This window comes from Hordeum vulgare, chromosome 5H (genome assembly GCF_904849725.1).
Source record: "Hordeum vulgare subsp. vulgare chromosome 5H, MorexV3_pseudomolecules_assembly, whole genome shotgun sequence".
In the NCBI taxonomy this organism is placed as follows: domain Eukaryota; kingdom Viridiplantae; phylum Streptophyta; class Magnoliopsida; order Poales; family Poaceae; genus Hordeum; species Hordeum vulgare.
The window spans coordinates 530,566,266-530,638,354 of record NC_058522.1 but is presented as its reverse complement, the minus strand read 5'-3'; the positions used below and the strand labels follow the sequence as shown (position 1 = coordinate 530,638,354).

General features: G+C 44.0%; 3 protein-coding genes across 4 annotated transcripts; all 3 read right to left on the bottom strand.

Annotated features, from left to right (window-relative positions):
- Positions 1-38,897: 38,897 nt before the first annotated feature.
- LOC123452331 (probable WRKY transcription factor 58) lies at positions 38,898-52,354 on the bottom strand. Its single transcript, XM_045128971.1, has 4 exons — positions 51,958-52,354; positions 50,880-51,496; positions 50,615-50,758; positions 38,898-39,416 (listed from the first exon to the last, which is right to left on the bottom strand). Exons 1-4 carry the CDS (start codon positions 52,192-52,194, stop codon positions 39,155-39,157), a joined length of 1,260 nt encoding a protein of 419 aa, XP_044984906.1. The 5' UTR covers positions 52,195-52,354; the 3' UTR covers positions 38,898-39,154.
- A 1,695-nt stretch (positions 52,355-54,049) lies between these two features.
- Positions 54,050-56,478, bottom strand: LOC123452330. The gene is made up of 7 exons (XM_045128970.1): positions 56,103-56,478; positions 55,923-56,017; positions 55,580-55,700; positions 55,381-55,499; positions 55,098-55,287; positions 54,858-55,004; positions 54,050-54,483 (listed from the first exon to the last, which is right to left on the bottom strand). Exons 1-7 carry the CDS (start codon positions 56,442-56,444, stop codon positions 54,193-54,195), a joined length of 1,305 nt encoding a protein of 434 aa, XP_044984905.1. The 5' UTR covers positions 56,445-56,478; the 3' UTR covers positions 54,050-54,192.
- A 2,828-nt stretch (positions 56,479-59,306) lies between these two features.
- LOC123452328 (mitotic checkpoint protein BUB3.3-like) lies at positions 59,307-64,897 on the bottom strand. Of its 2 annotated transcripts, none has more exons than XM_045128967.1 (9): positions 64,417-64,897; positions 64,013-64,143; positions 62,522-62,604; positions 61,902-62,156; positions 61,550-61,622; positions 61,054-61,134; positions 60,901-60,979; positions 60,168-60,268; positions 59,307-59,616 (listed from the first exon to the last, which is right to left on the bottom strand). In XM_045128967.1, exons 1-9 carry the CDS (start codon positions 64,510-64,512, stop codon positions 59,547-59,549), a joined length of 969 nt encoding a protein of 322 aa, XP_044984902.1. In that variant the 5' UTR covers positions 64,513-64,897; the 3' UTR covers positions 59,307-59,546. The 2 variants fall into 2 exon arrangements, with proteins under 2 accessions (XP_044984902.1, XP_044984903.1); XM_045128968.1 differs by lacking the exon at positions 64,417-64,897 and adding an exon at positions 63,713-63,917 and having other exon boundaries at positions 64,013-64,086.
- Between the last annotated feature and the right edge of the window lie 7,192 nt (positions 64,898-72,089).

Genomic DNA, 72,089 nt, shown 5'->3' with positions numbered 1-72,089 from the left:
ATAATAAATGTATAGTTGTTATTATAATTCCTGTATCAAGATAATAGTTTATTATCCATGCTATAATTGTATTGAATGAAGACTCATTTACATGTGTGGATACATAGACAAAACACCGTCCCTAGCATGCCTCTAGTTGGCTAGCCAGTTGATCAATGATAGTCAGTGTCTTCTGATTATGAACAAGGTGTTGTTGCTTGATAACTGGATCACGTCATTGGGAGAATCACGTGATGGACTAGACCCAAACTAATAGACATAGCATGTTGATCGTGTCATTTTGTTGCTACTGTTTTCTGCGTGTCAAGTATTTATTCCTATGACCATGAGATCATATAACTCACTGACACCGGAGGAATGCTTTGTGTGTATCAAACGTCGCAACGTAACTGGGTGACTATAAAGATGCTCTACAGGTATCTCCGAAGGTGTTAGTTGAGTTAGTATGGATCAAGACTGGGATTTGTCACTCCGTGTGACGGAGAGGTATCTCGGGGCCCACTCGGTAATACAACATCACACACAAGCCTTGCAAGCAATGTAACTTAGTGTAAGTTGCGGGATCTTGTATTACGGAACGAGTAAAGAGACTTGCCGGTAAAACGAGATTGAAATAGGTATGCGGATACTGACGATCGAATCTCGGGCAAGTAACATACCGAAGGACAAAGGGAATGACATACGGGATTATACGAATCCTTGGCACTGAGGTTCAAACGATAAGATCTTCGTAGAATATGTAGGATCCAATATGGGCATCCAGGTCCCGCTATTGGATATTGACCGAGGAGTCTCTCGGGTCATGTCTACATAGTTCTCGAACCCGCAGGGTCTGCACACTTAAGGTTCGACGTTGTTTTATGCGTATTTGAGTTATATGGTTGGTTACCGAATGTTGTTCAGAGTCCCGGATGAGATCACGGACGTCACGAGGGTTTCCGGAATGGTCCGGAAACGAAGATTGATATATAGGATGACCTCATTTGATTACCGGAAGGTTTTCGGAGTTACCGGGAATGTACCGGGAATGACGAATGGGTTCCGGGAGTTCACCGGGGGGGGGGGGGGGCAACCCACCCCGGGGAAGCCCATAGGCATTTGGGGAGCCACACCAGCCCTTAGTGGGCTGGTGGGACAGCCCACAAGTGCCCAATGCGCCAAGAGAAGAAAAATCAAGAGGAAAGGAAAAAAAAAGGGAAGGAGGTGGGAAGGGAGGGGGACTCCTCCCACCAAACCAAGTCCAACTCGGTTTGGGGGGGAGTCGTCCCCCCCTTGGCTCGGCCGACTCCTTGGGGGTCCTTGGACCCCAAGGCAAGGCCCCTCTCCCTCCCACCTATATATATGGAGGTTTTAGGGCTGATTTGAGACGACTTTCTCACGGCTGCCAGACCACATACCTCCACGGTTTTTCCTCTAGATCGCGTTTCTGCGGAGCTCGGGCGGAGCCCTGCTGAGACAAGGTCATCACCAACCTCCGGAGCGCCGTCACGCTGCCGGAGAACTCTTCTACCTCTCCGTCTCTCTTGCTGGATCAAGAAGGCCGAGATCATCGTCGAGCTGTACGTGTGCTGAACGCGGAGGTGCGGTCCGTTCGGTACTAGATCGTGGGACTGATCGCGGGATTGTTCGCGGGGCGGATCGAGGGACGTGAGGACGTTCCACTACATCAACCGCGTTATCTAACGCTTCTACTGTACGATCTACAAGGGTACGTAGATCACTCATCCCCTCTCGTAGATGGACATCACCATGATAGGTTTTCGTGCGCGTAGGAAATTTTTTGTTTCCCATGCGACGTTCCCCAGCAGATATATCCTGTTATTATTAGTGCTCTCCTCTCAGAGCACGAAGAGAAGAAGTTACTAAAAACTCCGAGAAAGCACCGTGCTGCTATTGGATATACTCTTGATGATCTTAAGGGTATTAGTCCCACTCTATGTCAGCACAAGATTAAAACCGATCCTGATTCTAAACCAGTTCCTGATCATCAAAGGAGATTAAATCCTAAGATGAAAGAGGTCGTTAGAAAAGAAATATTAAAGCTTCTAGAAGTAGGAATCATTTATCCTGTTGCTCATAGTGATTGGGTAAGTCCAGTACATTGCGTACCTAAGAAGGGAGGTATCACCGTCGTTCCTAATGATAAGAATGAATTAATCCCACAAAGGATTATTACTGGCTATAGGATGGTGATAGACTTCCGGAAACTGAACAAGGCAAGCAGGAAAAACCATTATCCTTTGCCGTTTATCGACCAAATGCTAGAAAGGCTATCCAAACACACACACTTCTGCTTTCTAGACGGTTATTCACGTTTCTCGCAAATACCTGTTGCACAATCTGATCAGGAGAAAACCACTTTCACCTGCCCCTTCGGTACCTTTTCTTATAGACGTATGCCTTTTGGCTTATGCAATGCACCTGCCACCTTTCAAAGATGTATGATGGATATATTCTCTGACTTTTGTGAGAAGATCGTCGAGGTTTTCATGGATGACTTCTCCGTTTATGGGTCTTCCTTTGATGATTGCCTCAGCAACCTTGATCGAGTCTTACAGAGATGCAAAGATACCAACCTCGTCTTGAATTGGGAGAAGTTCCACTTTATGGTTAATGAAGGCATCGTCTTAGGACACAAAATCTCTGAGAGAGGCATTGAAGTTGATAAGGCTAAGGTTGATGCAATTGAGAAAATGCCTTGCCCCACAGATATCAGAGGTATACGAAGTTTCCTAGGTCATGCTGGTTTCTATAGAAGGTTCATTAAAGACTTCTCTAAGATTTCTAGGCCTCTTACCAACCTCTTGCAGAAGGATGTTCCTTTTGTTTTTTATGAGGATTGTGAGGAAGCTTTCGAAATACTTAAGAAGGCTTTGATAACCGCACTTATTGTTCAACCACCTGACTGGAACTTGCCCTTTGAAATCATGTGCGATGCTAGTGATTATGTTGTTGGTGCTGTTCTAGGACAAAGAGTTGACAAGAAGTTGAATGTTATTCATTATGCTAGTAAAACTCTAGACAGTGCCCAAAGAAACTATGCCACTACGGAAAATGAGTTTTTAGCAGTCGTGTTTGCATGTGAAAAGTTCAGATCTTATATAGTTGACTCCAAAGTCACTATTCACTCTGATCATGCTGCTATTAAGTACCTTATGGAGAAGAAGGACGCTAAGCCTAGGCTAATCAGATGGGTTCTCCTGCTACATGCATTTGATTTGCACGTCGTTGACCGAAAGAGTGCTGATAACCCTGTAGCAGATAACTTGTCCAGGCTAGAGAATGTCTTGATGACCCACGACCTATTGATGAGAGCTTTCCTGATGAGCAATTAAGTGTCATCCGCACTTCACATAGTGCACCGTGGTATGCCGATTATGCAAATTATATCGTAGCCAAATACATACCACCCAGTTTCACCTATCTGCAAAAGAAGAAATTCTTCTTTGATTTGAGACACTACTTTTGGGATGATCCTCACCTTTATAAGGAAGGAGTAGATGGTCTTATTAGACGTTGTGTGCCTGAACATGAACAGGGACAGATCTTGCAGAAGTGTCATTCCGTAGCCTACGGAGGACACCATGCTGGAGATAGAACTGCTCATAAGGTACTGCAATCAGGTTTCTATTGGCCCACTCTCTTCAAGGATGCCCGTAAGTTTGTCTTGTCTTGTGAATGCCAAAGAATAGGGAACATCGGTAAGTGATGTCTACTACGCAACCTTCTCCTTGTAGACGTTGTTGGGCCTCCAAGTGTAGAGGGTTGTAGGACAGTAGCAATTTTCCCTCAAGTGGGTGACCTAAGGTTTATCAATCCGCGGGAGGCGTAGGATGAAGATGGTCTCTCTCAAGCAACCCTGCAACCAAATAACAAAGAGTCTCTTGTGTCCCCAACACACCCAATACAATGGTAAGTTGTATAGGTGCACTAGTTCGACGAAGAGATGGTGAAACAAGTGCAATATGGATGGTAGATATAGGTTTTTGTAATCTGAAATTACAAAAACAGCAAGGTAACTAGTAACAAAAGTGAGCACGAACGGTATTGCAATGTGTGGAAACAAGGCCTAGGGTTCATACTTTCACTAGTGAAGTTCTCTCAACAATGATAACATAATTGGATCATATAACTAGCCCTCAACATGCAACAAGGAATCACTCCAAAGTCACTAATAGCGGAGAGCAAACGAAGAGATTATTGTCGGGTACGAAACCACCACAAAGTTATTCTTTCTGATCGATCTATTCAAGAGTCCATAGTAAAATAACACGAAGTTATTCTTTCCGTTCGATCCATCATAGTGTTCGTACTAGAATAACACCTTAAGATACATATCAACCAAGACCCTAATGTCACCTAGATACTCCATTGTCACCTCAAGTATCCGTGGGTATGATTATACGATATGCATCACACAATCTCATAATCATCTATTCAACCAACACATAGAACTTCAAAGAGTGCCCCAAAGTTTCTACCAGAGAGTCAAAACGTGTGCCAACCTCTGTGCATAGGTTCCCAATGTCACGAACCCGCAAGTTGATCACCAAAACATACATCAAGTACTCACATGAATCCATGTGTGCCAACCCATATGCATAGGTTCCCAATTGTCACAAACCCGCAAGTTGATCACAACAGATAGACACGTGCAAGACATACATCAAGTGTTCTCAAAGACTCAATCCGATAAGATAACTCCAAAGGGGAAACTCAATTCATTACAAGAGGGAGAGGGGGAAGAACATCATAAGATCCAACTATAGTAGCAAAGCCCATGGTACATCGAGATCAAGACATCTCAAGAACACGAGAGAGAGAGAGAGATCAAACACATAGCTACTGGTACATACCCTCAGCCCCGAGGGAGAACTACTCCCTCCTCGTCATGGAGATCGCCGGGATGATGAAGATGGCCACCGGAGATGGATTCCCCCTCCGGCAGGGTGCCGGAACGGGCTCCAGATTGGTGTTTGGTGGCTACAGAGGTTTGCGGCGGCGGAACTCCCGATCTAGGTTTCTTTTTGGGGGTTTCTGAATTTATAGGAATTTATGGCGGTGGAATTGCGTCAGTTGGGCCCACGAGGAGGTCACAAGCCTGCGCGCCACCACCGGGGGGGGGGGGGGGGTGGCGGCGTGAGGGCTTGTGACTCCCTCGTGGCCCATCTGGCCTTCTCCCAAAGCTTCGGGGGCCTCTTTGTTCCAAAAAAAATCATCGTAAAGTTTCATTCCATTTGGACTCCGTCTGAAAATGGGCCAAAAACACGGAAAAAACAGAAACTGGCACTTGACACTGAGTTAATAGGTTAGTCCCAAAAAAGATATAAAATAGCATATTCATGCATATAAAACATCCAAAGCTGACAAGATAATAGCATGGAACCATCAAAAATTATAGATACGTTGGAGACGTATCAGTAAGCGTCAGGAAATGCCTATGAACTATTCACTTGTCATTGAACCGTTCGATGTCTGGGGCTTTGATTATATGGGACCCTTCCTGAGTTCCAATGGTTACACTCACATCTTAGTTGCTGTGGATTACGTCACTAAGTGGGTAGAAGCTATCCCCACTAAAAATGTTGATCACCACACCTCTATTAAGATGCTTAAAGAAGTCATTTTCCCAAGATTTGGAGTCCCTAGATATTTGATGACTGATGGCGGTTCATACTTCATTCATGGTGTTTTCCACAAGATGCTCGCTAAGTATGATGTCAACCATAGAGTTGCATCTCCTTATCATCCTCAGTCTAGTGGTCAAGTGGAGTTGAGTAATAGGGAGATCAAATTGATCCTACAAAAGACTGTCAATAGATCTCGAAAGAGTTGGTCTAGCAAACTTGACGATGCACTATGGGCTTATAGGACTGCTTATAAGAATCCCATGGGCATGTCGCCGTATAAAATGGTTTACGGTAAGGCCTGTCATTTACCTATTGAGCTGGAACACAAAGCTTATTGGGCAATCAAAGAGCTCAACTTCGATTTCAAACTTGCCGGTGAGAAGCGGTTGTTTGATATCAGCTCATTAGAATGTTGGAAATATGCCCTAGAGGCAATAATAAATTAGTTATTATTATATTTCTTAGTTCATGATAATTGTTTATTATCCATGCTATAATTGTATTGATTGGAAACACAATACTTGTGTGGATACATAGACAAAACACTGTCCCTAGTAAGCCTCTAGTTGACTAGCTTGTTGATCAAAGATGGTCAAGTTTTCCTGGCCATGGGAAAGTGTTGTCACTTGATAACGGGATCACATCATTAGGAGAATCATGTGATGGACTAGACCCAAACTAATAGACGTAGCATGTTGATCGTGTCATTTTGTTGCTACTGTTTTCTGCGTGTCAAGTATTTGTTCCTATGACCATGAGATCATATAACTCACGGACACCGGAGGGATGCTTTGTGTGTATCAAACGTCGCAACGTAACTGGGTGACTATAAAGATGCTCTACAGGTATCTCCGAAGGTGTTCGTTGAGTTAGTATGGATCGAGACTGGGATTTGTCACTCCGTGTGACGGAGAGGTATCTCGGGGCCCACTCGGTAATACAACATCACACACAAGCCTTGCAAGCAATGTGACTTAGTGTAAGTTGCGGGATCTTGTATTACGGAACGAGTAAAGAGACTTGCCGATAAACGAGATTGAAATAGGTATGCGGATACTGACGATCGAATCTCGGGCAAGTAACATACCGAAGGACAAAGGGAATGACATACGGGATTATATGAATCCTTGGCACTGAGGTTCAAACGATAAGATCTTCGTAGAATATGTAGGATCCAATATGGGCATCCAGGTCCCGCTATTGGATATTGACCGAGGAGTCTCTCGGGTCATGTCTACATAGTTCTCGAACCCGCAGGGTCTGCACACTTAAGGTTCGACGTTGTTTTATGCGTATTTGAGTTATATGGTTGGTTACCGAATGTTATTCGGAGTCCCGGATGAGATCACGGACGTCACGAGGGTTTCCGAAATGGTCCGGAAACGAAGATTGATATATAGGATGACCTCATTTGATTACCGGAAGGTTTTCGGAGTTACCGGGAATGTACCGGGAATGACGAATGGGTTCCGGGAGTTCACCGGGGGGGGGGGGGGCAACCCACCCCGGGGAAGCCCATAGGCCATTGGGGAGACACACCAGCCCTTAGTGGGCTGGTGGGACAGCCCACAAGTGCCCTATGCGCCAAGGAGAAGAAAATCAAGAGAGAAAGAAAAAAAAAGGAGGAGGTGGGAAGGAAGGGGGACTCCCTCCCACCAAACCTAGTCCAACTCGGTTTGGGGGGGGGGGAGAGTCCTCCCCCTTGGACTCGGCCGACCCCCTTGGGGCTCCTTGAGCCCCAAGGCAAGGCCCCCTCCCTCCCACCTATATATACGGAGGTTTTAGGGCTGATTTGAGACGACTTTTCCACGGCAGCCCGACCACATACCTCCACGGTTTTTCCTCTAGATCGCGTTTCTGCGGAGCTCGGGCGGGGCCCTGCTGAGACAAGGTCATCACCAACCTCCGGAGCGCCGTCACGCTTCCGGATAACTCTTCTACCTCTCCGTCTCTCTTGCTGGATCAAGAAGGCCGAGATCATCGTCGAGCTGTACGTGTGCTGAACGCGGAGGTGTCGTCCGTTCGGTACTAGATCGTGGGACTGATCGCGGGATTGTTCACGGGGCGGATCGAGGGATGTGAGGACGTTCCACTACATCAACCGCGTTCACTAACGCTTCTGCTGTATGGTCTACAAGGGTACGTAGATCACTCATCCCCTCTCGTTGATGGACATCACCATGATAGGTCTTCGTGCGCGTAGGAAATTTTTTGTTTCCCATGCGACGTTCCCAACAGTGGCATCATGAGCTAGGTTCATGCGTAGATGTCTTCTCGAGTAGAACACAAAAGTTTTTGTGGGCGGTGATGTGCATTTTGCTGCCCTCCTTAGTCTTTTCTTGATTCCGCGGTATTGTTGGATCGAAGCGGCTCGGACCGACATTACTCGTACGCTTACGAGAGACTGGTTTCATCGCTACGAGTAACTCCGTTGCTCAAAGATGACTGGCGGGTGTCAGTTACTCCAACTTTAGTTGAATCGGAATTGACCGAGGAGGTCCTTGGATGAGGTTAAATAGCAATTCATATATCTCCGTTGTGGTGTTTGCGTAAGTAAGATGCGATCCTACTAGATACCCATGGTCACCACGTAAAACATGCGAACAACAAAATTAGAGGACGTCTAACTTGTTTTTGCAGGGTATGCTTGTGATGTGATATGGCCAACGATGTGATGTGATATATTGGATGTATGAGATGATCATGTTGTAATAGTTAATATCGACTTGCACGTCGATGGTACGGCAATCGGTAGGAGCCATAGGGTTGTCTTTATAACTAACGTTTGTGCTTGCTGATGCGTTTACTATTTTGCTAGGACGTAGCTTTAGTAGTAATAGCATGAGTAGCACGACAACCCCGATGGCGACACGTTGATGGAGATCATGATGATGGAGATCATGGTGTGACGCCGGTGACAAGAAGATCGTGCCGGTGCTTTGGTGATGGAGATCAAGAAGCACGTGATGATGGCCATATCATGTCACTTATGAATTGCATGTGATGTTAATCCTTTTATGCACCTTATTTTGCTTAGAACGACGGTAGCATTATGAGGTGATCTCTCACTAAAATTTCAAGACGAAATTGTGTTCTCCCCGACTGTGCACCGTTGCTACAGTTCGTCGTTTCGAGACACCACGTGATGATCGGGTGTGATAGACTCAACGTTCACATACAACGGGTGCAAAACAGTTGCGCACACGGAACACTCGGGTTAAGCTTGACGAGCCTAGCATGTGCAGACATGGCCTCGGAACACATGAGACCGAAAGGTCGAGCATGAATCGTATAGTTGATATGATTAGCATAGAGATGCTTACCACTGAAACTATTCTCGACTCACGTGATGATCGGACTTGAGATAGCGGATTTGGATCATGTACCACTCAAATGACTAGAGAGATGTACTTTTTGAGTGGGAGTTCTTAAGTAATATGATTAATTGAACTACGATGTAGCTTGCGCTATAGCTCTACTGTTTTTTATATGTTCCTAGAGAAAATTTAGTTGAAAATTGATAGTAGCAACCTTTGCAGACTGAGTCTGTAAAACCGAGGATTGTCCTCGTTGCTGCGCAGAAGGCTTATGTCCTTAATGCACCACTCGGTGTGCTGCACCTCAAGCGTCGTCTGTGGATGCTGTGAACATCCGACATACACGTTTCTGATGACTACACGATAGTTCAGTGCAAAGTACTTAATGGCTTAGAAGCAAGGCACCGAAAACGTTTTAAAACGTCACGGAACATAAGTGATGTTCTAAAGAGATGAAATTGTGATTTCATGCTTGTGACCTTGTTAAGAGGTACGAGACCTCCAACAAAGATTCTTTGACCACAAAGTAAAGGAGAAAAGCTCAATCGTTGAGCATGTGCTCAGATTGTCTGAGTACGACAATCACTTGAATCAAGTGGGAGTTAATCTTCCAGATGAGATAGTGATAGTTCTCCAAAGTCACTGCCACCAAGCTGTGAGAGCTTAGTGATGAACTATAACATATCAAAGATACATACAATGATCCTTGAGTGATTCGCGATGTTTGACACTACGAAAGTAGAAATCAAGAAGGAGCATCAATAGTTGATGGTTTGTAAAACCACTAAGTTTCAAGAAAGGCAAGGGCTAGAAGGGATACTTCGTGAAACGGCAAAACAGTTGTTGCACTAATGAAGAGACCCAAGATTAAACCCAAACCCGAGACTAAGTGCTTCTGTAATGAGGGGAACAGTCACTGAGGCGGAGCAACTCTAGATACTTGGTAGATAAGAAGGCTGGCAAAAGTCAAGAGAAGTATATTAGATATACATGATGTTGATGTGTACTTTACTAGTACTCCTAGTAGCATGAGGGTATTGGATACCGGTTCGGTTGCTAAGTGATTAGTAACACGAAATGAAAGCTACGGCATAAACGGAGACTAGCTAAAGGCGAGGTGACGATATGTGTTGGAAGTGTTTCCAAGGTTGATATGATCAAACGTCGCACGCTCCCTCTACCATCGGGATTGGTGTTAAACCTAAATAATTGTTATTTGGTGCTTGCGTTAAGCATGAACATGATTGCATCGTGTTTATTGCAATACGATTATTCATTTAAAGAGAATAATGGTTACTCTATTTTCTTGAATAATCACCTTCAATGGTTTATTGAATCTCGATCGTAGTGTTACACATGTTCATAATATTGGTGCCAAAAGGATACGAGTTAATGATGATAGTACCACTTATTTGTGGCACTGCCGCTTGAGTCATGTTAGTATAAATTGCATGAAGAGGCTCCATGCTGATGGATCTTTGTACTCACCTGATTTCGAATCACTAGTGACATGCAAACCATACCACATGAGCAAGGCCTTGTTTTCATTAAGATGAAATAAGATAGTAACTTGTTGGAAGTGATACATTTTGATGTATGCAGTCCAATGGGTACTGAGGCACGCAGTGGATTTCATTATGTTCTTACTTCACTGACGATTTGAGTAGATACAGGAGTATTTACTTAATGAATCACAAGTCTGAAATGTTGAAAAGTTCAAATCCGTTTCAGAGTGAAGTTCGTCGTAACAAGAGGATAAACTGTCTACGATATGATCATAGAAATGAATATCTGAGTTACGAGTTTTGGTACGCAGTTAAGACAATGTGGAAATTGTTTCGCAGTTCATGCCACCTGGAACATCATAGTGTGATGATGTGTCTGAACGTCATAGCCACGCACTATTTGGTATGGTGCATACTATGATGTCTCTTAGCGAATTACCACTATCGTTTATGGGTTATGCATTAGAGACAACCGCACTCACTTTAGATAGGGCACCGCGTATTTCCGTTGAGATGACACAGTATAGACTGAGGTTTAGAGAAATCTAAACTGTCGTTTCTTGAAAGTTTGGGGTTTCGACACTTATGTGAAAAAGTTTCAGTCTGATAAGCTCGAACCCAAAGCGAATAAATGCTTCTTCATAGGGTATCCAAAACAGTTGGGTACATCTCCTATCTCAGATCCGAAAGCAAAGTGTTTGTTTCTAGAAACGGATCCTTTCTCGAGGAAAGGTTTCTCTCGAAAGAATTGAGTGGGAGGGTAGTAGAACTTGATGAGGTTATTGAACCATCACTTCAACCAGTGTGTAGCAGGGCGCAGGAAGTTGTTCCTGTGGCGCCTACACCAATTGAAGTGGAAACTGATGATGGTGATCATTGAGCTTCGAATCAAGTTACTACAAACCTCGTAGGTCGACAAGGTCGCGTACTGCTACAGAGTGGTACGGTAACCCTGTCTTGGAGGTCATGTTGTTGAGCAACAGTGAACCTACGAGTTATGGAGAAAGCGATGGTGGGCCCAGATTCCGACAAATGGCTGGAAGCCATGAAATCCGAGAGAGGATCCATGTGTGAAAACAAAGTGTAGACTTTGGTAGAACTACTTGATGGTCATGGGACTATTGAGTAAAATGGATCTTTAAAAGAAGACAGACGATGATGGTGATGAATCACTATTAAGAAAAGCTCGACTTGTCGCAAAGATGTTTTCGACAAGATCAAACAGTTGACTATGATGAGTCTTTCTCACTCGTAGCGATGCTAAAGGTCTGTTAGAATTATGTTAGTAGTTGTTGCATTATTTATGAAATATTGCACGTAGGATGTCAAAACATTGTTTCCTCGACGGTTTCCTTGAGTAAACATTGTATGAGATACAACCATGAGGTTTTGTCGATCCTAAGGATACTAACAAGTATGCAAACTCCAGCGATCCTTCAATGGACTGGTGCAAGCATCTCGGAGTTGGAATAAGCGCTTTGATGAGATGATCAAAGATTTTGGGTGTGTACAAGGTTTATGAGAAATTTGTATTTCCAAAGAAGTGAGTGGGAGCACTATAGAATTTCTAATAAGTATATGTGGTTGACATATTTTGGATCAGAAGTAATGTAGAATTTCTGTAAAGCATACAAGGTTGTTTGAAAGGAGTTTTCAAAGGAATACCTGGATTGCGCTACTTGAACGTTGAGCATCAAAGATCTATGGATATGGATCAAAAGCGCTTAATGAAAGTTTCAATAAAATGCATGCCTTGACAAGTTTTTGAATGAGTTCAAAATAGATCAGCAAGGAAGGAGTTCTTGGTTGTGTTGTAAGGTGTGAATTTGAGTAAGACTCAAAACCCGACCACGGCAGAATAAAGAGAATAGATGAAGGTCGTCTTCTATGCCTTAGCCGTAGAATCTAGAGTATGCCATGCTGTGTACCGCACCTGATGTGTGCCTTGACTCAAAGTCTGTTGAGAGGTACACAGAGTGATCCATGATTGAATCACTAGCAGCAGTCAAAATTTATCCTTAGTAACAAATGGACTAAGGAATTTTTCTCGATTATGGAGGTGGTTAAAGAGTTCGTCGTAAAGGGTTACGTCGATGCAAGCTTTGATACTAATCCGAATAACTATGAGTAGTGAAACGGATTCATATAGTAGAGTAGATATTTGGAGCATTTCCGAATAGCACGTAGTAGCAGCATCTATAAGATGACATAAAGATTTGTAAAGAACGCACGGATCTGAAAGTTTCAGAACCTTTGACTAAAACCTCTCTCATGAGCAAGACGTGATCAGACCCCATAACTATATGGGTGTTGGATTCGTTGGAATCACATGGTGATGTGAACAAGATTATTGACTCTAGTGCAAGTGGGAGACTGTTGGAAATATGCCCTAGAGGCAATAATAAATTAGTTATTATTATATTTCTTAGTTCATGATAATCGTTTATTATCCATGCTATAATTGTATTGATTGGAAACACAATACTTGTGTGGATACATAGACAAAACACTGTCCCTAGTAAGCCTCTAGTTGACTAGCTCGTTGATCAAAGATGGTCAAGTTTTCCTGGCCATGGGCAAGTGTTGTCACTTGATAACGGGATCACATCATTAGGAGAATCATGTGATGGACTAGACCCAAACTAATAGACGTAGCATGTTGATCGTGTCATTTTGTTGCTACTGTTTTCTGCGTGTCAAGTATTTGTTCCTATGACCATGAGATCATATAACTCACGGACACCGGAGGAATGCTTTGTGTGTATCAAACGTTGCAACGTAACTGGGTGACTATAAAGATGCTCTACAGGTATCTCCGAAGGTATTCGTTGAGTTAGTATGGATCGAGACTGGGATTTGTCACTCCGTGTGACGGAGAGGTATCTCGGGGCCCACTCGGTAATACAACATCACACACAAGCCTTGCAAGCAATGTGACTTAGTGTAAGTTGCGGGATCTTGTATTACGGAACGAGTAAAGAGACTTTCCGATAAACGAGATTGAAATAGGTATGCGGATACTGACGATCGAATCTCGGGCAAGTAACATACCGAAGGACAAAGGGAATGACATACGGGATTATATGAATCCTTGGCACTGAGGTTCAAAAGATAAGATCTTCGTAGAATATGTAGGATCCAATATGGGCATCCAGGTCCCGCTATTGGATATTGACCGGGGAGTCTCTCGGGTCATGTCTACATAGTTCTCGAACCCGCATGGTTTGCACACTTAAGGTTCGACGTTGTTTTATGCGTATTTGAGTTATATGGTTGGTTACCGAATGTTGTTCGGAGTCCCGGATGAGATCACAGACGTCACGAGGGTTTCCGGAATGGTCCGGAAACGAAGATTGATATATAGGATGACCTCATTTGATTACCGGAAGGTTTTCGGAGTTACCGGGAATGTACCGGGAATGACGAATGGGTTCCGGGAGTTCACCGGGGGGGGGGGGGGCAACCCACCCCGGGGAAGCCCATAGGCCTTTGGGGAGACACACCAGCCCTTAGTGGGCTGGTGGGACAGCCCACAAGTGCCCTATGCGCCAAGGAGAAGAAAATCAAGAGAGAAAGAAAAAAAAGGAGGAGGTGGGAAGGAAGGGGGACTCCCTCCCACCAAACCTAGTCCAACTCGGTTTGGGGGGGGGGGGAGAGTCCTCCCCCTTGGACTCGGCCGACCCCCTTGGGGCTCCTTGAGCCCCAAGGCAAGGCCCCCTCCCTCCCACCTATATATACGGAGGTTTTAGGGCTGATTTGAGACGACTTTTCCACGGCAGCCCGACCACATACCTCCACGGTTTTTCCTCTAGATCGCGTTTCTCCGGAGCTCGGGCGGGGCCCTGCTGAGACAAGGTCATCACCAACCTCCGGAGCGCCGTCACGCTGCCGGAGAACTCTTTTACCTCTCCGTCTCTCTTGCTGGATCAAGAAGGCCGAGATCATCGTCGAGCTGTACGTGTGCTGAACGCGGAGGTGCCGTCCGTTCGGTACTAGATCGTGGGACTGATCGCGGGATTGTTCGCGGGGCGGATCGAGGGACGTGAGGACGTCCCACTACATCAACCGCGTTCACTAACGCTTCTGCTGTACGGTCTACAAGGGTACGTAGATCACTCATCCCCTCTCGTAGATGGACATCACCATGATAGGTCTTCGTGCGTGTAGGAAATTTTTTGTTTCCCATGCGATGTTCCCCAACAGAATGGAGGGCACAGGCATATGAGAATGTCAAGTTGTTCAAGGAAAAGGTTAAGAGATGGCACGACAAACGAATATAGAAACGAGAGTTCAATGTAGGTGATTATGTCCTGCTATACAATTCTCGCTTGAGATTCTTCGCAGGCAAGCTTCTCTCTAAATGGGAAGGTCCTTACGTTATCGAGGAAGTATATCGTTCCGGTGCCATCAAAATCAATAACACGGAAGGAAATATTCCTAGAGTGGTAAATGGGCAAATAATCAAGCATTATATCTCCGGTACTCCCATAAATGTTGAGACCAATATCATCAATATCATAACTCCACAGGAGTACATAAGGGATGTTTATCAGCCTGTTTTAGACCCTAAAAACGAAGAGGTATCTGTTTCGGTAAGTAATTGGACTCCGAAGCTTTTCCAATAGGAAATTTCCTCCGTTTTGGAATTTTTGGAAAATTAGAAAAATAAAAAGCAGTCCGGAGAGCGCACGAGGCGGCCACAAGCTTGGTAGCCGCCACCTACCCCCTGGTGGCGGCTAGAGGGCTTGTGGGCACCTCGTGTGCCTCCCAGACTCCGTTTTCTTGCGGAGCACTCCTTCTGGTCCAGAAAAAATCATTATATATACGCCCGAAGGTTTTGATCTCCGTATCGCGCAGTTTTCCTCTGTTTTCGTTTCGAGCCCGTTGTCTGCCGCAGATTTAGAGCAAAGATGTCTCAGGAATCTGTTGGGGAAAATGATCTTCCCCAAGTTCATGAAGAAGTAGATGCTGATCTGAAAAGTGTAGAAGTCACGGAAGCCAGGGACAAAGCTAAGGAGAAAACCCAAGCTAGGGAGGAAGTTCAACCTATGTTCAACATTGAAGACGTTGAAGGAGTAGATTTTCTCCAGCCCTTCCTCCACGTGCTGTCTCCATCCTTGATTGAACTCTTGAGGTTTTGCAAAACAACTCGTGCTCGCAATATTTCCCTTTCTCGTGAAGATGTTTTGCTGGAAAACCATGTCGCAGATCTTGAAGGTATAAATCAAAGATTGATAGTTCTCTTGGAATCAAAGGCAACAACACCACCACCATCACCACCAAAGGAAGACAACTAAGCATTGGTATGGGAAATCCCCTTGGCTTTTGCCAAGCTTGGGGGAGTTGCCCTGGTATCGTATCACCTTTATATCTTTTTCTTTTACCTTTGTTTTAGTTCTTTCCTTTTTAGTTTTTATTTCTTCTCTTAGAGGAATAAGTCTTTAGTGTTTAGTTTGAGTCTTTTTCCTTGTGTCTCCCCCGATGTATTCGAGCTTACGAGCTATATAATAAAGAGTATCTTAGTCAAGGTATTTTCTTTGTGTCGTGATCAAAAGTATGAAAAGAATGATAGCATGAAAGATCATGAGATGATCTTATGGAAAGTGATAGCTTCACATATGACACGTATGATGATTGAAACTTGTTGAGAATAAACCAACATAGACCCCAGTCATTGGTGCAATTAATAAGAAGTAATAAGGAAAGAGAGGTTCACATATAAATATATCATCTTAGACACTTTTTACAATTGTGAGCGCTCACCAAACTATTACATGCTTAGAAGTATATGTTGGACAAGGAAGACAACATAATGAATTGTGTTTGCTTGGTTCCAAACAATGTTATATGATTAGAGATCCCTTAGCATGTAACGATTGCTTCCACCTCATATTAGCCAAAACTCCCGCACCAAGTAGAGATACTACTTGTGCATCCTTAAACCTTCAACCCAGTTTTGCCATGAGAGTCCACCACACCTACCTATGGATTGAATAAGATCCTTCAAGTAAGTTGTCATTGGTGCAAGCAATAAAAAATGCTCTCTAATATGTATGATCTATTAGTGTGTGGAAAATAAGCTTTATACGAACATGTGATGAGGAAGACATAAAAGCGACAGACTGCATAATAAAGTTCTTTATCACAGGAGGCAATATAAAGTGACGTTCCTCCGCACTAAGAGGACACACATTCAAACCTCAAAAGCGCATGACAACCTCTGCTTCCCTCTGCGAAGGGCCTATCTTGTACCTTTACTTTTTGCCCTTGTAAGAGTCATGGTGATCTTCACCAATTCCCTATTTTTGCCTTTGTCTTGGCTACCGTCACATGCTTGGGAAAGATCTATATTCATATATCAACTTGGAGTTGAGTGCTTATGCTTTATTATTGTACACTTTACCCTTGAGGAAAATAGTTAGGAGGCAAAACTATAAGCCCCTATCTTCCTCTGTGTCCAGCTGAAACTTTGATACCATGAGTACCACGTGAGTTGTAACAATTGTGGAAAATAAAAGAGATGATTGAGTATGTGGGTTTGCCTTACAAGCTCTTATTTGACTCTTTCTGATGTTATGATAAATTGCAATTGCTTCAATGACTTTGGACTGTTCTTGGTTACTTCTCGGTAAGGTTTTTGCTTCATACTTTGCTTTGTGAAGGAATTGTTACTTTCCCATAAGAATCTTTAAGATGTATTGCTGTTCTATGTGTGATCATGATGCCCTCATGTCCGTATTATGTTTTATCGACACCTTCGTCCCTAAACATGTGGACATGTTTATGGAACTTGGTTTTCGCTTGAGGATAAGTGAGGTCTAAGCTTGGGGGGGTTGATACGTCCATTTTGCATCATGCTTTCATGTTGATACTTATCGCTTTATGAGCTGTTATATTACTTTGTGGTACCATATTTATGCCTTTTCTCTCTTATTTTGCAAGGTTTATTTGAAGAGGCAGAATTCAGGGAGCTGGAATTCTGGACTGGAAAAGGAGCAAATCTGAGTCCTCTATTCTACACAACTCCAAATGCCCTGAAAATTTACGTGGAATTTTTTGGGAATATATAAAAAATACTGGGCGAAAGAAGTACCACAGGGGAGCTACCAGGGCCCCACAAGCCTGGTAGCCGCCACCCCCTGGTGGCGGCTACAAGGCTTGTGGGCTCCCTGACGGCCCACTGGCCCCCTCTTTTGCTATATGAAGGGTTTCGTTCCAGAAAAAATCAAGAGGGAGCTTTTTCGTGGTTTCGCCACCGCCACGAGGCGGAACTTGAGTAGATCCAATCTAGAGCTCCGGCAGGACGATCCTGCTGGGGAAACTTCCCTCACAGAGGGGGAAATCGTCGCCATCGTCATCACCAACACTCCTCTCATCAGAGGGGATGCATCTTCATCAACATCTTCATCAGCACCATCTCCTCTCCAATCCCTAGTTCATCTCTTGTAACCAATCTTCGTCTCGCAACTCCGATTGGTACTTGTAAGGTTGCTAGTAGTGTTGATTACTCTTTGTAGTTGATGCTAGTTGGATTACTTGGTGGAAGAGTTTATGTTCAGATCCTTGATGCTATTCATTACACCTCTGATCATGATTATGATTATGCTTTGTGAGTAGTTACTTTTGTTCCTGAGGACATGGGATAAGTCATGTTAATAATAGTCATGTGAATTTGGTATTCGTTCGGTATTTTGATATGTTGTATGTTGTCTTTTCCTCTAGTGGTGTTATGTGAACGTCGACTACATAACACTTCAACATACTTGGGCCTAGAGGAAGGCATTGGGGAGTGGTAAGTAGATGATGGGTTGCTGGAGTGACAGAAGCTTAAACCCCAGTCTATGTGTTGCTTCGTAAGGGGCTGATTTGGATCCACTAGTTTAATGCTATGGTTAGACGTTGTCTTAATTCTTCTTTCGTAGTTGCGGATGCTTGCGAGAGGGGTTAATCATAAGTGGGATGCTTGTCCATGCAAGGGCAGTACCCAAGCGCCGGTCCACCCACATATCAAACTATCAAAGTAACGAACGCGAATCATATGAACATGATGAAACTAGCATCACAGAAATTCCTTGTGTCCTTGGGAGCGTTTTTCCTCCTATAAGACTTTGTTCAGGCTTGTCCCTTCCTACAAAAGGGATCGGGCCACTTGCTGCACCATTGCTCCTACTTGTTACTTGTTACTTTTTGCTTGCTACGTTTCACCTCGCTACATCATCACTTGTTACCGCTACTTTCAGTGCTTGCAGTTATTACCTTGCTGAAAACCGTTTATCAGGGCCTTCCGCTCCTCGTTGGGTTCGACACTCTTACTTATCGAAAGGACTACAATTGATCCCCTATACTTGTTAAGATCTTCGTGATTCTCATCACGAGAACACGCCTTTTTTAAGCCATTCATGTCTAGCACGAATTTGGGCGGTTCTTTCTTTACTCTCATTCATGGAAACACGCATAGCTTTCAAAGTTTCATCCATATTGATCTTGGGAGGAGCACATCTCAATTTCAAAGCATCAATATCAAGAGACATTCTATCAACGGTCCTAGCCAAGTCATCAATTTTGAGCAGTTTTTCTTCTATGGACACACTGAAAATCTTTTGCGAGTTGATAAACTCTTTAATATTACTCTCTAAATCAGAGGGTAATTTATTGTAATTTCCATGAGCATTGTTGTAGGAATTGCCAAAGTTATTAGAGGGATTACTAGGAAAAGGACTAGGAATATAGTTACCTCTAAAAGCATTGTTGTGTCCAAAATTATTCCTACCAACAAAATTAACATCCAAGCTCTCATTGCTACTCTCAATCAAGGAAGACAAAGGAATATAATTTGGATCTAAAGGAGCACCTTTACTAGCAAACAATTTCATTAACTCATCCATCTTAGCACTCAAAGAGTTAATTTCTTCTATAGCGTGCACTTTTTTACTAGTAGGTGACCTTTCAGTGTTCCATTGAGAATAGTTTGTCATGATATTGTCTAGGAGTTTTGTGGCTTCTCCTAATGTGATTTCCATGAAAGTTCCACTGGAGGCGGAATCAAGGATATTTCTAGAAGAAAAATTCAAACCAGCATAGAAGATTTGTATAATCATCCAAAGACTCAAGCCATGAGCGGGACAATTTCTAATCATCAATTTCATTCTCTCCCAAGATTGTGCAACATGTTCATGATCTAGTTGCTTAAAATTCATGACCTCATTACGAAGAGAGATAATCTTAGTCGGTGGAAAATACTTGGATATATAAGCATCTTTGCACTTGTTCCAAGAATCAATACTATTTTTGGGCAAAGATGAAAACCAAGTTTTTGCTCGATCTCGCAATGAAAACGGAAATAGCTTCAATTTAATCACATCATTATCCACATCTTTCTTCTTTTGCATATCGCATAACTCAATGAAGGTATTAAGATGGAATGCGGCATCTTCACTAGGAAGGCCAGAAAATTGTTCTTTCATAACAAGATTCAGCAAAGCAGCATTGATTTCATATGATTTCGCACTAGTGACGGGAGCAATCGGAGTACTAACAAAATCATTATTATTAGTATTCGAGAAGTCACAAAGTTTGGTGTTTTCAGTCATGGTGACTTCAGCAAGCAGACAAGCACACAAGCGAACAGAAAGCAAGCGAAAGAAAAGGGCGAACGAAAAAGGCAAATATTTTTGTAATTTTTTGTTTTTCAGAAGGGGGGGAGAGGAAAACGAGAGGCAAAAAAGTAAATGCAAGATATGAGTTTGCGACAGTTACTTGGATAAGCTTCACTTAGAATAGTCCCCGGTGCCAGAAATTGACACGTTGGAGGAAGACTATTCTTGACTTGATACTCCCCGGCAACGGTGCCAGAAATTGGCACGTTGACGGGAGACTATTATTGACTTGATCCTCCCCGGCAACGGCGCCAGAAATTCTTCTTGCTACCTCTTGAGCTTGCGTTGGTTTTTCCCTTGAAGAGGAAAGGGTGATGCAGCATGGTAGCAGTAAGTATTTCCCTCAGTTTGAGAACCAAGGTATCAATCAAGTAGGAGTATCAAGGCAAGTCTCCAAAGTACCTGCGCAAAAACAACAAACTTGCACCCAACGCTACAAAGGGGTTGTCAATCCCTTCACGATTGACTGCAAGGTGAGATCTGAAGGCGGAAAGTGCAACAAAGTAAAAGTGTAGAGCAGAAAATATGATGTGAAGTAGATCCGGGGGCCATAGTGTTCACTAGAGGCTTCTCTCATGATAGCAAATATTACGGTGGGTGAACGAATTACTTTCGAGCAATTGATAGAACCGCGCAAAGTCATGATGATATCTAAGGAAATGATCATACATATAGGCATCACGTCCGAGACAAGTAGACCGATACTTTCTGCATCTACTACTATTACTCCACACACCGACCGCTATCCAGCATGCATCTAGTGTATTGAGTTCATAACAAACAGAGTAACGCCTTAAGCAAGATGGCATGATGTAGAGGGATAAATTCATGTAATAGATATAAACCCCATCTTTTTACCCTTGATGGCAACAACATGATGCGTGCCTCGCTACCCCTTCTGTCACTTGGTGAGGACACCACACAGTATGAACCCAAAACCAAGCACTTCTCTCATTGCAAGAATTATAGATCAAGTTGGCCAAATGAAACCCACAACTCGAAGAAAATTACAAGGATATGAAATCATGCATATAAGAGATCAACAGAAATTCAAATAAGATTCATAGATAATCTGATCATAAATCCACAATTCATCGGATCTCGACAAACACACCGCAAAAGAGGATTACATCGAATAGATCTCCATGAAGATTATGGAGAACTTTGTATTGAAAATCCAAGAGAGGGAAGAATCCATCTAGCTACTAGCTATGGACCCGAAGGTCTGTGGTGAACTACTCACGCATCATCGGAGAGGCAAAGGTGTTGATGAAGAAGCCCTCCGTGTTCGAATCCCCCCTCCGGCAGGGCACCAAAACGTGCCCAGATGGGATCTTGCAGAGACACAAGCTTTTGGCGGCGAAAAAGTATTTTCGTGGCTCTCTCCCATGGTTTCAGATTTTTAGGGAATTTATAGGCGGAAGAGGTAGGGCAAAGGAGCCACGGGGGCCCACGAGCATGCTAGGCGAGGCCCCCCAGGCCCCAGCTAGGGGGCTTGTGGCCTCCCTCGGGACCCTTTGACTTGGTTCTCAAGCTCCGTGCGTATCTTCTGTTCCGGAAAAAATCTTTTCGGAGGTTTTATTCCGTTTGTACTCCGTTTGATATTCTCCTCTAAAAAAGGTCAAAAACGCGGAAAAATAGGAACTGGCACTGAGTTAATAATTTAGTCCCAAAAAAGATATAAAATGCATACAAAACATCCAAAGTTTGACAAGATAATAACATGGAACCATCAAAAATTATGAATACGTTGGAGATGTATCAATTACATGATAGATCTCATCCAACCCATCACCGTCCAGCAAGCCTACGATGAGATTACTCACAAAACCCTTTATTTTGAAACCCTTTATTTTTGATGGTTTCATGCTATTATCTTGTCACACTTTGGATGTTTTGTATGCCTTTTATATCTTTTTTGGGACTAACTTATTAACTCAGTGCCAAGTGCCGGTTTCTGTTTTTTCCGTGTTTTTGACCCTTTTCAGAGGAGGATTTTAAACGGAGTCCAAACAGATTAAAACTTCTGAAAAGATTTTTTCCGGAACAGAAGATACGCTGAAAGCTTGGGAACCAAGGCAGGGAGTCCCGGGGGAGGCCACAAGCCCCCATGGCGCGGCCAGGGGGGCCGCGCTTCCCAGGCTTGTGGGCTCCCTGGGCCTCCCCTGCCCTAGCTCCTTCGCCTATAAATTCCCTAAAATCCCTAAAATAATAGAGAGCCCCATGAAAATACTTTTCCGCCATCGCAAGCTTCTGTCTCCGCAAGATCCCATCTGGGGCACGTTCTGGTACCCTGCCGGAGGTGAGATTTGGATACGGAGGGCTTCTTCAACAACACCATGACCTCTCCGATGATGCGTGAGTAGTTCACCATAGACCTACAGGTCCATAGCTAGTAGTTAGATGGCTTCTTCTCTCTCTTGGATCTTCAATACAAAGTTCTCCATGATCTTCATGGAGATCTATCCGATGTAATCTTCTTTTGCGGTGTGTTTGTCGAGATCCGATGAATTGTGGATTTATGATCAGATTATCTATGAATCTTATTTGAGTTTCTTCTGATCTCTCTTATGCATGATTTCATATCCTTTTAATTCTCTTTGAGTTGTGGGTTTTGTTTGGCCAACTTGATCTATGATTCTTGCAATGGGATAAGTGCTTTGTTTTGGGTTCATACCGTGCGGTGACCTCACCCAGTGACAGAAGGGGTAGCGAGGCACGCATCGTGTTGTTGCCATCAAGGGTAAAAAGATGGGGTTTTCATCATTGGTTTGAGTTTATCCCTCTACACCATGTCATCTTGCTTAAGGCGTTACTCTGTTCGTCATGAACTCAATACACTAGATGCATGCTGGATAGCGGTCGATGTGTGGAGTAATAGTAGTAGATGCAGAAAGTATCGGTCTACTTGTCTCGGACGTGATGCCTATATGTATGATCATTTCCTTAGATATCGTCATGACTTTGCGCGGTTCTATCAATTGCTCGACAGTAATTTGTTCACCACCGTAATATTTGCTATTTTGAGAGAAGCCTCTAGTGAACACTATGGCCCCCGGGTCTACTTCACACTATATTTTCAGCCTTACACTTTTACTGCGTTGCACTTTCCGCCTTCAGATCTCACTTTGCAATCAATCTTGAAGGGATTGACAACCCCTTTATAGCGTTGGGTGCAAGCTCTTTTGTGTTTGCGCATGTACTCTGGACTTGACACAATTCTCCTACTGGATTGATACCTTGGTTCTCAAACTGAGGGAAATACTTACTGCTCCTGTGCTGCATCACCCATTCCTCTTCAAGGGAAAAACCAACGCAAGCCAAGTCTCCGTCAATGTGCCAATTTCTAGCGCTGTTGTTTGAGAAGTAGCAATCACTGAAGAGATTGTTCCTGTGTGGAACCGACGCTTGTTACCTTTGAACATTGTGGATATTCCACACGATTAGGCGTCACTAGTCTAGAGTACCCAGCAGTAAGTGGTGGATTGTCGGGTGACCGAGTTTGTGAGGGTTTAGAAGTCTGCCCCGAATACTTACCATGGGTGTTGGACGAGGGTTGTGTGTCCTGAGCTCAAGCAGAATACAGTAAGGAATGTGTGTCCTTCGGTTTAAATACCAAGCTACTCCAAACCAAACGTATGACTGTCACAACAGTTGGAACTCAGTCGTCACATCATTGTCTTCACCGAGTACCTCATTCTAGTTTCTCAACCCTTGTCCTTCCTCATTTACGTGTTGATGAAATTGATCGTTACTATTTGAAGAATTTGATTCAAGACTTACTCAAATTCCTCATCTCAAATTCTTCACATCACTTGTTCTTCACCTTCTTATCATGGTCACGCTACTCGCACTAAGTGTTGTTTCATTCCATCATGATGCCATGCTTTTGCCATGTTACACTTACACCTCAGTACTTATTCTGCTGCAAGTTGTTCGGTACTTAGCAATTTCTTCATAGGGAAATTCCTCAGTGACGAATTCATAAAAATTACCTATTCACCCCCATCTAGTCGATATAACGCACTTTCACTTCTTTTTCTTGTTTTGAAATTCTTGCTCTTGGTGGACCGTTTCGTGTCATACCTAAATCAAAATTCTAATATTAGCATATAATTGGGTAGTGGACCATATTCTTGACTCGGGATCATATCTAGGGGACTAGTCATACTTCACTTATATTTGTGGTCTGGTACACTTTTTCTTGTGCATCACAAGTACTTCTTTGTTTTTTACCCTTTATTAATATAATTATTGTTTGGAAGGTGGAGGTTGCATATTATTCTACATGACCCCTTTCTTGAATACAATTAGCATGCTACATCGATGGTTGATTGCTGCAATACTTACTTGCACTATGCATGTTTTTTAGAGCTACTATGATTTTCCTATCCAAATATGCATGCATTCTCATGTACTTAATTATGTTGTCTTAAAATCCTTAATTTAATAATACTTATTCTTGCTATAGTTTACAACCATAGATGGATTATCCTGATCATATGTACTACATAAGTTACACCAATGCGCATGTTTTACTATGAGCATATCACCTTGGGATTACTAATTTGAATAATATATGCTTAGTTAAGGTAGGCGATATAGTTGTTTTGGGTACTCAAATAAATTATCATTCCCAAAATAGTTGGGTCATTCACTTGTGATAATGAATACTTTTTCCATAAAATTGTTGTCCATCAAGAATTATGTGTTGGAACAATAACAACTCACTTTCTACACTTTCAAACACGAAGTTAAATTTTGGTGTGCTTGCTTTGAACAATTTGGATTCCTCATCAAATACTATTAAACCAAAAGGGCAGCGAGGTTGAATATTCGAACATACAAGTACAATGAGATGGAGCATCGCTATGAATATATCAGATACTTTTGGGATAACATAGCAATCGAAGCACGACACATTTAAAGTTACTTCCCAGCTTCCTTAAGCACTAAACTAGTATTTGTATAACAAGTAGTAAGGTTAGGATTGGGTAGTAGGATTTGAACAACTGGAAAAGCTACATCTATCCTATGTAAGGATTTTAGCAACCATGACATGCACAATTCCATCAAAGATATACCATACAACTTTTATTTGCATGCAGTCTGTTGGTTGAGGTAATCATGATGCTTGCATTTCAGATTTAGGTATAGGTTTACTTGTTCTTCGGACCACTTCATGTTTTTCTTGTGTAGTCTTTGTAACATGATACCAGAAGGGGTGTGTACTCTAAATTACTTCTTTACACACAAGAAAATTTATTTAGATTGTTCTGAGGCTTGATTATATATATCTTCAACATCCAAGTGATCGGCTTCCAGGCTGCTCTTTTTGGCAGTGAAGCAACCGTTTCTGTGGTGCTTTCTTATAGTTATTTATTTCTGACATAAGGAATCCATGTAAACTTTCTAACTCTTATATTGAAACTAAATTTACCTTCTTCGCCTTAATGTAGCATCACACGTATCTTGCTGCTGGAAGATATGCTTTCATCCTCATATTTTCTACAATGCAAATGAAACTTAGATAAATGTTGTTTGAAGATTTTGCATCGATTATCCTTTCACGGTCCCTGCAATGCAAAAGATGATGTCAGGCCAAAATGTTTTACTTACAATCATCTTTTTTTACCATTAGTAGATTTGCTTTGTACTCATCTCTTCTACAGTATGTGAAATGAATGTACATGTTCTGGATAAGTCAACCATTTTTGTTTAGAGATTTATCATATGTTGTTCTTTCCAGGTCCGTGTAATGGTGTTGCGAGGACGTGATCCATGGCTACAACTAAAGATTTCCCCCAAAGTTGTATGGGATGACCTTTGTCATTTAGTCATTGAGCTAAAATATGTTGGTACTCGTGAACCACACCACACATGATTGTCCCAAATACTATTATGTATGAAGTCTTGGTAATTGGATAATCCACATGGTTCTTCTTCTAATTTAGGAGATGCTTTATTTGGCTTGTGATAATCATTATAATATGCTTAATTTTCCATCTTAATAGATCAGTTCTTGCATATTGTTTTCTATTATACATTGTCTAGTTTCAGATGATCACCAACTTATCCTATTTGTGTTGTGCCTTAAAGAATCCCTAGAAAGATTTGCATGCTATTTAATTGCCTTTGAAAGTGCTCTGCTTCAAAACTGTTTCTTAATGACTCTACTCTCTTGAGTCGAGACATTTTACTTCAGTTCGAAAGTTGACTGATAGAATTGCATTTTTATAATAAGTTCCCTGAGATGAAAAACTCGAGGCTCTCGCCGAAAAGTATTGTTTGGTTGAGAAATAGGGACATGAAGACTTTGTTGATGAATAATTAGCTTCTTGTCGGTTATAATGGAGCGGGTGCAGCAAATCGCACTTTTCCCTTCTAGTAATAGTTGAATTGATATGAACACATGACATCCAATAAATTGTGAAGCTAATAAAGTGATAAGTAATCCAAGATTTCCTATAATATTAGGTGCATATTATCTCATATAGTTTTCGGTAGTCTTTCAAACTTTTCATAAGCGGTAATGTAATTATTGAAGGACACTATCCACCATGAGTTTTCAACACGTGTATAATATAGATAACACTTTTTTTTGGTACAACCCCGGACAAAACAACGGTCCAGATCGCCCGATACACTTTCATACAAAAGTGCAAGATCATCCTAGCACCTAACCCCCCCCCCCCCCGAGGGGGCCAACGTACGCGTATCAGCACCGTAGCATACAGCAGACGCCACGAGTGAGGTGTTGGGGAACGTCACGTGGGAAACAAAAAAAATTCCTACACTCACCAAGATCAATCTATGGAGACTAACATCTATGAGAGGGGGAGTGCATCTACATACCCTTGTCGATCACTAAGCGGAAGCGTATATAATGCGGTTGATGGAGTCGTACGTCTTCATGATCCAATCGCGGTCCGTCCCAATCTAGCGCCGAACGGACGGCACCTCCGTGTTCAGCACACGTATAGCTCGATGACGTCTTCGCCTTCTTGATCCAGCAAGCCGGGCGAAGTAGTAGATGAGTTCCGGTAGCACAACGGCGTAGTGTCGGTGGTGGTGAAACTATTTCTGGAGGGCTTCACCAAGCACAACAGAATTAGAGCAGAGGATGAACTCGAGGAAGGAGGATTAGAGGTAGCTAGGGCTAGCTCTAATTAGTCAACTAGGACCAACTAGACTAGAACTAGATCAACTAGAGGAGGCTCTAAAACTTGTGTTCTAGGGGCTAGCCCTGCTCCTCTATTTATATGTTGAGCCCTTGGGTTGTAACTTGGGGAGAGGGCCTCCCCAAAGTCGGTTTGGAACGTAAGGAACAGGCCTCTGTTGGGGAACGTTGCATGGGAAACAAAAAATTTCATACACACACGAAGACCTATCATGGTGATGTCCATCTACGAGAGGAGATTTGGATCTACGTACCCTTGTAGATCGCACAGCAGGAAGCGTTAAGAAACGCGGTTGATGTAGTGGAATGTCTTCACGTCCCTCAAACCGCCCCACGAACCGCCCCATGAATCGTCCCGCGATCCGTCCCATGATCCGTCCTGCGATCCGTCCCACGAACCGTCTTGCGATCCGTTGCACGAACCGTCTTGCGATCCATCTCACGACTTGTTCCGTTCTAGTGCTGAACGGACGGCACCTTTGCGTTCAGCACACGTACAACTCGATGACGATCTCCACCTTCTTGATCCAGCAAGAGGGGGCGGAGAGGTAGAAGAGTTCTCCGGCAGCGTGACGGCGCTCCGGTGGTGGTGACGATCTAATCCTGCAGGGCTCCGCCCGAGCTCCGCAGAAATACGATCTAGAGGAAAAACTGCGTGGTATAGGGTCGAGCAGCATGTGGCAAAGTTGTGTCTCAAAAACCCTCAATACCTCTAGTATATATAGGAGGGAGGGAGGGGAGGAGGCAGCCTCAAACCCTCAAGGTTTGGCCGAAATTAGAGGTGGAGGAGTCCTACTCCAATCCTACTTGGAGTAGGATTCCACCTTCCCACTTGGACTCTTTCCACCTTATGTTTTTTTCCTTCTCAAACCTTATGGGCCTTAGTGGGAACTTATTCCAGCCCACTAGGGGCTGGTTTATCTCTTACCATATCCCATGAGACCCCTTGGGGCGTGACACCCCTCCCGATGGTCCCCGGCACCCCTCCCGGCACTCCCGGCACACTACCGATGAGCCCAAAACTTTTCCGGTGACCAAAACAGGACTTCCTATATATCAATATTTACCTCCGGACCATTCAGGAGTTCCTCATGACGTCCTGGATCTCATCCGGGACTCCGAAAAACTTTCGGTTACCAACACCTATAACTCAACTATACCGAAACGTCACCGAACCTTAAGTGTGCAGACCATGCGGGTTCGAGAACTATGTAGACATGACCCGAGACACTCCTCGGTCAATATCCAATAGCGTGACCTGGATGCCCATATTGGATCCTACATATTCTCCAAAGATCTTATCGGTTGAACCTCAGTGTCAAGGATTCATATAATCCCGTATGTCATTCCCTTCGTCCTTTGGTATGTTACTTGCCCGAGATTTGATCGTCGGTATCCCGATACCTATTTCAATCTCGTTACCGGCAAGTCTCTTTACTCGTTCCGTAATACAAGATCCCGTGACTTACACTTAGTCACATTGCTTGCAAGGCTTGTGTGTGATTTTGTATTACCGAGTTGGCCCCGAGATACCTCTCCGTCACACGGAGTGACAAATCCCAGTCTTGATCCATACTAACTCAACGGACACCTTAGGAGATACCTGTAGAGCACCTTTATAGTCACCCAGTTACGTTGTGACGTTTGATGCACACAAGGTATTCCTCCGGTGCCAGTGAGTTATATGATCTCATGGTCATAGGAACAAATACTTGACACGCAGAAAACAATAGCAATAAAATGACACGATCAATATGCTACGTTCATAGTTTGGGTCTTGTCCATCACATGATTCTCCTCATGATGCGATCCCGTTATCAAGTGACAACACTTGCCTATGGCCAGGAAACCTTGACCATCTTTGATCAACGAACTAGTCAACTAGAGGCTCACTAGGGACAGTGTGTTGTCTATGTATCCACACATGTATTTGAGTTTCCAATCAATACAATTCTAGCATGGATAATAAACGATTATTATGAACAAGGAAATATAATAATAACTAATTTATTATTGCCTCTAGGGCATATTTCCAACAGTCTCCCACTTGCACTAGAGTCAATAATCTAGTTCACGTCACCATGTGATTTTAACGAATCCAACACCCATATAGTCCTGGGGTCTGATCACATCTTGCTCGTGAGAGAGGATTTAGTCAACGGTTCTGAATCTTTCAGATCCGTGTGTGCTTTACAAATCTTTATGTCATCCTATAGATGTTGCTAGTACGTGCTATTCGGAAATACTCCAAATATATACTCTACTATATGAATCCGTTTTACTACTCATAGTTATTCGGATTAGTGTCAAAGCTTGCATCAACGTAACCCTTTACGACGAACTCTTCAACCACATCCATAATCGAGAAAAATTCCTTAGTCTATTAGTTACTAAGGATAACTTTGACCGTTGTTCAGTGATTCAGTCCTTGATCACTCTCTGTACCTCTTAACAGACTTGTGGCAAGGCACACATCAGGTGCGACACACAGCATGACATACTGTAGAGTATATGGCTAAGGCATAGGGGACGACCTTCGTCCTTTCTCTTTCTTCTGTCGTGGTCGGGCTTTTGAGTCTTACTCATATTCACACCTTACAACACAGCCAAGAACTCCTTCTTTGCTGATCTATTTTAAACTCCTTCAAAAACTTGTCAAGGCATGCATTTCATTTGAAAGTTGTGTTTAGCAATTTTTATCTATCTCCGTAGATGTTGATGCTCAATGTTTAAGTAGCTCTATCCAGGTCTTCCTTTAAAAAACCCCTTTCAAACAACCTTTATGCATTACAGAAATTCTACATTACTTCCGATCAACAATATGTCAACCACATATACTTATCAGAAATTCTATAGTGCTCCCACTCACTTCTTTGGAAATACAAGTTTCTCAGAAACCTTGCACAAACCCAAAAGCTTTGATCATCTCATCAAAGCGTATATTCCAATTCCGAGATGCTTGCACCAGTCCATAAAAGGATCGCTGGAGCTTGCATACTTGTTAGTATCCTTAGGATTGACAAAATCTTCTGATTGTATCACATACAATCTTTCCTCAAGGAAACCGTCGAGGAAACAATGGTTTGACTTCCTATGTGCAATATTTCACAAACAATGCAGCAACTACTAACATAATTCCAACAGACTTTTAGCATCGCTACAAGTGAGAAAGTCACATCATAGTCAACTCTTTGATCTTGTCGAAAACATCTTTGCGACAAGTCGAGCTTTTCTTAATAGTGAGTTATCACCATCATCGTCTGTCTTCCTTTTAAAGATACATCTTTACTTAATAGTCTTACTACCATCAATTAGTTCTTCCAAAGTCTACACTTTGTTTTATACATGGATCCTCTCTCGGATTTCATGGCCTCCAGCCATTTGTCGGAATCTGGGCCCACCATTGCTTCTCCATAACTCGTAGGTTCATTGTTGCTCAACAACATGACCTCCAAGACAGGGTTACCGTACCACTGTGTAGTAGTATGCGACCTTGCCAACCTACGAGGTTTGTAGTAACTTGATCCAAAGCTCAATGATCACCATCATCAGTTTTCTACTTCAATTGGTGTAGGCGCCACAGGAACAACTTCATGCGCCGTGCTACACTCTGGTTGAAGTGACGGTTTAATAACCTCATCAAGTTCCACCACCCTCCCACTCAATTCTTTCGAGAGAAACCTTTCCTCGAGAAAGGATCCGTTTCTAGAAACAAACATTCTGCTTCCAGATGTGAGATAGGAGATGTATCCAACTGCTTTGGATATCCTATGAAGACGCATTTATCCGCTTTGGGTTCGAGCTTATCAGACTGAAACCTTTTCACATAAGCGTCGCAGCCCCAAACTTTCAAGAAACGACTACTTAGATTTCTCTAAACCTCAGTTTATAGTGTGTCATCTCAACGGAATTACGTGGTGCCCTATTTAAAGTGAATGCGGTTGTCTCTAATGCATAACCTATAAATGATAGTGGTAAATCGATAAGAGACATCATAGTATGCACCATATCAAATAGGTCGCGGCTATGACACCCTCACACCATGGTGTTCTTGGTGGCATGAATTGCGAAACAATTTCCACATTGTCTTTAACTGCGTACCAAAACTCGTAACTCAGATACTCATCTCTATGATCATATCGTAGACTGTTTATCCTCTTGTCACGACGATCTTCACTCTAAAATAGCTTTGAACTTTTCAACATTTCAGACTTGTGATTCATCAAGTAAATACTCCTGTATCTACTCAAATCGTTAGTGAAGTAAGAACATAACGATATCCACTGCGTGCCTCAGCACTCATTGGACTGCACACATCCAAAATGTATTACTCCCAACATGTTACTCTCTTGTTTCATGTGGCATGATCTGCATGTCTCAAGTGATTCAAAATCAAGTGAGTCCAAACGATCCATCCGCATGGAGTTTCTTCATGCGTTTTATACCAACAGGTATGGTTTGCATGTCTCAAACGTTTCAAAAATGAGTGAGTACAAAGATCCATCAGCATGGAGCTTCTTCATGCATTTTACACCAACATGACTCAAGTGGCAGTGCCACAACTAAGTGGTACTATCATTATTACTTTGTATCTTTTGGCACTAATATTATGAACATGTGTAACACTACGATCGAGATTCAGTAAACCATCGAGGGTAATTATTCAAGCAAATAGAATAACTATTATTCTCTTTAAATGAATAATCGTATTGCAATAAACGCGATCCAATCATGTTTATGCTCAACGCAAACACCAAATAACAATTATTTAGGTTTGACCACCAATTCCGATGATAGAGGGAGCGTGCGACGTTTGATCATATCAACCTTGGAAACACTTCCAACACGTATCGTCACCTCGCCTTTAGCTAGTCTCCGTTTATTCCGTAGCTTTCATTTCGTGTTACTAATCACTTAGCAACCGAACTGGTATCCAATACACTCGTGCTACTAGGAGTACTAGTAAAGTACACATCAACATCATGTATATCAAATATACTTCTTTTGACTTTGCCAGCCTTCTTATCTACCAAGCGTCTAGGGTAGCTCCGCCTCAGTGACCGTTCCCCTCATAACAGAAGCACTTAATCTCGGGTTTGGGTTTAATCTTGGGTCTCTTCATTAGTGCAGCAACTGTTTTGCCGTTTCACGAAGTATCCCTTCTAGCCCTTGCCTTTCTTGAAACTTAGTGGTTTTACTAACCATCAACTATTGATGCTCCTTCTTGATTTCTACTTTCGCAGTGTCAAACATCGCGAATCGCTCAAGGATCATAATATCTATCCTTGATATGTTATAGTTCATCACGAAGCTCTCACAGCTTGGTGGCAGTGACTTTGGAGAACCATCACTATCTCATCTAGAAGATTAACTCCCACTTGATTCAAGCGATTGTCGTACTCAGACAATCTGAGCACACGCTCAACGATTGAGCTTTTCTCCTTTACTTTGTGGACAAAGAATCTTGTTGGAGGTCTCGTACCTCTCAACAAGGGCACGAGCATGAAATCACAATTTCATCTCTTTAGAACATCTCTTATGTTCTGTGACGTTTCAAAACGTCTTCGACGCCTTGCTTCTAAGACATTAGGTATTTTGCACTGAACTATCGCGTAGTCATCAGAAACGTGTATGTTAGATGTTCACAACATCCACAGACGACGCTCGAGGTGCAGCACACCGAGTGGTGCATTAAGGACATAAGCCTTCTGCGCAGCAACGAGGACAATCCTCAGTTTACAGACTCAGTCCGCAAAGTTTGCTACTATCAACTTTCAACTAAATTTTCTCTAGGAACATATAAAAATAGTAGAGCTATAGCGCAAGCTACATCGTAATTTGCAAAGACCATTAGACTATGTTCACGATAATTAGTTCAATTAATCATATTACTTAAGAACTCCCACTCAAAAAGTACACCTCTCTAGTCATTTTGAGTAGTACATGATCCAAATCCACTATCTCAAGTCCGATCATCACGTGAGTCGAGAATAGTTTCAGTGGTAAGCATCTCTATGCTAATCATATCAACTATACGATTCATGCTCGACCTTTCGGTCTCTTGTGGTCCGAGGCCATGTCTGTACATGCTAGGCTCGTCAAGTTTAACCCAAGTGTTCCGCGTGTGCAACTATTTTGCACCTATTGTATGTGAATGTTGAGTCTATCACACCCGATCATCACGTGGTGTCTCGAAACGACGAACTGTCGCAACGGTGCACAGTCGGGGAGAACACAATTTCGTCTTGAAATTTTAGTGAGAGATCACCTCATAATGCTACCGTCGTTCTAAGCAAGATATGGTGCATAAAGGATTAACATCACATGCAATTCATAAGTGACATGATATGGCCATCATCAAGTGCTCCTTGATCTCCATCACCAAAGCACCGGTATGATCTTCTTGTCACCGGCGCCACACCATGATCCCCATCATCATGATCTCCATCATCGTGCAGCCATCGAGGTTGTCGTGTATGATATGCTATTACTACTAAAGCTACGTCCTAGCAATATAGTAAACGCATCTGCAAACACAAACGTTAGTTTAAAGACAACCCTATGGCTCCTGCCGGTTGCCGTAGCATTGACGTGCAAGTCGGTATTAACTATTACAACATGATCATCTCATACATCCAATATATCACATCACGTCGTTGGCCATATCACATCACAAGCATACCCTGCAAAAACAAGTTAGACGTCCTCTAATTGTTGTTGCATGTTTTACGTGGTTGCCATGGGTATCTAGTAGGATCGCATCTTACTTACGCAAACACCACAGCGGAGATGTATGAATTGCTATTTAACTTCTCTCCAAGGACCTCCTCGGTCAAATCCGATTCAACTAAAGTTAGAGAAACCGACACTCGCCAGTCATCTTTGAGCAACGGGGTTGCTCGTAGCGATGAAACCAGTCTCTCGTAAGTGTACGAGTAATGTCGGTCCGAGCCGCTTCGATCCAACAATACCGCGGAATCAAGAAAAGACTAAGGAGGGCAGCAAATCGCACATCACCGCCCACAAAAACTTTTGTGTTCTACTCGAGATGACATCTACGCATGAACCTAGCTCATGATGCCACTGTGGGGGAACGTTGCATGGGAAACAAAAAATTTCCTATGCACACGAAGACCTATCATGGTGATGTCCATCTACGAGAGGAGATTTGGATCTACGTACCCTTGTAGATCGCACAACAGGGAGCGTTAAGAAACGCGGTTGATGTAGTGGAACGTCTTCACGTCCCTCGAACCGCCCCATGAACCGTCCCGCGATCCGTCCCACGATCCGTCCTGCGATCCATCCCACGAACCGTCTCGCGATCCGTTGCACGAACCGTCTTGCGATCCATCTCACGACCCGTTCCGATCTAGTGCCAAACGGACGACACCTCCGCGTTCAGCACACGTACAGCTCGATGTCGATCTCCACCTTCTTGATCCAGCAAGAGGGGGCGGAGAGGTAGAAGAGTTCTCCGGCAGCGTGACGGCGCTCCAATGGTGGTGACGATCTAATCCTGCAGGGCTCCGCCCGAGCTCCGCAGAAAAACGATCTAGAGGAAAAACTGTGTGGTATAGGGTCGAGCAGCACGTGGTAAAGTTGTGTCTGAAAAACCCTCAATACCTCTAGTATATATAGGAGGGAGGGAGGGGAAGAGGCAGCCTCGAAACCTCAAGGTTTTGCCGAAATTGGAGGTGAAGGAGTCCTACTCCAATCCTACTTGGAGTAGGATTCCACCTTCCCACTTGGAAACTCTTTCCACCTTGTGTTTTTTTCCTTCTCAAACCTCATGGGCCTCAGTGGGAACTTATTCCAGCCCACTAGGGGCTGGTTTATCTCTTCCCATAGCCCATGAGACCCCTTGGGGCGTGACACCCCTCCCGATGGTCCCAGGCACCCCTCCCGGCACTCCCGGTACACTACCGATGAGCCCAAAACTTTTCCGGTGACCAAAACAGGACTTCCTATATATCAATCTTTACCTCCGGACCATTCCGGAGTTCCTCGTGACGTCCTGGATCTCATCTGGGACTCCGAACAACTTTCGGTTACCAACACCTATAACTCAACTATACCGAAATGTCACTGAACCTTAAGTGTGCACACCGTGCGGGTTCGAGAACTATGTAGACATGACCCGAGACACTCCTCGGTCAATATCCAATAGTGCGACCTGGATGCCCATATTGGATCCTACATATTCTCCGAAGATCTTATCGGTTGAACCTCAGTGTCAAGGATTCATATAATCCCGTATGTCATTCCCTTTGTCCTTCGGTATGTTACTTGCCCGAGATTTGATCGTTGGTATCCGTATAGCTAATTCAATCTCGTTACCGGCAAGTCTCTTTACTCGTTCCGTAATACAAGATCCTGTGACTTACACTTAGTCGCATTGCTTGCAAGGCTTGTGTGTGATGTTGTATTACCGAGTGGGCCACGAGATACCTCTCCGTCACACGGAGTGACAAATCCCAGTATTGATCCATACTAACTCAACGAACACCTTCGGAGATACATGTAGAGCACCTTTATAGTCACCCAGTTACGTTGCGACGTTTGATGCACACAAGGTATTCCTCCGGTGCCAGTGAGTTATATGATCTCATGGTCATAGGAACAAATACTTGACACGCAGAAAACAATAGCAATAAAACGACATTATCAATATGCTACGTTCATAGTTTGGGTCTTGTCCATCACATGATTCTCCTAATGATGTGATCCCGTTATCAAGTGACAACACTTGCCTATGGCCAGGAAACCTTGACCATCTTTGATCAACGAACTAGCCAACTAGAGGCTCACTAGGGACAGTGTGTTGTCTATGTATCCACACATGTATTTGAGTTTCCAATCAATACAATTCTAGCATGGATAATAAACGATAATTATGAACAAGGAAATATAATAATAACTAATTTATTATTGCCTCTAGGGCATATTTCCAACAGCCTCCCCAAATTCCAGCACCACACGCCACGCTCTTAGGCGTCCAGGGCCAGACGCCAGGGTCCTTGGCGTCTGGTCCCTAACCTCCGCAAAACTTCCTTTTGCATCGACCTAAAGCCCCGTGGGCCTTCCCTCTTGTCCCAACCATAGTATCCTTGCATGACAACATTTCCACAAACATCTGAAACTGTTTCGGTGAATTCTGGAACCCTTCTGGAGACCATCCAACACATATAATTCTTTACATCCGAACCATTACGGATCTCCTCGTGACGTCCGGGATCTCATCCAGGACTCCGAACAACTTTCGGTTACCACCATACGTAACTCATTAATACTAAATCATCATCGAACCTTAAGTGTGCAGACCCTGCGGGTTCGAGAACTATGCAGACATGACCGAGACACTCTCCGGTCAATAACCAATAGCGAGACCTGGATGCCCATATTGGTTCCTACATATTCTACGAAGATCTTTATCGGTCGAACCATGATGTCAAGGATTCAATCAATCCCGTATACTGCTCCCTTTGTCCATGGGTATGTTACTTGCCCGAGATTCGATCGTCGGTATCTCTATACCTAGTTCAATCTCGTTACCGGCAAGTCTCTTTACTCATTTTGTAATACAAGATTCCGTGGATAACTCTGTAGTCACATTGCTTATAAGCTTGTTGTGATGTTGTTTTACTGAGTGGGCCCTGCGATACCCCTCCGTCACACGGAGTGACAAATCCTAGTCTTGATCCATGCCAACTCAACAGACACCCTCAGAGATACCTGTAGAGCACCTTTATAGTCATCTAGTTACGTTGCGAAGTTTGATACACACAAGGCACTCCTCCGGTGTTAGTGAGTTGCATGATCTCATGGTCATAGGAACAGATACTTGACATGCAGAAAACAGTAGCAATAAACTGACACGATCATATGCTATGTTCATAGTTTGGGTCTTCTCCATCACATCCTTCTCCTAATGATGTAATCGTGTTATCAAATGACAACTCATGTCTATGGCAAGGAAACCTTGATTATCTTTAATCAATGAGCTAGTCCTTTAGAGACTCACTAAGGACAGTGTGTTGTCTATGTTTCCACAGATGTATTCGAGTTTCCAATCAATACAATTCTAGCATGGATAATAAATGATTATTTTAAACAAGGAAATATAATAATAACCAATTTATTACTACCTCTAGGACATATTTCCAACATGACGTACATGTAACGACGCCGCATACGCGACGTACACGTACGATACATACCCCCGCGTCAGCTGGTGTGATGTATGGCATACACGCGTCAGCACCGTGTTGTGTGTGTCCCTGGTCAAACCCCATGTTGTAGGTTATCGATGGACCCGACGGTTCCCGAGGCCACCGCCATTAACCCACCCTGCATCGCGAGTCATCCATCGAAATTAATTCCCTCACGACTTCGCCCATTTCGTCGCCCAAGAACCGGTGTGATGACCGTCAGTCGTGTGTCGCCATTTCCTGAGGCCCTCCGTCTCTCGAGGCGACACCATTACTCCAGGGGAGTTATGCCGCCCACCTGCCCGTCGGCCGGTGGGCTATATAAAGCCCCGACACTCCTCTCCGCCACCCCACACCCCCAACCTCTCTCTCCCTCGTCGCCCCACACCTCTCCCCACCCCCGACGATGGTGTTCTACACCGGCGACAACAGCTAAGGCATCATAAGCAACGACGATGGCCCCAGCATTTGGCCGTCGAGCCTCGACACACTGGCGATGGAAGAACTCCACCGCTACGCGTTGCCGGTGCCGGCTCGCAAAGCTATGGAAGACCAACAAGGACGGTTACGCAACACTCGGCCCCGGCGCCACGGCGGAGGAGCGTCGTACCCACCCTGGCGGATGGTGCAACATCGTCGGTCGTCATGCGTTTTGGGACGGCAAGTCCTACGCCGATGTTATCAGCCAATTCCGGCGCTCGTCGGCGGCACTCGCAACGCGACCGCATCCGGCAGCCGTTAATGACGTGGCGGACTCACAGAAGCGAACTCGCGTGAGCTTGAAAAATCAAATGATTTAATATTACAAAAACCAAGCACTCAAAGAAGCAAACTCGATTGGAATGGTGAGCTTTATTCTAGGCATCGTAGATTACCCATCACTCCCTCACTGTTCCATCGATTCCAAAGAGGTGACTTCATCTGAAAATCACTATAAGCATTTTATTTTATTTTTCATATTCATGAACGTGACTAGTTATTTTATTTCTTGTGCACGCTCATGAAATGTGAACAACCAAATCAACAACTTTGCAGGGTCGGTATTCTACATTGCACATTTACATATTACCACGTGAAAGCTTCATGATGATGCATATAGTGCTTATGTAGGATAGTTGTGAACTAAGCAAGCAATTTTTTGTACACCTGCCCAAGTGCAACAAAAATGAACCAGTACACAACATTATAGTACCTGTAAGATAATTTCTGAGTGTGTTCGGTCGTCGGAAATAATCATTAATAAGACATAATTTATCTATAGTTTCTACGCATAGGAGTACGATGTTGAATCAGTAGTAAGTCCAAGGAAAATGGATGAGAAAGAACTAGTGTGTGCAAATTAACCATTTGAACAAAAGATAGATGCTTTAATAACTTACATATTATTTTTCTGCAATAGTGAGCATAACCATTTTTTTCATTCAAAACCTCAGTGAAACAAACAAATGTATATCTCATACAATACAAATTATGGCAGGAAAAGCCACCAACATATGCGGCCAAAAAGGACAGGTCAATTCCTCTAAAACAAATGTTGTCTAATTAATCACAATGAACAACAATTAGCCAGCAGAAAAATCTGCCCCAAAGAATCAATGTGCAGCTCTATTATTCGCACAAAGGAAAACCCACACTCGAAATCCACAAAAATAGTGTTAATCCCGGTTCTCCTCTTTCAGCTGATGAATGCCACTTGGCTGGTGCAATGTGCTGGCGGACGGGTTCACTGTGGATGGCACGGGATCAGAGGAGGAGCCGCCGCCTGCCCCGGCGGCGGCGGCGGCTCCAGCTCCCCTGCCTGGTGGGTCGTGGTTGTGCCGCCCGGTGTATGTTGTCAGGACGCACCTAGGGTCGGTGGAGGCCCTCTCGATCTGCTTGCGCACATTACAATTCTCGGCGGTGCACTTGTAGTAGCTCCTGTATGGATTTAAACAATTCAGAGGATCCAAATGGGAACTTAATTCTTGAACCACTTTGTAATGTCATTGTAGGTGATAAAAGTTGTCCCGCTAGATAAATAAGGCAAGTCTTCTAAATCATCAATCATGTATCTAAATCACAAACCTCGTTAAAACGGACCAATTTACTAGATGACATCTCTTAGGCCCTGTTTAAACCATAATAGATTATGATAATCTGGATTACGAAGATAGATTATATAATCTGGTTTATAAAAATAATCTAGGTGGGCATGTTTGGAGGCCATATTATATAAACTGTAATCCAGCTTTTACATTGCATAATGACCTGTCTGCCCTCTGCTTTTTTAAAAAATAGAAGGGTGACGGTGGTAGAAATGTAATTATCTCCATCTTTACAAGGGTAATGGGTCATTAGCAACCCATAATCTGATTTTAGCTGGGGTAGAATAGATTATGAGTTTTTAATAATCTGTCTATCTAGTTTTTATAATCTACACCATAACATGCCCTGTTTGGAAACAGAATAGATTATAAAAACTAGATTACATAATCTGAATGGTTCCAAACAGGGCCTTAGTCACACGATTTTCTAACTAAAATTCACTCTCTATATAATTTTAGGATGTGTGCAAATATTAACTGCTAGGGATGACGTCAAGAGATATCCCATTCTGTAGCATATATGCTTTCATTTTCATCTCTACATTAGAATTATATCTCTTCAACATTGTGCATGACGTGTGCCAAGGTGGTGATTGTTTCCTTAAAGGACAACCCTACCTTATATCCCATGGGGGCTCTTCCTTTTGAAATTCCTTTTTAATATGCAAAGTAAATAGCATGCAAGGAAATCTAACCCATTTTCAAGGACAGGTGATAGTCCTGAAGATCCTTGATGACCAAATTGGTTGTGGTTGCGGATATCAGGACAACACTATGCTTGAATGAAGCGAATCCTCATAAGAGACTCTCACATAGTGCACAATTATCCTTTTGTGTCAGTGCATACACTTTTCTTCAAAACTCGGTCAGCTCAAACGTCCTAGATTTATAGGTTGCAGTGCTATGGAATAGATTTACGGACGTACATGTCCTTATCCGCACTAATCTCTCCTATATTTTCAAGTTGCCCCTAATTTCTAATTTGACGAGTTTTGACATCAATTTAAAAATCCTCAAAAAACATCGACCCTTTCGGGGCTAGCTTCCGAAACGCCTATGATCAACATTCATTTTCATAGGAATTTGAAAAGAAAAAATGATTACCTCAATTGCCCCTTCAATTTGATGAGTTATTAAATTTCTTCAAATACTAGCTAATTGGCCGTGCATTGCAATGGGAGCATACATATTTTACTGGTTCACATCAATTGTATCTTGCATATACCACCTTCCACCCACTATCTCCACCTCCCCATTCCAATTTTACCACCTATGTCAATGACTTGTCCTGCCACAATCTCACTTCCACTACCACCCATGCATACCTTGGATTTTAAACATAGAATTGTATATAAAACAAAAGTGGAAAACACATGAGCTCACAAGTGGACCTAAAGATATGGTAGAAATCATGTCGAAAAGAAAGTGTGCTTCTTGAACAACTCATAATGTGCAAAAATATTAAGCAAATCAGTAGTTGAATGCTCGGATTACCAATTTTCTTGAGTATATTTTTCGAACTATTATGTTTTACAACATCCTTCTTAAGCGCTAGCTAGCCTTTGCATAGAATATTCGCCTTCTCACAACATTGATGAATCGCTAGGGCTTGGACGCACTCGTAAGAAGATGTAGTACTATCAAATAGTATTCAGTAATGGATTAGGGAGGACACCTATTCGGATATTTTATTTTCATGTACTACATTCTCATATTACTGAAGGAAGGAGATGTGACATGAGACAAATAAAATTATTAATAAATTAGCGGGAGTATTATATTACGATTTGCCAAATGGAAAGAAGTATTGCCTTTCATACTAATGAAGGAAGGATATGTGATGTCGGTTAAATAAAACTATTGGTAAATCCATTAGAGAGGGTAAAAATGATGGGAGATGTGATGTCATGCAAATAAAATTGGAAATAAATCAGTGGGGTACTACATTTCTAATTTTGCCAAACAAAAATATAGTTTCAATATTATTGAAGGAAGAAAATGTGATGTCAGGTAAATAAAATTTAAAATAAATCGGTGGAAGGGTGTAGGAATTTAAGGGAGGTGAGTGGAACTGTGGAAGTGATAGAAGCCAACGGACTTACCAATTAACTCCCCTTTAACAGTAGATAGACATGTTGATCCGGAATTTATTTTTTGTTCCAAAAGTCTATAGGATAACTTAATGAACGTGGAGGATTATCTCAATGCCTTCCAAGAGATGTTGTCTGATATCAAAGCAGTACCGACCTAGGAGCCCCCTTGATTGATCGAACTTGTCTGAGTCGAGTCTAGTGAAAAACTGCTTTTAGTCTAGTTATATATCAGAGAGTAGGATTCTTTTTCTCCTCCTCTATGATCTGGTGAGGAATCTTGACGTAATAATTTTAATTCTACTCCTCTTCTCACTCAAATTGTTTTTAGGATCACGCGGATATTTTTGGAATCTATATGATGTCGATGTGACAGAGTTCTGACTTGGTGCCTCCTGTTGTGTTGATTATATTCCGGGGAGTTGAGCTCCAGGGGATTCTTGAGCACATCATTATCATTCAGATTTCTTAGTATCTCAGGACGGAGGATGTTCGAAATTGCTTCAATACTGGTAGTGGCGAGATAACCCCGGCATCCCCAGTACTGGTGCAGAGAGTTTGGGGGTACCGCCATACTTAGTATCGTTGTGTTTTCGAGGATCTGAGATAGATGAGTTTCTGAGATCTCTGGTTATGTGTTGACGGATGTGATACACTGGATGGGTAGTATTATTGCTAGGAGTTGAGTGATGGATTTTACTCCTTGTATCCGTTGACCCGATTGCATGACCAGAAAATTTTGGGAGTTCTTAGGTGGGAATTCCAATAGTTACTTATAGGACAATCTTCCAACAGATGCATGATGTGAGATTGGGGTTCGACATCTAGTGGATTCGTTTGTTCACGGTCGTCTTACGGCGGTTCTCGTTGTATCTTAAAGAGTCCTTGTAGCTTGCTACGACTCGGGGACGCTTCGTATGTCGTGTGCACTACCTTGTCTACTGTAGGATCGAGCCCGTGCGATCCTATCCACGAAAATGTTAAACGAAATATCTGTCATGAATTTGTTTCGGCTTATGTTGTAAGTCTCACCCTTTGTTTTGTTCGAATATGATAAATCGAGTTGCTTCGATGTCAAGTGGTGAATTCATAACTTTCCAAGAGGTGCCCTCATATTTTATGGGAATGTAATTTTTTTTGCTCAATCAAGTTGTCTTTTCAATTCTTCTCAATTGTAGTCGTCGTGTCAATTCTTTTTTTCATCCGGTGTGCTTACCTTCAGCCAATTCTATCCTTTTCAAGATTTGCAAGATCAATCTCTCATTTATTTCCGGAGTTCATCTCATCTGTCCCAAGCTGTCTTTGTTTTTCCCCCGCCCTCCCTCCCTTTTCTTCAATGTTTCAGTCATCATCCAAGTGCATTTCAATTCATTGTTGCTTCTGCTATTTCTTCTTCTGTTTCGTAATCGGTGTTTCATGGTGAAGATTTTCAGGAGTTCTAGTTCATTATTTTCATTGTTGTCCTCTTTTCGGGTGAATTCAATTCAAGCTTTCAATGTTCATCAGATCCTTTTCGTTCGTTCAATGCTCTCTCATGTTGGTGATTCATATCAAGTCTTTCTTTTTTTCATCTCTCTCTATTCTATCTGGAGTGTTCAAGATATCTCACAGTTCTGGGTTTCAATCCTTCCAATTAATTCGAGGTGCTAACCACATCAAGTTTTCATTTGTACCAATGTAGTATCTCTCTTTCTCAGCAATCCTTTCAACGGTGTTTTCTTTTAGTGGGCCCATAACCCACAGGTTTTTCCCAGGATCTTACCTGGCTCTTCTAATCTTTCCCGGAGATCTCTAATTCTTTTCAATTATGACGTAAGTATGAATTTCATCAGCCATATCCCTTCTCCAAGATCTATTCGAATTAATTGCTTCGTTGTCTCAACTTTTCCTTATTCATTATTCCGGAGTGTCTGAGTAATTTTGGTGCTGTCTCTTGCCATCATTCTCAGCTCATGAAGACCGAAGGTGTGTTTCTCTCAAATCTTGCTTCATTCTTGTGAGATTGCCATTTCAGCTTGGTGCTATTCTTTTTAATCGTTTCCAATCATGAGTAATTCCTTCCATGTCTATCCGGTGCATTTCAGAGTTGTTTTCATTTCTTGATCCTCCTAAGGCCATCATTTCAGAAGATTTCTTCGTTCTCAGCTTTCAGCTTTCATCCTCAATTCTTCTCAATTGTAGTCTCTTCATTCGCATCTCAATTATCCCGGTGCCTTGTTCAAGTTTTTTTTCTCAGGTGGCTCATGATCTCTTCATTCTCATATATCTCCATTCATTCTTGTTATCCCCATGCATTCCAATTCTTACTGGTGTCTCCTTCAAGACTTCTTCAAGTTTGTGCTCATATCTCTCCTCAATCTTTTCAAGAAGAATAAGTGGTATGCTAAATCCGTTGCTTGTCATCAATTTAACTTGATGAAGGGTAAGCATAACATAACTCTTATTATTGTTTCAAGCGACTTCAATTCTTCTTCCGGAGTGGCTCATGGTATCAAATTCTTTTTCTCAACTGTTCTTCAAGATTCTTCTTGGAGTACCTCAAGTATTCTATCTCTTGCTTTTCAAAGTGCAATTATTCCTCCTTATCCTTTGAGGTGGTAGTATATCATGCTTATTAGTGGAGGAGTCTTGAAGAGAAGTTGTTTCAAGAATTAAATATGTAAACCCACCAAATCCTTTGATCATGAGATATTTTGACCCATGGTTTCTTCATTGAGTCATCTTGGATTAGATTTCACCTAAAGCTTTTTCTAAGGATTGCAGCTATTATGGTGATTATCATTGATCCAAATTCTTAATGTATCCTTTTGGTGTAAGAAGTTGTGCATATCTTGTTTCTCCCAATCAATCCTTGTTTGTGTTAGTGGCTGGTTGTCACGTCATTATTTTCAAATGGTTTCCATAAGCCCACAACAAGTTTGTTCTTTTCGTTGTTGTTTTTCCAACAACTACATTGAATTCTTCTTGTGTGGAGGCTCTTCAATTCAATTGTGGTAGAAGTTTTCATTTTCTTCTTCATTCTTTCTTCCCAATGATCTAGTTCTATTCTCTTGTTCCAGAGTTGTTGTGATGTTGCCTCTTTCATCAATTATCTAGCTTTGTCAAGATTGTGTTCTTTCCTTTCTTATTCATTTATCCGGAGTGTTGTGTCTTCTTTCATGTTCTTTCCTTGGATATCAATTTAGTTGGATTGTTGTGAATCTTGTCAAGGTCTTTCTATCTTATCAAATTTTTGTCCTTAATTTCCTATCGAAGTTCTACCAAAATTTTGTGTGAATTCTTTCTTTTTTCTCATGCCATTCTTCATCTCGTTGCAACCTCTATGAGTCATTGGTTTCACTCGTGTGTCACAGAAGCAACTAAGTTTTACCTCTCCCTTTTCTCTTCCTCTTCCCCTTTCATTCTTAGATCTCGGTAGGCTCCGTGCGTTCTCTCATGAGCCTTGGATGGTCTGTGGTGACTTCAGTGAAGCGTTGTGGCAGCATGAGCATCTGTCGAGGGCCCTCCGCTGTGAGTCACAAATGGTTGCCTTCAGAGATTGCTTGGAAGTATGTGAGCTCACCGACCTAGGGTTTTCGGGAATTCCATTCACATACAATAATGGTCAGTCTATGGACCAAAACGTCCAGGTTCGCTTGGACCGCGCTTGTGCTGATGAGGCTTGGAGGGATATCTTTCCAAGGGCAAGGGTTTTTCACTCAGCGTCCTCCTGCTCCGATCTTAGCCCTCTATTGATCTCGTTGGAGGGTGCACGGGATGGGCGAAGAAAGGCTTCATGTCCCCGATATGAAATTATATGGGAACGCAATCTCACCCTTCCTGCTGTAATCGCTGGGGCGTGGAACAAACACAGGCCGGCTGGTGGCCTAGGCACTGTGGCTACATCCTTGGGGGATGTGATGAAAGAGCTTAAACAATGGAGCATTCAAAAATTTGGGAATGTTATCAGGGAGATTGAGACTCTTCGTGCTCAACTGGTGGAGCTGCAGATGGTTGGGTCTGATCAAAGCCAAACCCGTTCCACGATGAATAAACTGGATGAACTTCTATATAGGGAAGAGATGCTTTGGCTGTAGCGCTCTCGAATCACTTGGCTCAAGGAGGGTGAACGTAATACGAAATACTTGCATAGGAGAGCGGTTTGGTGAGCTAGGCGGAACTATAGCCAGCGCCTTCGCAAGTTGGATGGATCATGGTGTAGTACACCTCTTGAGATGGAGAGGATCTCCCAATCCTACTTCAAAGAGATCTTTACCAAGGATCCGACCCTAGATCCCCTCGAGGTCCTGGATTATATCATCCCCAGAGTTACAGCGGAGATGAATGACTCCCTTTGCAAGCCATACACCGAGGAAGAAATTTCTACCGCCCTTTTTCAGATTGGCCCTCTAAAAGCTCCGGGATGTGATGGTTTCCTGGCATGGTTTTATCAACGCAACTAGGCGCTAATGAAGGACGAAATTGTTGCAGCGCTGGTGGAATTTTTTTGAATCAGGCATTATGCCTACAGGTGTTAATGACACGACAATAGTTCTCATCATGAAAGTTACCCACCCTAAGGAGTTGAAGGACTTTCGGCCCATCAGCTTATGCAACGTCTTATATAAGATCGTGTCCAAGTGTATGGTGAATCGGCGGCATCCCCTACTTACCGAACTCATTTCTGAAAAGCATAGCGCATTCATCCCTAGGAGGCTTATCTCGGATAACTCTATCATCGCTTTCGAATGTATCCACCATATTCTGTCTATCAAGACCAATGCTCCAGGCTTATGTGCTTACAAACTGGATCTCTTGAAGGCATATGATCATGTTGACGGGATGTTTCTGGAGAAGGCGTTGCCGAAGTGGGGTTTCTCCCAATCTTGAGTCTCTCGTGTTATGGCCTGCGTCTCTTCGGTGAAATATTCGGTGGAGTTTAATGGGAAATTGTTGGAGGCTTTCTCCCCTTCTAGGGGGCTACGCCAAGGTGATCCATTGTCCCCATTCCTTTTCTTATTTGTTGTTGATGCCCTTTCCCTTCTCATCTCAAAAGCAACACATGAGGAAGGTCTTAATGGGGTCCCTATCTGTTGAGGCGCTCCGGAGATATCCCATATTCTGTTTGTGGATGATTCCCTCTTGTTCTTCCAGGCGACTCCCCAGGCAACCCTGGTTAAAGGTTTGTTGAACACATTTGCGACGGCGACAGGCCAACTTGTCAACCCGTCGAAGTGTTCCATCCTATTCTCAGATAATTGTCGAGCCACTGTGGTTCAGAAGGTCAAGAGCATCCTGCAGATCTCTCAGGAGGTCTTCGAGCCTAAGTATCTGGGTCTGCCAGTTCCTGAAGGCAGAATGCACAAAGGGAGGTTTGAATCGCTGCGGGAACGCTTGAGTAAGGTTCTAGTGGACTGGAGTGAGCAATACATGTCTTCAGGTAACAAGGAAGTTCTTATTAAATCGGCCACCCAGGTTATTCCAACGTATGTCATGAGTGTCTTCGGGCTCCCTGCCACCGTCTGTGATGAGCTCACACGCATGATCCATCAGTATTGGTGTGGTGTGGAAAATGGCAAGAAGAAGATGGCCTGGATGAGTTGGGATAGACTGAGACTCCCCAAACCCATGGGCGGCATGGGGTTTAGGGACATGAGGTCCTTCAACCAGGCCTTGCTCGCAAAGCAGGCCTAGCGGCTGCTCGACATGACTGATAGCCTCTGCGCGCGTCTCGTGAAGGCACGGTACTACCCCTCCGGGCAGCTTCTAGACACCGTCTTCCCTAGCAATGGATCGGAGGTTTGGAAGAGCATTCTGCATGGTCTACAGCTCGTTAAAAGGGGGGTCATCTGGCGCATGGGCAATGGCCAGGACATTTGCACTTGGCGGGATCCTTGGATCCCTAGGCCCTCATCCTTCTGGCCAATCACCCCGAAGGGCACTTGCCGGTTTAACACAGTCTCAGACTTCCTAGATGATAATGGTGCCTGGAGGGCCGACTGACTCAATGAGTTCTTCTGGGCCATGGATGTGGAGTACATTTTGAAGATTCGCGCCTCCCTGCGCCTGAGGAATGATTTCCTCTCCTAGAGTCTCGAGAAGTCCGGCAGGTTCACTGTGCGCAGCGCTTACCGTCTTGCAACACAAGATCACAATGTTACCTTTGTTGGTGGTGCGTCATGCATTAACTCTGATGGGATGCGCTCTTCGTGGAACCTTATTTGGAAGTCCGCAATCCCCCAAAAGATGAAGATCTCTGCCTGACGTTGTGCAACCGGTACCCTGGCGACACAACAATGCAAGAACTTCGGACACTTATCCAACAGATCATCATGTCCGCTATGTGGTGTCGCGGAAGAAGATTCGTTCCATGCTCTGATTGCCTGCACACACGCGAGGATCTTATGGGTTAACATGTGGCGCCGTTGGTCTCTTCCCGGCGACCATCACCTTATATGTGATGGAAAGGAGTGGCTCCTCACCCTCTCTCCAAGTGCTCTGTTCCGGTCAGGGACATGTTGTTAATATTGGTCTGGCATATCTGGCAAATTAGGAATGATTTGGCTCATGGGAAAGAGGTTGCTCCTGTCGTGGCAACGGTGGACTACCTAGACAGCTACTACAAGTCAATTGTTCTGGCTGGGCGATTCACTACGGAAGAGATCCTGAAGGGAAAAATGCCCTCGATGGCGGCTGAGGAACTTGACCATTCTCTCCCTCCGGCTGTTGCTCCATGGTCGGCTCCGGCCGCTGGTTTTCTGGCATTGTCTGTCGATGGTTCCTTCATGAAGGAGGATGGGACAGTGGCGGCAAGTATGATTATCAGGAATGAGAAGGGGAAGTATTGTTAGCAGCCTATCGCTATCTCTTTCAATGCAATGACTCGCTGGAAGCTGAACTACATGCGATCATGATGGGCATGGCCCTGGCCATTCAACACTTCGCCTCTCCAATGGTGTTGCAATCGGATTCTTCTGAAGCTCTGTCCAGTCTTACAATGATGCATTGCTCCGCTCGTCCTATGGCCATCCGGTGCTAGAAGTCAAGGCTCTTCTTCGTGATAGGGAGTTTTTACCGCTGAAAATTCACCGTAGTCAAAATAGAGTTGTCGATCTGCTCGCTAAATATAGCCGCTCTGAACGTGCCACAAATGTGTGGTTGGGTTCAGTTCCACCATGTATTGAGGATTTGTGGCCTCTCGACTGTAACTCTATTCCTTGATATATAGAACTCCCTTCACCCCGCAAAAAAAAAGAGATGTTGTCTGAATCCCAGGCATAGGTAGCGGTGACATCGATCGCCACCATTGCTAGCAAGCAGATCTCGAGGAGCCCTTCCAAATCGCCAATGATGGAAAAGGCCATGTCGTTCAAGGCATCCAAAGAGTATGGAAAACCCTGAGCAAGTCAGCGGAGGCAGCAACAGTTGACGGCCTATGTGCCATGCTTCGCGTGCATGCGGCGTCTCTCAGGGAGGAGGATATCATCCCGGTAGATTGACTTCACTTCGTCTTCCGGACGGCCTTAGTATGGTTGGGTGTGTGTTCGGCTTTTGAGCCAAGGACCCTATATGGGTTTGTATCGAACTTTAGGTGTTTGGACTCCTTTTATTTTGGAAAATGTTAAAAATCACTTGGATGATCTCCCCCTCACGTAATCCTCCTCTCCGGAGTGGCACGTGCCATGTAAGGCCGCCACCGCTTCATCCCCAACCTTATCTCCTCCCTTCCCAATCGTCCTCTCCCCGTCTCTCTTCCCTTTCCCCATATTTCTCGTCTCCCACCCAAACAAGAAGGGAGCTAGCTCCATGGTTCTAGCTGGAGTTCAAAGGAGCATGCTGTGCTACGGGGGAACTCACTGATGGTGGCTCAGGCGCCGGGCTGCGGATGAGGCAGCCGCTCGCCGCGCGCTACAAGGTGGTCTCCTGTGCTACACGCATGCTCGGTGCGGCGAGACGAGGAGCGGCATGCCCCTGTGACGGTGGCGACGCCGGGTGCTGCGACCGGCGACGTGGAGCGCAATAATGATGTGCTGCTCGCCGTAGTTGTGTGGGAAATTTTGGGAGGAGCTACAAAGCAACACGACCGGCGCTACAACGCACGGATCTCGCCGGCGTCGAAGCTAGAATACAACGTGGGTCAGCCGTTCGCCAGGGATGGAGCTGCAATGTAACGCGCTTGATGCTGCAACCCGCGAAACTTGCATCATGTGGATCTGGTCGGTGGCGGAGCTGCAAAGCGACACCCAAGGTGTTGCGACCTGCGTTGCCGGCGGCGGAGCTGCAATATGGCATCGCTCTTGTCAGTGACGAAGCTGAAATGCAACATCCAAGGTGCTGGCGCCACGCATCTTGCCGGCGACGGTGTTACGGTGGCGGAGCTGCAATGTAACTCATGAGGTGTTGGTAATCTGCGACCAACGGATCTCGCAGGCGGCAGAGCTGCGACACAACACCCAGGTTTTTTCGGTTTTTGCTGTGTGGGAGAGCGGCGGCAGCAAGCTGGGCGACGGTACTTCTGACCACGACGGACGTGTTGCGTTTTGCTGCTGCCAGCGTCCAGAGGAGAGCGAAGTAGAGGGGTCAGTTGGTGCATTGAGAAGAGATCGAAGAAGCACTAGGTCGACCCAATCCAACGGATAAAACAAGGGGTGGACCCGACGATTTGCTACCCGACTGATCTCTTCGGTTTATTCGTAGCCGCACCCTTTTATTTCTGTTGTGGTGGTGTTGTAAACCTTAATGGCTTTTGTTCGCTAAAGCCGAGCAAGCGTCTCCTTTTTTTTTTAAAAAAAAGTCTCAAGGACAACCCCTCTAAACCATGGGAGTATAGCTACGCGGAGTAGATGCATGGTTGAATGGCATAATGTGTGTGCAGGTACTCAGTTCATCGTGCGTGCAACTAGTGTGGCATAATTAACTACTAGCATTTCTGATTAACTGATGTTAATTAATAGAGTAGTACCTCGGACGGGGGTTGCCCTTGACCACTTTCTGGCCGTACTTGCGCCACCGGTAGCCGTCGTCCAGCAGATCAACCTCGCTCGTCGTCTGCAGGATGATCTTGTGCTTCTTCACCACCCTCTGCCCCGCCGGACCACCCGCGCCGCTGATCAACACAAACATACCGGCGACCCGGCCGTTAAGTTCCATTGACTGAAGACCAGAACTCCAACTCCAACTCCAACGTGCATGCATGTAGATGTTAAGATGTAGTGCAGCCCGCCCACCTGGCAATGTCGTGGCCCTCCTCGCCGTCATCCTCGTCGTCGCTGAGCTCGTCCTCCTGAGCGCCGGCAGCGCTGCTGGGGGCGGCGACGTCGTCCGCTCCGGCGCCGCTTCGCCGGGGCTCGGGGGGCCGCGGGTGGGTGTGCCGGCCCTTGTAGGTGATCTCCTTGATGCAGCCGTCGAAGGAGCGCTCCACGATCTTCTTGACGGGGCAGGCGTCCCGGGTGCACTTGTAGTAGCTCCGCGGCGACTCGGCGTCCTTGAGCTGCTTCTGCCCGTACTTGCGCCAGTTGTACCCATCCTTGGCCGGCTGCTCGATGGGGGGCGCCGGCGGCGCGTGCGGGCCGCCCAGCGCCGCCGCGCGCAGCAGCTGCATGTGCATCTGCTGCTCGTGGTGGTGCGGGTAGGCCGGCGTTTGGTGGACCGTGAAGTTGCGGGGCAGCAGGGAGGAGGACGGCGACGGCGCCATTGCCCGCGGAGGCCATTGCGGCGGCAGGTCGGCCTGGAAGTAGGACGACGACGACGATGAGGGGTAGGGGTGGAGGTTGGCGGCGAGGGGTGCCACGAAGGATGCGGCCGTCTGGTGCTGCTGGTATGAAGACGTCGGCACGTAGTTTGCCTGCATGAAGCGAAAACGGTGCAGTTTTATCTCAGTGTGTTCTTCACATTTGATTTGATGCTCCAAATATAAATCTTTTGGAGGCAGGATGACTAGCTATATGATCATGATAGCCAGAATAAACCTTGCATGCTAACCTCAGCAAGAAAAAGAAGGACCTGACGGTGAAATGGATCTTTGATCTTCACTAAGATCGTGATTCTATGGAGTAATTAATCCATCGCATACATGCAATCCCAGACCAAGGCTAGTAACAGTCGCAAGAGTCCAATCGATGCACAAAAACGGAGAAGTGAAACAAAACCATAATCACCAGCAGCATGGGGGATTCGTGTCTCAAGAAATTGGGATCGAGAAGAAGGTTTCTTCTAGCTAGTGCACAAAACCCTCCATTTCATCGACTTGCAGCAGCGAGATCAACACCAAATTAATTGAGGAGCTGGCAGACGATCTTTGCTTACCATGGAGAACTGAGGCGTGAGATTAATGGTCGGCGGGGCCACCTCCTCGACCCCCCACGCCGGCGGCGCCGGCAGCAACTGCTGGGGGTTGACGCCGGAGCCAAGAAGCGACATGTAGGATGATCCAGGATCGTAATCGTTCCCGAACTCCGGGCCGCCACCGTCGAAGACCCGCTCCTGGTGGCCGGACGAGTAAGGCGGCTGCTGGCGCATGGCGTCGCCACGCCGATCGGCCATTGCCGTGGCCTTATTTTTCCTGTTGCTGCTTCTCGGTACGGGGAGGGAGAAGACCGTGCAATTAATGGGCAATGACAGAGACGCCTGCGGACCGACCGACCAGGAAATACAAGAAGCGAGAGAGAGACCGATGCTACCGGGGGTGACACCTGGAGAGAGCGGAGACTACTACTCCAAGCTGTGGATGAGCCATGGCGTTAACTAATTTTATTTCTCTTATTAGTTCATTATACTACCCGATACGATGCGGGTTAATTGTCTCAAATATTTGCTAAGTGGATCCGCGCGCGTGCTGTCTACAACTAGCCGCATCATTATAGCAATTATAATTGGGCGTTATCAAAACGACGTTGTGCAAAGAACCAATCTGGTTGGATGGTTAGAAGGACAATGGTACCGAGATCAAACTTTAGATTTGACGCTTTCGATATTTCCATTGATAGTGATTTGTTTATGATGACTTTATCAATTTCATGACTCGCCGGCTCAATCCCGTTCCTCAATGAAAAGAAAAAAACGGCGTTGCGCACACGGTCGCACCCCACACAACGTGGACCAACGTTTGTTCTAGTTACGTGGACCAAACCTGGCTGGAGAGAGGTGGGGATGACGTCGCGATTCTGCGTCAGTTCTATTCCTTGAATCCAATGATTGAATACCACCATTGATCCCAAGTGTTTATTTCCTGGTAGTAATATTTTAGGCCTCTTCCAGACTGCTGGCCAAGTGTACTTCACAGCCATCATGGCCAGAATAGATGATATAAACATCAATTCCTTTGACCAGCCACAGCTTTCCCCAGCTCCGTGCAAATAGCAGGCTCGATCCTTTAACGCGTTTGTTGCTGCAATCGGTGGGCAAACAAGACTTGCGCTCAATTCATTGTGTGTTTATAATCCATAAGATTTCTACTCAGTTCTTAATCACCTTATATATAGCTGTCAATCCCTGTTCATTATAACTGAAAACAAAATGGAACTACTCCCTCCGTTCCTAAATATAAGTTTTTTTAGAGTTTTTAGTAAGGAACTACATACGGATGTATGTAGACATACTTTAGAGTATAGATTAACTCATTTTGCTCCGTATGTAGTCACTTAGTGAAATTTCTTAAAAGACTTATATTTAGGAACGGAGGGAGTAGTAATGTTGAGCAAAAATATCCCTGGATTTGTGTCGCACCAAGATAGGCCTCCGAATCACGCCGAAAAGGAAACAAGATAGGCTTCCTTTTTCTGCAAAAATAACAAGATGGGCTTCCTTAAGTGTGAGTAAACTGTTTTGCATAAAGTTTGATCAATTCATATCATGTAGACCCTAGAGTAACGACGACCCCTTGGCAGAATTATAAATTTCAAATTAAAAACATGGAATTCAAGTTCATGATTTTATACGAACCCATCATTCATGATGCGTTAGCTTCTACTACCTCTGTTTGGAAACAAATTATGCTTGAGAAAGTGCGCAGTCAAACCTCTCTAACACTGTTCAAATGTCACAAACATCTACATTAAACTCTGCACTTGTCAAAAACATCATCTGTTTACAAACGACGAGGAGCTTCTGGACCTGCTTTCAAATGATCCACTGCATTCCTTTGGCCACACTTTCTTACTCCAAAGATTTGAAACGAAGATATAGGGACGTAATATCACGTTCATTACCAGTTCAGATACAGATCAGTGTCCGGTAGTCAGCAAAACCAATTATATTTGAAGATGGCATTTGAAAGGGCGAAGACAAATATGCAAATATAAAGGTTACCATGCATTTCTATGCCAAAGAAGAATCAGAAAACCAGTTGATTTATGGATGCGAATAAAAGATGCCAAAGAAAGAAAGACCAGCTCGATACTTCAAAAAACCTATAGACAAATATATATATTAAAGTATCATGTATTGAACAAGGTATCACAACACTAGCCAGTGAGATTACTGGAAAGCTCACAAAAATTGGTGCATTACATTTTGTACAAAGAAAAGCTCTGACTCACTCACTCATACTCTGGTCTCTATGAAGTAGGTCGACGAAACAGCCAGACCAGCCGAGTCGAAGGTCCGCACAAGCCGCTGCCTCTTTCCTGGCGATTCCATCCAACAAAACTCCAAATTAAAAGGATCTAACTGCTCGATGCACTTGCTGATGTCTGATGGATATCCCATGTACATCCCTCCAGGTAGCAAAGTAATCTCATATCCTCCATCAAACTGAAGCAAGTTGTTATTCGCTATTCCTGTCCAGTGGATCGTTGTTGTCGTGCTAGTTCCGGTTTTCGTTGATATATTATCCTATGAAGATAAGAAACCATTGATACAAAAGTCTTTGAACAAATTTACATAAAGTCTTTGAAGAAAATGTAGCGATACTTAAAAAAATATTTCTTCAGCAGTACCTTTTGACATTGAATTAAAAAATACTACTACATAACATTAGGGTCGTCTAACCAGGAATTACTTTAGTGCTTATAAAACACACTGTTATGTAAAATAAAGAATGAACACAAGGATGTTGATGTCCGCATGGATAAAGATAAGATAAGCCACCAACCCACGCACGCCATGCAACTCTTGAAATGCATTAGCTACAAGTTCAGCCCTAGTTGTTTAGATCCATTTTTCTAAAACATTTATTGGAATTACCTCTACCATAGACTGAAATATACCTGGATCAGCTGACCATTGTTGTCTATTTCAAGGAGGACAACCGTATCAGCCTCATCAAGCGTTGCTCCATACACCCCGCTCCTTTTCGTCACAGAATGGCCCTCCCACCTTCCAAGCAGAGCATTTATCCTATCGTTGCTGGGAAGCTAGTGACAGAGGATAAAAGGTATATCTTAGCATATGATCCTATCTTAAGTTCATCGGTGCGAAGATTACAACACTTGACCATGAGAACTCACCTCAGGATCATTAGTTGAAGAGTCGGCGAGTGGTAATACGGTGCCTTGACTTTCATGAAAAACAATAAGTGTATCGAGCACCCCCTTTGGATCCATTATGTGGAAAGCTCTTACCCGGCCATTGCCATCAAGAGAGTAAATACAGTTCTCACAGACAATAGATGGTTTACGAGAAGGAATCTTCAAGTTTCTGTTGGAAGTCAAAACAGATAGGGTAAATCTTACTATAAGGGCAGCAAAATGCAGCAAACTCCTAAGGTGGTGGAATTATAATATTGTTTACCTCGGGGATTCTTCACCAGTGTCATCATCTCCAAGCACGCCGGCTCGAAGGACTGTCTCCAGCATCCCAGCAGTCTGATATCTCAACGCAAATGCCTTCTGTTCAGGAAAGAACCCAATCTGTGCACTAAACAACATAACTCGTTACAAATGCTCAGACCCCCAAAATGGAAAAAAAAAGACCAAGAACTTCAGTCCACCTGCTGATATTTATCTACAGTGAACATGTTAGTCTCTTTGATTTTGTACTCCGCCCACTCTGGTTCAGGATCCTCCTCGTCTGCGAATGTTATCCCAGACGAAGCCTGCTTGATATACAGCCTACAAGACAAAATTGCAGATAAAACATTCAGGGATCAGGGCCCAAGGTTAGGATTCGAAACAGCAATGTAGGCCGTGGATGGTCAAAATGCTTGCAGAAATTAGCTTAGAACTTGACTTGACTGAAAATGCAGAGGAGTGAACATATTAGTGACTGAAGCAGAGCAGGATTCGATATGGGGTGTAAAAATATCAGTATCAGTATATCACCGGGAGCATTACGATTGCATGAGGCTGATGAGGTCGTCCTCCCCGTACGTGCTGGCGGACAGCCGCGTGCTGATCTCCTGTTGCACCCTCCCGTGCGCATCGAATTGCTGCACAGAGACAATACTTAACCAAAAATTACGGACCCGGAAACAGGGAGGCTTTGGGGATTAAAGGGCGGAGGGTGGCGCGTACGTAGAAGATGCCGTTCCACTTGCCGACGTTGAGGTCGAAGAAGCGGCAGAGGTTGTCGATGCTCATGGCCTCGTCCTCGTCCACCTCCGGCGCGCCCGTGACGGCCGCCCGGGCGCAGAGCTGGCCGCGCCGGAGCTGGGGGAGGCGGTGGTGGGCCGGCGCGGCAGCGCAGGGGCGTCCGCTGCTCCGTGGATGCGGGACCGCGGAGGCGGCCAGCCGGAGGCCCGCGAGGGTTTCCGCCATGGCCAGAGGAGTGAAGCGGGAGGAGAGGGGTGTTAAGTTCGTGCTTTTGCCCCCTGCTGCTCTCTGAACCTTATCGATTCTGAGTCTGACCCTCGCCATTGATGAAGACGTATTTCAAGTGCACTACGTATTCGCCGAGGCAAAGCGCGTTTTCCCTTTCCTACTTTCTAGCATATGCAGTTTCTTTTCTGCCCCCTCCGTCTCAAACGATATTATATTGTGGGACAGATTCAGTAGCAGGAAAAGGACAGTACTCCTTTCATCCAGAATTATTTGTCCAGCTCAAGTCTAAACTTCCATCCGGAAAACAAAGTTGCAGCTCTATACAACTGCATACAAAGTACAATCATGGAAAAAAAATTATTTTAAACCTTGAACTTGTAGAGATCAGACCAAATGAACCCTTAAGTCGAAATTCTGGTCGATTGCATCCTGAAGTATGTAATCGCGGTCTAAATCAAGCTTTAACATCATTTTAGGCAAAAAAAAAGCTGACGTGGCAAGAATTCATCTGGTGGACCGAACTGTTTTAGTTTTTTTGTTCAAAAACGAAAATTTCATGGGACGCTACACTGTTGCGCGTTGGACCGGCTTGCTTTTCTTTATTAAAACAAAAAATTAACGCACAGGGCTGGTTCAAACAGAAGACCATTTGATGTTGGTCGATGCAACAAATACCACATGCGTTGTGTTCACTTCATCCAGTTTTTCTGCTTCTATTATTTCTTTCCTTTTATTTTCCTTTTCCTTTTTTTTAAATTTGTGAACCTTTTTTGAGTGCTTAAATTATTTTAAAGTATATATATAAACCGATGGCCTCTTAGGCTGTGTTTGGTCGAGCTTTTGAAGCCAACTTCTAACTTTTGGGACCTAAAAGCTAACCAAAGGGTGAAAAGGAGAAGCTTCTTCTCCAAAAGTTACAGCTTCTGTGTAGTGTATTTCCCGTAGCTGGTGCACCCCAACATCAGCATGGTGTTTTTCGTTGTTTCCTTCAAACTGTAATGTATTTACCCACCATGCCACTCCAAATACCCCTTCGCTCTTCTGTTTTCTCATAGCATCAGAGGAAATGGGCCAAACGCTCGCGTCTCGCTTGACCTGTGCGAGTGAGGAGCCTAGGGTTTGCCCATCGACCGTCGGCTGCCGCCGGTGTCCGCCTGCCCGCCGCCGCCGCCGGCAGCCTCCGCTTCCGCCCCTGCTTCCACGGCTGACTCTGTTCTCCCTCTTCCCTCTTCCCTCTTCCCTCTGCCCCCCTCATCCCGTCGCGGTGGCCGGTCGATGGTCCGACGGCTTCGACAATGGTCGGCCGACGGTCCGACAGCTCCGGCGTCGGAGCATCGGTCCTTCTCCTCCAACATACCTACCTCCATCTTCTCTCCCTTTGCCCCCTATGGTGCAAAGGTCGTCCCGTGCCTCTGAATCCGGGGTCCATGAGGGACGGGGCAGGTCCGGCCATCAGGCGACAATAGTGCCGGTGAACTGTGACTCCTTCCTCCTCTCCCCTCCCTCCACTCTCCATCACTCATCACTATCCATTCTCTTTCAAAATTTTCTCTCTGTTCATAGATACTATTCATAGTAGGGTCAATATCTGTTTATATGGATATGCAACATGAAAGTATAGTTGTTGAATTCATGTGTGTTAGCTATGAATATACATGGGCATTTCCGGTCCGGGCCGGGCCAAAAAAAGTCGGGTGCTAAAAATCCAGGGTCGAGCCCGGCCCGGCCCAGACCGTCGGGCCTGAATTTTGGGCCCAAGCCTGGCCCGAGATGGAAAAAAGCCCGACTGGACCCGACCCGATTGCGGTTTATTTTTTTTATAGGACCGAGCCTGGCCCGACGTGACCATCGGGCTCAACTTTCAGGCTCGAGCCCGGCCCGGTCTGCCCATGCCCAGGTATAGCTGTGAATAATCTAAATTGTCATATTTTTTCTTTGCAAAATGGCCATTCCATTGCCTACCAATGTTCTTCACACTATATTACGGTCAAGTTGCACATAAAAATATGGACTCCCAGCTCAGGATCATTACAAATAATTCACAGTCAAATCTACAATTTCACAATTGTATCAACCAAACAGCTTTCAGCTTTTTCACAATGAAAGTTCACAGCAACTTTTCCACAGCTCACAACAACTTTTACCGAATCTGCAGCCCAACCAAACACAGCCTTAGTAGGAAATAGCAAACGAGAAAAAAGAACATCGTGAACCAGATTTTCAAAGGGAAAAAAATCATGAATTTTGAAAAATGGTTTCATGGATTATGAAAATAAACTATGACTTCTACAAGAAGTTCACGGATTTTCAAAAGAAAAGTCCACGGATTTAAAAATAAATTCACAAATGGTCAACCAGGAATGGGCCGGCCGATTTTACAATCCGCAAACTCATTTTTAGTTTTACAATCTTTTTCCAAATCTGTGAGCTTATTTTTAAAATTCTTGAACTTTTCTAAATCTGTGAACTTTTTCTTTCAAAATTCGTAAACCTTTTTATTTTGAATATCTGGCTTGCCAGGTTCTTTTTCTTGTTTGGTATTTCCTACTTAGATGACCACAGGTTCTTATGCAGTTTAAAATAATTTGAGCATTAATTTTTAAATAAAATTCCCAAGATCTGAGAAAATATGCAAACTGCCAGCAATCCATTCATTAATCACCAAAGAGCCAGCAATCCAGGGGCGAACAATTATTGTCGTCAGCGAAGGCAGCAAATGTACGTACATAGTAGGTTGGAGCAGCCACACGCTTTTTTTTTTAAAGCAATTTTTTTTTAAAGCAGGACGGACTAGCCGGTAGCAGGGTGTGCACTTATTTTCTGTTTTTAAACGAAAAAAAAAACTAAAATTGGGCGGCCCAACAAGGAGCAGGATGTGCATCCCTTGCAAAATGCCATCAATCCCGGCCATCCTTTGCCACATCATGTCAGGGTTTGATTTAGACCGGAATTGCATAGTTCAAGGTTTAAAATGAACTTTTTTCCTACAATCATTTGTTGGAGTCAGGGCAAGGCACACATGTAACAACAACAATGCCTAAACATACATACAACAAAACACAACACATGATGACATGAATGCTACACACTCTGCCCAGCTCAATAATGTTAGGGGGGAAAGACTAGAGTGTCAGGGCTCATTAGTTGTACAAGTCGGCTGGACCAGTCTGGGTAAGAAGAGAGCTTCTACTCTCAGTCTCAGGGAGACTTTTCCCTTTTGGAATCCCGCGTCGTTTCGATAAATATCTGGTGCCCCTCCACCTCCAACCTGACCAACAGGAGCAAAACATATAAGGGCGTTAACTGGTTACCAAAACGGACTAGCACATGCTTTCTTACAGAACCGAAAAGAGACGTGAGGATGAAACACCAGTGACCATAGCGAAACAGACAACAAACCAAACACAGATGCCAATCATAAGCCCACAATGATCAATGTGCACAACACCCAGCTAAGACTAGGGCCACTATGTAGCCAAAATCTTTTGTTGACGAGATAGCAAGAACTATGTTTAGCAAAAAGTTTCAGGCTGCCAACAAGCTCAATAATGACAAGGAAACATTTTTTTTCCAGGGCCCAGTCGGCATGTGCGCAGGACATTAAACTCGGAAGTGCAGACATATCTAGTCGATGCTAATCTCATTGGCATAGTCATTTTTCACGCATAACTGAATATAGGTGAAGGCATGTGAATATGTCAATTATTTTTAGCAGTGAGCTCAATGGTAGTTGTTGTGCTTAACAAATTCAAGACGAATCCAATGATACTAATAACGACAAAAAACGATAAGAAGATTCGCGATTTAGCAACCACTCACACTCTGTCTGCTCCTTGATGAGTATAGTTTGAAGCAACTGCCAAAAGTTGACCGGTATGGTTATATGCCATTGACGCCACACTGCCCGAAAAGCTAGGAAACTGCACGGGCAAAATGATTATACTTTCAAGTTACGAACCAAAGAACAAAAAAGGAAGTACAGTACGTGATAGTAAAAATACAATTGAAAACAAGATTATCACAAGACAGGGCCCAAAATTTTACTTTTATGTTAAGTTGTTCATGGCAGCATCAACCATGTAATACATGCAATCTTATGTCCAGATATTTGGCAAGTGTTCAATACTTCAGAAATTTTTTGAAGAACTAATGAATAATATTGATCAACCAAATGTTTCTTTGAAATATAACAGAAACAACCCACCTCTTTCGGTTTGCAGAACAGTGTGTTCTTCTAATGGTAGTTTTGTATTTGTGTAACATGTGTCCAATGCCTATGGAACATGTGAACTAGTCTTTTCATAACGGTTTCTCAGAAAAGTTAATACTAATAGGCATGCTGCTATTCCTACCATGATGCTCACATTTCCCAGTCTATCCATGACCGGTACTTAGCAAATAGATAAAGTTTAGCAGGAGTGCCTATGGTTAAGACGCCTCAGTCTCAAGTGATGTGACACATTTAGTGAATTTTCCACCCCATGAAGAGTACCTTTTTAGGCCAAGCGGGTCTATAATCAAAGATGCAATTTTTAGAAGAACCAGATATTACCTCAAGCAGTTTCTTTTTTGATAAAGCATCCCAGGCAATGGCATATCCTTCATTATCTCCAGTAACAAAAGTTTGCTTGCTGCCAACCAGAGCATAAAAAAATCACTTTGAGAAGCATAGTAGTAGGAAAATGTACAAAATTGCAAGACTTACGATGGATGAATTGCTATATTATTTATGGGAACCAAACTGGAGTTTCCATCTTTTGATCTTGGATGACATCGAAAAGTATATCTGCAAAAGCACAAATATCTCAAGAAATTAAATAGGTAATTGGTACTTCAGGTGCATCTACTTTGTTCTAGGCTTAGATTAGTCCCTCTACTTTAAAAATGCCAATTATGTTCCACAGTCGGCCCTTCGGTAAAAGAATAGAAGATGGACAGGAAACTGAAACATATGAACAACCACTTATCTACTTTAGATAGAGGTTGCATATGACATAATCAGAAATTTTGGGATATATCGTTACTCATGTTGATTTCAATTTGATTGCATTTTACATGAAGGCATAATAGATATACTTCTATAAATAACAAGTGAAGCAATAAGAGAAAGAGACCTACAATGTCAACTACAGTTTGTACATCATCATCCCAATGCAAATAAACTGGACAAAAAAGAGCAGAAAGGAAGTACCAAAACTAACCCCATGTCATTGTCTACATCATGGTCAAAATACTTCACTGCAACAGTTCCATCCATAGATCCAGCCACGTAACCTAAGAAAAAGAGTGTAGTCATCCATCAGTAAGAAGATATCTGTAAAAAAAACAGCTACTTTAGATCAACAAATAGCACTTATTCAAGTCATTAAGCATTCTATTGAATAAAATATGTAGAGGTCAATAGGCAATCGCATTGTAAATAAGTAAACCTACAAAGTACAAAAAAAATACAGCAGTAAACCGTATGAAATAAGCTCCACCATGATCCCTTTTAGAATTCTGCTTCAAACATATGTAGCTAGCAGTTCCTAAAGAAACGTGAAATGTCCATACCGTTCCACTCTGCAGAAGCACAAAGACACCGTATATGATGCTTCAAGGGGGAATCTTTTGCCTTAATCGGTCCTGTTAGATTCCTCATGTCATACCAGTAAACGTCATTCTCATCTGTGACTAATATATACATGCCACAGACTGAAAGTGATACCACCACTGAATCTAACTTGAAACTGTTGTTATGGTTTACACTTCTTGTGTGTGTATCCCAGAAAAATAACTTCTTGTCAAGGCTAGAAGTTACAAGTTGACCTGAAAATAGCATATAAGGCACTATCAGTACAGGCAATCTCCAATAGTAGAAGTAAATACATTAAGAAGCAACTTCGGCTGTTTCAATTAATGAAAAAAATCAGAACATGGGTATTTCATATTGATCAGTAATGTCATAGTAGTTTACAACTAAAAATCTATGATATCAAGCTAAACCATCGCTCCACGACAATCTCAGTGGAACTGTTTGAATTGGCCATTAAAAAGCTTAAGTTCATAGTATAATTTCCTATTCAGTAAATGATGATACGAAACACACTGTTTTATGAAGGCATCTGATGCTCCAGCAAAAAAAAATCCAAGAAATCGAAGAGGAGATCATTAAAATTGGCAATGCAACTTACTTGTAACCTGGGAGAACTCAGTGCTGACAACCACATCATCATGCAGCCCTACTGTATCTTGAGCCCCTAAATTCAAGTCATACCTGGGAATATTCTCAACAGCATAAATACTAATGCATGTAATTTCCATATAAAATAGAGAAGACCAGGATTGAAACATTATTTGCTAGTGTAAAATGTAAAACAGCAGTGGCAGGGGCACACCAAACTTTCCTACTTCAGTTCTGATGTTATATTCAATAGTATTAATGCAGTGAAATCGTAAAAACCAAGGCAATTTATCTGTTTGGGGATGTTGGCTTGTAAATTTTTACTTCTGAATTTCATGTAAGGGGTGGGTGTTGGAGTCAAAATAAAAATTGGGGATTTTGAGACCTAGCCTGGGGGAAGGTCTGAGGGTTGATGAAACTAGTCATAAACTCATGCATATGTTTCATCTGCGCAGGCTAGTTTTCAAGGACAAACACACAGTAAAAAAAAATGGTGTGCTTACAATGTGAACAATTGAACATACAACTGCACATAGGAATGTGAAATTTAGGAAAACCATGTTAATAATACATTTTCAAAATATTACTCTTTGAGACTAGAAAGAGATGAATTGAAAATAGAAAAGGATAGCAATTAGCATACAGATCATGTTACAATCAATCCAGTATAGGCGTGGTTTTGTTTATTTCTCTCTTAATGTGGAGATTTCTGCATCCATATATGAAGCCAGATGGAAAAAAGGTACTGCACATACATAGAAATATTGGACATAATGAAGTGATTGCTTCATGTTCTGAACATTACATTTATATGCATACAACAGAAATAACTCAACCGGGATTGATTAAATCTAACATGTCGATAAATTAGATCTTCCAATTGGATGGACCGTATCCTCCATTGCCGCTATTTGATCTACACTCTTTCTCTTTTCTATATATGCAGTTGACATGCAGCATTAAATTTCAACTTTCATCTGCCCAATATTTACCTAAAACACATAGCTAAAAGCAAAACACATAAAAGTGACCCAGACAAATCGTATTATCAGAATTTCACCTATAAAGCCAAGCAGCTGACATAGATGGGATTACATTTGCTTTGTCTAAATTATTTTCATTTTCAATGTATACTTCAATTTTTCTGCTGAAATAAAGTACATAGATATGTAACTGAAATTATTCTAACTTCATAGTTTACCTTAAATAATTACAAAGGTAAATAAGACAATTCCTACTGCCATACTCTGAACGAATTCTACCAGGCTTCATGAAGTGTAAGTGTGTAACACGTCAATACAATTAGATCTTCTAGTTGGATGGATCAGATTTTATTTCTAGTTCTGTCTCTTAGAATTAACATGGAGCCTCCAAGGGAGCTCTAGTCAGAATAGAGGACGGTGCCCCTGCATTTGGAAAAGAAAAACGCTACAAGCATTATGTTTCTGTGATGACGAAGCACATGGACTTCGTGGAGTGTTGCAACTAATTTTGTTGATACCTTATTACACATCCATCCGAACCGCCGGCAAATGCCACAGACTCATCCTTGAAGCAGCAGTCCAGAAGTGCTGCCTCCGAATTCGCCTCCAGACGGAGAATGGATTTGTCTGCATCGTACAGCCTCAGCCCCTGCAGAACAAAATTCCAAGCGAAGCCCTGTCAGCCATCTCTTTCGCAAAGATAAAGTGCCCTGGTTTCGTCTCAAATAAATGCATCAAATTCGGAAGCCAGGGTGAGTTAAATTGGGCAAGAGTTACAGAGAATCTGCCCCAAAAATGTTCGAGAAAACACACACTTGGCAAATTGCGCCGCCCTCGAATCTGAACAAACTACAAGTAGAAGCGTATTACCAAGAAGAAATGGCCAAGCCGCCAAAGATGAGAGGGGGGAGCGAGATCTCACCGAATCCCAGGAGGAGACCATGAGGTTGTTAGAGGACGGCGCGAATCGAACCCTGGAGACGGCGCCGGCGTCAGCCGCCAGCCCGCGCCTCGCCATCGCGCGGTCTTAGAAAGTAGGAGCCAGGAGCCCCGGGAGGGAGGATTTGGGAGGTTTGGTGTTTTGAGTTCTCCCGGCGCGCTCCTGAGAAGCTGGCAGCGCCGCCGCTTCTTGCCGCTGCCGTCCCCCGAACAGCAGGCCGCGGCGACGGAAGAGACGGCGGGCGCAGGCGGGCCACAGGGCGAGGCGGAGGACGGGGAGGAAATGCGCCGAACCGGAGCGCTGCCGTCGGCCGCGGCGTCCCCCGGAGTGGCGGGGAAGGCGACGGAGCAGGCGGAGGTTGGCTTGCCTCCAGAGGGTGCGGCGGCGGTTGGGGAGAAGGCGGCGGATGAGCGGGATGCGCGACGGCGGGCGGGCGGGCGCGTCGGGTGAATTGAATTTGGGTCGACCTGGGCGCGGGATGGCTTGTGTTTCTTTTCTCCTTCTTGAAAATTTGCTCATTTGCCACAAGGGCAAGGTGGTTTTACATAAACCACGGGTTATTTAAGTCATAGGCTCATAGTTTTAGCTAATGTTTGCCTATTTTCCAAAGGTGATGAGTCTTTCAAACTGGAGATACCGAAAAAACGACTCGTGTCTCCTCGGTCCTAGTGACACAAGAAAACCCTAACTGCAGCCGCCCGTAGGCTTCCTCTCCCCTCCCCCTCTGTATCGTCGCCATTGGATGGCTCGTCGACAAAGTTGTGATTGCCTCAAGGAAGTTGGCGGCGGGGTGGTAACATACGTGGTGGGGCTCACGCATTGCAGCGTTGGTGATTCTGTGAGGCGTGTGCTTCCCCTGTAATGGTGCGACATCTCCGGCGTGACGTCCTCCTGTCTCTCCTTTACCCTCCCTCTAAATATTTGTCCTATTTGGGCCTTGATGTCTAACTACACAATTTTATTCTTGCACACATTGTTGGGTCTTCAAGAGCAGAGTTTTGTAGGACAACAGCAAATTCTCCTCAGGAAGATGACCTAAGGTTTATCAATCTGAGGGAGGTGTAGGATAAAGATGCTATCTCTCAAACAACCCTCAATCAAATATAAGAAATCTTTTGTGTCCAAAACACACCCAATATAATGACAAATTGTATAGGTGCACTAGTTCGTCGAAGAGATGGTGATACAAGTTTAATATGGATAGTACAAATATACTTTTAAAATCTGAATAAATAAAAATAGCGAGGTAACAAGTAGTAAATAGCGAGCCAAATGTTATATTAATGTTTAGAAATAAGGTTAGGGTTCATATTTTTACTAGTGCAATCTCTCAGCAACAATAACATAATAGAATTATATGATCAGGCCTCAAAGTGAAACAAAGAATCGCTCCAAAGTTCATAAGCAGCGGAGAACATAAGATGAAATTGTTGTAGGGAACGAACCACCACAAAATTTTCATTTCCGATCAATCTATTGAGTTATTCTTGTAAGTGTCACAAACAACCCTAATGTCACCTACACACTCCAATGTCACCTCAAGTATTCGTGGGTTCATTATTCGACATGCATCCACTTGTGCAGTGACGTGCTATACAAACGGTTTTTAACCCCTTTCCACGACGAATGTTTAAACCGTCGCCTTGCATATGTGGGCGATAGGGGGTCCATCTCACACGATACGGTAAAATCATCGGCGACGGTGAACCATGAACATAGACGACCTGCCCAACATATTCGTGTGCGGTGCAGAAACATATCTCACACACTATATTTTGGGCCTACGTGTGGGATTTGGGATCAATCACACACGTCTATTACGAGTCAAACGTGTCTAATTGCTCATGGAAAACAGACGGTGTTTGACCTTTCACCGTTTGTGGAACATTGCCTAATGCACACGGGCCATGGTAGAAATTGTGTGTGATATCTTCATCATCGCACACGTGATTTCCCTCGCAACCATCTGCCATGCATGATACCATCGCACATGTTTCCTGAAAAATTTATGCATGGGATCGTCTTTGCGTCGGGCACGGTTTCCTTTGTTGGGGAACGTAGTAATTTCAGAAAATTCCTACGTCACACAAGGATCTATCTATGGAGAAACCAGCAACAAGAAAAGGGCTAGAGCATCTTCATACCTTTGAAGATCGCTAAGCGGAAGCGTTACTAGAACGGGGTTGATGGAGTCATACTCGCAGCGATTCAGATCGCGGTGGATTCCGATCTATGCGCCGAACAACAGAGCCTCCATGTTCAACACACGTGCAACCCGGTGATGTCTCCAACGCCTTGATCCAGCAAGGAGGGATGAGAGGTTGAGGGAGAGCTCCGATAGCACGACGACGTGGTGACGGTGGAGCTACGTGGTACTCCGACAGGGCTTCGCCAAGCACTGCGGAGGAGGAGGAGGAGGAGGAGTAGGGCTGCGTCGAGAGAGAGATATTGTCTCTAAATAGCCCCAAACCCTCCACTATATATAGGAGGAGAGGGAGGAGGGTGCGACAGCCCATCTAGGGCAAGGGGAGCCGGCCAAGGGTGGAGAGGTGACTGTTGGAAATATGCCCTAGAGACAATAATAAATTAGTTATTATTATATTTCTTTGTTCATGACAATCGTTTATTATCCGTGCTATAATTGTATTAATTGGAAACACAAATACATGTGTGGATACATAGACAAAACACTGTCCCTAGTAAGCCTCTAGTTGACTAGCTCGTTGATCAAACATGGCCAAGGTTTCCTGACCATAGACAAGTGTTGTCACTTGATAACGGGATCACATCATTGAGAGAATGATGTGATGGACAAGACCCAAACTATAAACGTAGTACATGATCGTGTCAGTTTATTGCTACTGTTTTCTGCATGTCAATGTATCTGTTCCTATGACCATGAGATCATGCAAATCCCGAACACCGGAGGAATACCTTGTGTGTATCAAACGTCGCAACGTAACCGGGTGACTATAAAGGTGCTCTACAGGTATCTCCAAAGGTGTTTGTTGGGTTGGCATGGATCAAGATTGGGATTTGTCACTACGTGTGACGGAGAGGTATCTCGGGGCCCACTCGGTAATACAACATCACAACAAGCCTTACAAGCAATGTGACTAAGGAGTTAGTTACGGGATCGTGTATTACAGAACGAGTAAAGAGACTTGCCGGTAACGAGATTGAACTAGGTATGGTGATACCGACGATCGAATCTCGGGCAAGTAACATACCGAAGGACAAAGGGAATAGTATACGAGATTATATGAATCCTTGACATAGAGGTTCAACCGATAGAGATCTTCATAGAATATGCAGGAGCCAATATGGACATCCATGTCCAACTATTGGTTATTGACCAGAGGGTGTCTCAGGTCATGTCTGCATAGTTCTCGAACCCGTAGGGTCTGCACACTTAAGGTTCGGTGACGTTTCGGTATAGTTGAGTTATATGTGTTGGTGATCGAAGTTTTGTTCAGAGTCCCGGATGAGATCCTGGACGTCACGAGGAGTTCCGGAATGGTCCGGAAACGAAGATTGACATACATGAAGTTGGTATTTGGATTCCGGAAGGTTTTTGGGCATTGCGGGCAGTGTACCGGGAGTGACGAATGGGTTCCGGGGGCCCACTGGGTGGGCCCACCACGCCTCAAGGGGTCCACATGGGTTTATTGGATGCGCAATAAGGCATAATGGGCTGACAAAGTCATCCAAGGAAAGCCCATGAAGAAAAAGTGGAAAATCCAAAAGAGGTGGGAAATTAAGGAAGGAGTCCTAATCCAAGTGGAGTTGGAGGAGGACTCCTCCCTCCTCCACTTAGGGCGATCCAAGGGAGCCTCCCTTGTGGCGCCAAGGCTACCTCCTCCCTACTCCTATATATACTAGAGGTTTAGGGCTTTTTGAGACACAACTTTGCCACATGTCGCCCTCTCCTCTAGATCGTAGTTCTTCCTCTAGATCGGTTTTCTGCGGAGTTAGGGCGGAGCCCTGCAGGAATAGATCACCACCACCACCGCGGCGTCGCGTTGCCGGGGAACTCATCTACATCCCCGTCTCCCTTTGCTGGATCAATAAGGTGGAGATCGTCATCGAGCTATAAGTGTGCGGAACGCGGAGGTGTCGTCCGTTCGGCACTTGATCGGGACGGATCACAAGACGGTTCGTGGGACGGATCGTGGGACGGTTCATGGGACGGATCGTGAAGACGTACCACTACATCAACCGCGTTTATTAACGCTTCCGCTTAGCGATCTACAAGGGTATGTGGATCCGATCTCCCTCTCGTAGATGCTCATTACCATGATAGGTCTTCGTGTGCGTAAGAATTTTTTTTGTTTCCCATGCAACATTCCCCAATAGTGGCATCATGAGCTAGGTTCATGCGTAGATGTAATCTCGAGTAGAGCACAATTTTTTTTTGGACGTTGATGTTCGATTTGCTGCCCTCCTTAGTCTTTTCTCGATTCGGCGGCTGAAAGGACATGGATGTCACCTAGAGGGGGGTGAATAGGCGCTTTAAAATAATTACGGTTTAGGCTTGAACAAATGCGGAATAAAACTAACGTTTAATTTGTCAAGCACAAAACCTACAATAACTAGGCTCACCTATGTGCACCAATAACTTATGCTGAGCAAGATAAACAACTAAGTGATAGCAAGATATATGACAATAAACAATATGGCTATCACAAAGTAAAGTGCATAAGTAAAGGGTTTGGGTAAGAGATAATCAAGGCACGCGGAGACGATGATGTATCCCGAAGTTCACACCCTTGCGGATGCTAATCTCTGTTGGAGCGGTGTGGAGGCACAATGCTCCCCAAGATGCCACTAAGGCCACCGTAATCTCCTCACGCCCTCGCACAATGCAGGATGTCGTGATTCCACTAAGGGACCCTTGAGGGCGGTCACCGAACCCGTACAAATGGCAAACCTTGGGGGCGGTCACCGGAACCCGTACAAATTGCTCGGGGCAATCTCCACAACCTAATTGGAGACCCCGATGCTTGCCCGAAGCTTTACACCACAATGATTGAGCTTCGAGACACCACAAAGCTTCTAGGACGTCAAAGCATCCACGAAGAACAATATCTAGGGTACTAAGTACCAAAGGTAATAAGCTTCTCAAACTTCACTTCCACGTATCACCGTGGAGAACTCAAACCGATGCACCTAATGCAATGGCAAGGGCACACGGAGTGCCCAAGTCCTTCTCTCCCAAATCCCACCAAAGCAATTAATGCTAGGGAGGAAAATGAGAGGAAGAACGAAGAAGAACACGAAGAACTCCAAGATCTAGACCCAAGGGTTTCCCCTCACTTATAGGAGAAAGTGATTGGTGAAAATGTGGATCTAAATATCCTCTCTCTTTTCCCTCAAGAACTAGCAAGAATCATTGGAGGGCTTGAGAGTTAGCAAGCTCGAAGAAGGTTAACAATGGGGGAAGAACACGAGCTAAAGAGGTAAGGTTAAATGGGGAAGAATACCCCCTTTTATAGGCGGGGAAAAATCCAACCGTTCAGCCTCACAGCCCGCACAGAGCGGTACTACCGCTCATGGAGCGGTACTACCGCTCGGTAGGTTCACCAACCATGCTGAGGCCAAAAAGGATGCAAAAAACAGTCCGTCGGAGCGGTACTACCGCTGCTGGAGCGGTACTACCGCTAGGGAGCAGTAGTAAAAAATTACTCCCGCTCCGGGGGCGGTACTACCTCTCCGGGGGCGGTACTACCGCTGGCACGAGCAATGGTACTACCGCTGGATACTGAAACTGCTGTAACTTTCGCATACGGACTCAGAATTCAACGAAACCAAGTTTGTTGGAAAGCTAATGACATGGTCTAACAAAATCTTGATAGAAATATCAATAAGAAGCAAGTTAGAAAAGTCCCATAAGAAAATGGTGACAACCCTTCTTCGAATAAGACCGGTAAAAACTCCCAACATCGAAAACATCATAGAAGATGCATATGGACTCCGTTTTCGATGAACTCCAGCGTGTCATGAAGATGACCATAAGTTCTAAAACTCACAAAGATAAATACCAAACAAGAACCAAGAAGTATGATGCAAGGATGCAAATGGTTTGAGCTATCAACAAACGATACGATCAAGCTACTCACTTGAGAGCCCCCCTTGACAGTATGACAATCTATCCTAAAACAGAAAAACCTATCAGGGGCAAACCTATACCTTCCACCTCGTCCTCTTGAGCTAGATGACGATGATCTTGGCTTCCTCAAGATGGACCACCTTTCTTGCTTGCGTTGGCTTGATGAAGACTAGTTGATTGCTCCCCCATACACACTATGGGTGAGCCGCTCTTCAGCATATCTTCACAAGTCCATTGCCACCATCCTCCATCACTTGACGTCATCCTCCATGGGTTGTATGAGATATTCCTCTTGACGCAAGCCCATGGAAACACACCTAACCCCACATATAACTCTCAAGAAGACCATGGGTTAGTACAAAAATACGTACTGGACAATGCTTACTGATACGTCTCAAAACGTATCTATAATTTTTGATGGTTTCATGTTGTTATCTTGTCATCTTTGGATGTTTTATGTACCTTTTATATATTTTTTGGGACTAACTTATTAATTCAGTGCCAAGTGCCAGTTCCTGTTTTTTCTGTGTTTTTGGCTCTTTTCAGATCTGATTTTGGAACGGAGTCCAAACGGAATAAAATCCCCGAAATGATTTTTTCCCGAACGAAAGAAGATCAGGGGGCTTGTGGGCCAAGCCAGGAGGGCTACAGGGAGCCCACAAGCCCCCACTCCGCCACCAGGGGGGCACGCTTGTGGCCTCCCTGGCGCCCCCCTGACCTAGATCTTGCACCTATATATTCCCTAAAAAACAGAAGAAGAAAAATCAAGGGATCCACGAAAATACTTTTCCACCGCCGCAAGCTTCTGTTTCCGCGAGATCTCATCTGGAGACCCTTCCCGGTGCCCTGCCGGAGGGGACTTTGGAGTTGGAGGGCTTCTTCATCATCATCACCGCCCCTCCAATGACTCGTGAGTAGTTCACTTCAGACCTACGGGTCTGTAGTTAGTAGCTAGATGGCTTCTTCTCTCTCTTGGATCTTCAATACAAAGTTCTCCATGATCTTCATGGAGATCTATCCGATGTAATCTTCTTTGGCGGTGTGTTTGTCGAGATCCGATGAATTGTGGATTTGTGATCAGATTATCTATGATATATATTTGAGTCTTTGTTGATTTCTTATATGCATGATTTGATATCCTTGTAAGTCTCTCCGAGTCTTGGGTTTTGTTTGGCCAACTAGATCTATGATTCTTGCAATGGGAGAAGTGCTTGGTTTTGGGTTCTTACCGTGTGGTGACCTTTCTTAGTGACAGTAGGGGCAGCAAGGCACACATCGTGTAGTTGCCATCAAGGGTAACAAGGTGGGCTCTGTCGTAGATATGAGATTGTCCATCTACATCATGTCATCTTGCTTAAGGCGTTACTCTGTTCTCTTGGACTTAATACACTAGATGCATGCTGGATAGCGGTCGACGTGTGGAGTAATAGTAGTAGATGCAGAAAGTATCGGTCTACTTGTTTTGGACATGATGCCTATAGATATAATCATTACCATAGATGACGTCACGACTTTGCGCGGTTCTATCAATTGCTCGACAGTAATT

Bases quoted from the DNA above. Each gene is read 5' to 3' on its own strand.
- LOC123452331 (XM_045128971.1), bottom strand. From the start codon at position 52,194: ATGGCCGATCGGCGTGGCGACGCCATGCGCCAGCAGCCGCCTTACTCG. The intron at 51,497-51,957 runs GTAAGCAAAGAT...CGCTTCATGCAG, and splicing joins TCACGCCTCAGTTCTCCATG to GCAAACTACGTGCCGACGTC. The intron at 39,417-50,614 runs GTACTACTCTAT...AAATCCATACAG, and splicing joins AAGGGCAACCCCCGTCCGAG to GAGCTACTACAAGTGCACCG.
- LOC123452330 (XM_045128970.1), bottom strand. From the start codon at position 56,444: ATGGCGAGGGTCAGACTCAGAATCGATAAGGTTCAGAGAGCAGCAGGG. The intron at 55,500-55,579 runs GTGGACTGAAGT...TTTAGTGCACAG, and splicing joins CTGTAGATAAATATCAGCAG to ATTGGGTTCTTTCCTGAACA. The intron at 54,484-54,857 runs GTATATTTCAGT...TTATCTTCATAG, and splicing joins ACAATGGTCAGCTGATCCAG to GATAATATATCAACGAAAAC.
- LOC123452328 (XM_045128967.1), bottom strand. From the start codon at position 64,512: ATGGCGAGGCGCGGGCTGGCGGCTGACGCCGGCGCCGTCTCCAGGGTT. The intron at 62,605-64,012 runs GTATCAACAAAA...GAATATTCCCAG, and splicing joins TCGGATGGATGTGTAATAAG to GTATGACTTGAATTTAGGGG. The intron at 61,623-61,901 runs GTATGGACATTT...TCTTTTTCTTAG, and splicing joins TGCTTCTGCAGAGTGGAACG to GTTACGTGGCTGGATCTATG.